Below are 72,089 nucleotides of genomic sequence, written 5' to 3' on the forward strand. Positions count from 1 at the left end.
AAAAGAAATCCCACCTTTATTTACTTTTATTTTTAAAATTCCAACTTTAATTACTTTATCTTATTTAAAATCCCACTTTTTATTTTTTTAAAAGAGAATCTCACTTTATTTAACTTTTCTTTAAAAAATAAACCACTATCTTTTCTTTTTCTTTTAAAAATGCTACTTTCAATTACTTTAAATTTTTTAAATTTTCAGATATCTTTATATTTATTTTTTAATTCCAACCTTCTTTTACTTTTAAATTTTTTAAAACTTTTTACTTTTTTTTTTAAATTTTCTACATTCTTTTACATTTTTTTATTTTTTTATTTTTTATTTTTTTAAAATCATTTCCGAAATTACTATATATATATATATATATATATATATATATATATATATATTAAAATAAAAATAATAAATAAAATAAAATATTTTCGGATTTTTTTTTATATATATAAAAAAAAACTATTAATAGTGATAATTCACTTTTTATTTTATTTTTTATTTTTTTGGTTTTGTTTTGTGTTGGACAAAAATGAAGAAGGGGTGTTGGGTTAATGGACTGGGTCGACCCAGTTCGAAATGGACTGGGTCGTAGGGAAGATTGGGCCATTTTTTGGGCCTATAGCTTGAAATTGAAGAAGAGGCCCAATTCCGACTTTCTTTATATTTTCGCTCTCTTTTCTTCTTTTATTTTTCTAAAACTAAATTATAAAAATACTTAAACTATTATTAAGAACTAAATTAAGTTATAAAGGCGCAAATTAACTCCCAATAACAATTAACGCACAATTAAGTATTAATTAAGCATAAAATTGTATATTTGGACATTAAATGCTAAAAATGCAAACGATGCCTATTTTTGTAATTTTTAATTTTTGTAAAACAATTTTAATTACTAACAATTGTAGAATTAAATCCTACATGCAAAATGCGACATATTTTTGTATTTTTTATTAATTTAGCGAATAAACACGCACAGACAAATACAAATAATTCTTCAAAATATCACAAAATTGTACACCAAAGAAAAATCATTTTATTTTTGAATTTTTTGGGAGTAATTCTCATATAGGGCAAAAATCACGTGCTTACAGCTGCCCCTCTTTGCCCGGAGACACGAAGGGTTTTCGTGCAAAGATAAAGCGAGCGATTTTTGCCCATCCGAGTACTCCGTTGAAGCATTTTTTTGAAAAAGATTTGACCGAACCTTTGCTTCAAAGGTTTCCTACATATCCTGGGCTAAACAGGAATCAGGTCAATGTAGTTCGAGAAATTTTGGTAGCTGGGACTACCGTTGGACTGCAATGTTACTGTTGTTGCATGCTATTACTACTGCTTACCGATCTCCTTGTTACACCGTGCTTAAAAAAACAAGAAGCTAGGCTAGAGTACAATTTGTTTTTGTTGCCTTGCTTCCTTGTCTGCTTGCATTTCTTTCGGTGCTTTACTTCTTTTGACACATGTACTTGAGTTTGTACTGTGACCTCTTGTTGCAACCTTCTGTTTCCCGGTGCCGGGGAATTTTATTGTTTCCTGCTGGGGATTCCTATTGTAACCCTCTGTTTTATTGTCCTCTGACTTGATTTTGAAATGTATGCCTCTGTTATCTGGGCGGGCTCCCAATTTTAATACTTGAAAATTAAAGACTTGAAATGTATGCCTCTGTTATCTGGGCGGGCTCCCAAGTTCAATGCTTGAAAATTAAAGACTGAAATGTATGCCTCTGTTCTATGGGCGGGCTCCCAACTTCAACAACAACTTTAAAAATGAATGTCATTCCTCTCTTCAACCAATACATCGCCCAACTTCAATGCTTGAAATGAAAAGACTGAAATGTATTCCTCTGTTATCTAGGCGGGCTCCCAACTTCAACTCTTGAAATGTAAAGACTGAATGTATGCCTCTGTTATCTGGGCAGGCTCCCAACTTCAATGCTTGAAATGAAAAGACTGAAATGTATTCCTCTGTTATCTGGGCGGGCTCCCAACTTCAACTCTTGAAATGTAAAGACTGAATGTATTCCTCTGTTATCTGGGCGGGCTCCCAACTTCAACTCTTGAAATGTAAAGACTGAATGTATGCCTCTGTTATCTGGGCAGGCTCCCAACTTCAATGCTTGAAATGAAAAGACTGAAATGTATTCCTCTGTTATCTGGGCGGGCTCCCAACTTCAATGCTTGAAATGAAAAGACTGAAATGTATTCATCTGTTATCTGGGCGGGCTCCCAACTTCAACTCTTGAAATGTAAAGACTGAATGTATGCCTCTGTTATCTGGGCGGGCTCCCAACTTCAATGCTTGAAAAGTATGTCTCTGTTCTCCAGGCAGACTCCTGACTTCAACAACAACTTTGAAAATAAATCGCCATTCCTCTCTTCAGGCGGGCTCCTGACTTCAAACAATACATCGCCATTCCTTTCTTTAGGTTGGCAAGATTTCAACAACTTTTAAAAACGCCTTTCCTCTCTTCAGGCGGGCTCCTGACAACAACTTTGAAATTAATCGCCATTCCTCTCTTCAGGCGGGCTCCTGACTTCAAACAATACATCGCCATTCCTTTCTTTAGGTTGGCAAGATTTCAACAACTTTTAAAAACGCCTTTCCTCTCTTCAGGCGGGCTCCTGACTTCAAACAATACATCGCCATTCCTTTCTTTAGGTTGGAGAGATTTCAACCAATAAATCGCCATTCTATTCTTCAGGGGGGCTCTAGACTACTTAGAATTTGAATTGTATTCCCTTATTCTCCAGGTGGGCTCCTGATTGCTAACTTTGAAATGGAATGTCTCTATTCTCCAGGCAGACTCCTGACTTTTAAAATTTAAACTGTGTGTCTCTGTTCTTCAGGCGGACTCCTGACATCAAACTTGAAAAGTATGTCTCTGTTCTCCAGGCGGACTCCTGATTGCTAAATTTGAAATTGAATGTCTCTATTCTCCAGGCGGACTCCTGATTTTTGAAATTTAAACTGTATGTCTCCGTTCTTCAGGCGGACTCCTGACGTCAAACTTGAAAAGTATGTCTCTGTTCTCCAGGCGGACTCCTGATTGCTAAATTTGAAATTGAATGTCTCTATTCTCCAGGCGGACTCCTGATTTTTGAAATTTAAACTGTATGTCTCCGTTCTTCAGGCGGACTCCTGATTTCAACAACAACTTAGGAGGAAATGCCTCTCCTATGGGTATAATAAACTTAGGAGGAAACGCCTCTCCTATGGGTAAGACTAAACTTAGGAGGAAATGCATCTCCTATGGGGTGAAACTAAAACAAACTTAGGAGGAAATGCATCTCCTATGGGTAAAACTAAACTTAGGAGGAAATGCGTCTCCTATGGGTAAAAGTAAACTTAGGAGGAAATGCATATCCTATGGGTAAAAATAAACTTAGGAGGAAATGCCTCTCCTATGGGTAAAACTAAACTTAGGAGGAAATGTCTCTCCTATTGGTAAAAATAAACTTAGGAGGAAATGCATCTCCTATGGGTAAAAAAAATTTAGGAGGAAATGCATCTCCTATGGGTAAAACAAACTTAGGAGGAAATGCATCTCCTATGGGTAAAAAAACAAACTTAGGAGGAAATGCATCTCCTATGGGTAAAAAACAAACTTAGGAGGAAATGCATCTCCTAGGGATAAAACTAAAACTTAGGAGGAAATGCATCTCCTATGGGTAAAACTAAAACTTTAGGAGGAAATGCATCTCCTATGGGTAAAACAAACTTAGGAGGAAATGCATCTCCTATGCGTGAACCATTTCCTTCTTCCTGAATTATTTACCTACCTGTGTTGTCTTCCCTCAAAACTGCTGGGGATTATTTTGATGGGGATGACTCTTCCTTTTCTTCCTTACCCACTCTGGGTTGCCCGAAACTCTGTCGAGGATGCTTCTGCATCTCGATGAACCACTGGGGATAACACTGCTGAGGATAACTCTACTGAGTAAATATGTTATCTTTCTTCTTCCAAAATTACTTCCTTTTAAGTAGGATGTTTCATTCCTCTGCAAACTACTTCCCCTTTTTTCTTTTTCTTTTTTCTCTTTCTTTTTCTTTTTTTTTCTTTTTTTTTTCTTTTTACATAGCTTCTTCCTTCGAAGACTACCTCCCTTACGTCTCGTTTTGCCTTTCCCCGAAAGGAACCGCTGAGGATACCGATTTTCACTAAACTTTTGTTGGACTCCTCGAGAGTGTTGGGGAATAATACTGTTGGGGAATTATTTACTTACCTGTTGGGGAGTAAAATGTTATCAGCTGGGGATAACGCTGTTGAGGATAACACTACTGAGGGATTCTGATTCCTTCAGAACTAGTGCTTCACTCTTCGGAAGGCTGTTGTGAAAGATGCTGGCCTCTTGCTTTTTCTGAGCTCAAGTTTCATCCCTTTGCTGGGGAACAACTTCCTCCATTGAAACTTATTATGTTTGGGGCAACACTGGTTCTAAGACCACTTCCCTTGAGACTGGCGTTATCTTTATTCTTCCCTGAATGGGTACCTGACTTCCAGAAAATTTTCTAAATGAAAGGAAAGTTTTCTGCCCCAGTTTGACAATATCCCTTGTGGCATGCATTTTTGTCATCAATGCCATTTCCTTTACCTGTTTCAAATCAAACAAAATTTGTTAGTTTAAAACGTGGTGGTTGGTTGTGATACTCCTGCTGGGATGGTTTTCCCTTTCTCCTTCCTTGCTCTGTATTCCACAACTTGTGAGGATGACATTATTTGCTGGGGATAATCCCTTTCTGTTGGGGATATCCCTCTTCTTTTGTGACATAGCCTGGAAACTTGCACTTCACCGATCTTTTAGTATCGTATGAATTTCCCAAATCATGCTCACTGCTCTCCTTGCTTTGTCCACGGGCCTTGGTCTTGAGGTTTAACAACCTTTGATTTCGGCTGGGATATCCCTCTTGACACTCGTCAATCCTTTTGACAATTCCCTTTTGCTGGGGATATCTTTCTTGACACTGGTCTTGCGCTTGTTCCTTGCTGACTATATCACTTGGATATACTAGCCAGATCTCATCTTGCATAATTGGAAGACTGATGGCCTATTTTGAAATCATTTCCCATTGGTTATGACCAAACAGACTCTACTGGGGAATTTTCTATGAAAGGAAAAGATAAAAGGGAACAGAATAAAAGACAAATGAAAAAGATGACTCTGTAACAAAAGAAACTATAAATAAAAACCTATCAAACGCAGACACCGACTCTAATGGTCATGACATGCATATGTGGCCTATCCTCCGTCGTCAATCGTCTTTCAAGACCTTCAATTGGCAATTCCTCATCTGATTCTCAATCTTATTCGACTTGTAGTGCCCGAAGGGTTTTCACTATCAAGTCTCTCTCATTTTGGTTTTTCTCTCAGCTTTCATCGCCTTATGGTGTCAGTGAAGATTTTCACCCATAAGACTCTCTCATTTGTATCACTTTCCTGCTGAGGATTTGGAGTGTTGCCGGTATGACTCTCTCTGCTGGAGATTAGAGTCCTTTCTGTTGTGGAACAGAATGTTATGTTCGCCGGTAAGACTCTCATTTGTCTGACTTGGCATTTTTTGCAGACTGGTCAGAAGGTCTTTCTTTGGACCGTAATGTGGGTTTTGGATAGGCTAGAAAGAAAGGGTATTAAAGGCTCAAAATGCATCGATTTTGGGTTATTAATTACAACCTTCGGAACTAGATTTATTTACGACAAACGCAACCTTTGCCCCAGTTTCGTGTTGGGGGATATATTAATTGATTTTTTTTCATTGTTCAAAACCATGACCGAGCCGTGAAGCGCCTACGTATCCTCTTTGAGGAATCAGGTCAAACGTAGTTCCCAATTCCTCTTTTTTCATTTGACTTTCCTTTGTTTTGTTTTTTTTTTGTTAGCATTTTTCCTCTTCTTTTTTTTCTTTTTTTTTGTTTTTTGTTGATTTTTTTTTCTTTACCTTCCAGGCTCGTATTTCCTAGTCGTTGCTATTGATTCCGAACGAGGGGTATGAAGGAAATAAATAAGGCTCAAAAGGGGTAACGAAGGATAAAGTGTTTAGGTAGCAGAACAAAATGCATTCGCCATTCCAGTCTTCAAAACATGCCAAGTGCAAACAACACAATTGAACATAGATTTGTAGCTTTCCCGATGGTGCTGGACTTGACAATTATATTCACATATTTTATTTTTCCTTTGTCATTTCTAAAGCACCGTTGGGCGACACTCTTACTCTCGTTATCATGAAAGGTGAATCTTGCTTTTAACGGTTTTCTTTGTGTTTTACTTGCCCCAGTTCCACATGACTCGGGATCCAAATAATCTCAAACCGTTCTTATTTCCTTTAAATGCTTTGATCACCTTCCCAGGGTTTTATGATTAACTTTTAAGATTAGGCCCAAACTGTGTGCGCATGTCATGTCCCTAGAATCGGCATTGAACAAAAATGATAAAAGGACTAAACAAAAAGATGACTGGAAATAATAAAAGATCGGCTTTTGTATTAGACTACCGACGAAATGGTTTGAATAATAAAACAAACAAAACAACCAGAATAAAATCCTAACACAGCCTCGACAAAACTTAAACAAACTTATATGACAAAATGGAAAGATAGGAAGGTTTGACACAAGACAATATTCGGATTACAACGCTAAGAATAATCCGGACAACAGAAATGACAACAAAATAAGCCACCACCAGCTTCTCTTTTGCTAACCAAGGAACGGAGCGTCCTCCCATTTTATCAAAATTGGCATCTTAGCCACTGAGCTTCGCATCAGTATTGCCTAGACCATTACCAGCTTCAATATCATCAACCTCCGTCAACAAGTTCCCAATAGGATTCGAGTGCTTTTGTTATCAGGCCTGATCCCCGCAGAGTGTGTATCATGAGATGCAAGTAAAGGATTCTGAGTGTCATTGTCCGGCTTACCACAAACCAACCACCTTAACTTTCTTTGCGAAACAAAACAGGTTAGAATGGACTCGGTCGGTCCTCATTATTAACAACATCTTTTTTTTCTTTTTTTTTCTTTTTTCGATTTTCTTTTCTTTTTTTCATCTTTTTTTTTCTTTTCTCTTTTTCAATTTTTTTTTTGTTGTGGTCGAATCTTATGGAGATTGCCTACGTATCATGACCCCGCATGAATCAGACCTTGCGTAGTTCGGACCAATAAAAGATAAACAAGACTAAACATTTTTTCTTTCAATTTTCATATCAAAACCAAATTGGGTTTCAAAGGTTTGAAGATGACCTACACACTGGAAAATCAAACAACCCATATATCTTAATCAAAAGATTTACAAACTCCAAAAACAAATGGCTAGCTTCCTTTCTCCGTTTGACGAATGCAACTGAACGGTTATTTTTGCAAACGTGGCCCCTTCAAAATTCCACATGAATTTTGAGGCCGGGGAGGATTATTTTATGATACTTTACAAACTTGTCCGTTCTTTTACGAAAATAGCCTTTCGACAACTGAAAGATACTCTAAGGCTATTTCGGCAAGAACGGTTTAAGACGCGGCCGAAGCTGGCTCGACTTATTTTTGACAAAAATCCAAACGGTATTCACCTGACCGCTGACTCTTTGTTTTTTTTTCAAACAATAATAACAACCTGGTGTTGCAAACACGGTCCTTCAGCGCCTCGGGGACGAAGATTTTTAAGGCTGTGAGGGTCAACTGGACCAAATCTTAAAAAATGACCCGAAGGTGGCTATTTATGCAAAGTCAGCCTTCCGGCGTCCCTTTCGGGAACATTCGGCTATTTATGACAAAACAACATCACCTGACTTATTTATGACTCTTTTTATCGTTTTTCAAATTAGAAAACTCAATATTGCAAGCACGACCTTTCAACGTCTCGGGGATGAAGATTTTTAAGGCCGTGTGGGTCAACTGGACCAAATCTTAAAAAAATGACCCAAAGGTGGTTGTTTATGCAAAGTCAGCCTTCCGACGTCCCTTTCGGGAACATTCGGCTATTTATGACAAAACAGCATCACCCGACCTCTTTATGACAGAGTTGAAATTTTGACATGTTTTTTTTTAATTTGTTTTTGGCTATTTTAGCAAAAGGTGGGGTTGGACCCGATGAGGGTTGCCTACGTATCTCACATCCGGTGAGAATCAAACCCGCGTAGTTCGGGCAAATTAACCGAACTATTTTAAAACATGACTCTTTTCCATTTTTATTTTTTCCTGGCAAGACAATCTATTTTCCTTTTCTATTTTTGAAAAAGACAAAATAACGATTTTTTTATTCCATTTTCAACAAACAATAAAACAATCTATTTTTCCAAAAAATAAAAGACTCTTTTTTTATATATATTTTTTAGTAAAACAAAATAAAATATTTTCCTTTTTTTTTCAAAATTTCGGCAGAGTTTCGCCAGTAATTGGTCATTGATTTTTTCTAAAATAATCAATTAACTCCCTAACTGATATATTCTTTTTCCCTTTTTTTTTTTTTTCTTCTTCAATTTTCCAACATTCCCGAGATTCAGAAACCGGTCAACATGCAAAATTTGAAACAAATATATGTACAGAGCAAGTAGGATGCATCAGAATGGTCTTTTCATTTCAGGTTGCTAGTCCTAGACGGACCCAACCCCTGTGTTGAGTCCCCTAAGTCATATGTAACGTGATGCAAATAATCGTTCCTATTAGGGATCCGGCATGAGGTTTCGTTATACTAGGTTTATAACCTGGGTATATGTTCTAGACTGTGTACCCGAGCGGACAACTCGAGTCGAGGAGGGGGCAACTTACCGGGAACCAAAAGGCCATCCGGCTTCGTAACTTATCCGTCCTCTTTCTTATTTCAGGTATTGACACTAACAGAATAGGGAGCCTCGACCAGCGAGCTTCTCCCCGGAGGTAAGAAGAGAAGGGTTTCGGCACAGTTTATATACAGTTCAGATAATATCAAAGCGGTAAAAGACAACATTTAGTATGTTATGTCAGAACATGCAATATATATCAGATAATAAAGCCAAATATAACAATTATTCTAAGCTCGAATTCTTGAACCCTGAACCAGTGGTTCTGGGTTATAATCCCCAGCAGAGTCGCCAGAGCTGTCACACCTCCTTTTTACGTACCCGAGAGGGTACAAGGGAGTTTTTTCCAATTAAAGGACAATCGAAACGGGATTTGTTTATTTATTTCAGAGTCGCCACTTGGGAGATTTAGGGTGTCCCAAGTCACCAATTTTAATCCCGAATCGAGGAAAAGAATGACTCCATATTACAGTCTGCGCACCAGAAATCCGGATAAGGAATTCTGTTAACCCGGGAGAAGGTGTTAGGCATTCCCGAGTTCCGTGGTTCTAGCACGGTCGCTCAACTGTCATATTTGGCTTGATTATCTGATTTAATACAAATATGAACTTATGTGCAAATTTTAACTTTTTACCGCTTTCATAATTATTATTATTATTTTTTACAAGAAATTGCAACGTTGTGAAAATGTATCTCGAACCGCGTTACAATCAATGTACCCGTGGTCGTCGACACACTTTGACTCCGTTGAGTTTTGGATTTGGGTCACATCAATGTGCACCCGAGTTTAAGAAAATTAAATTATTAAAGGCGCGCCTAAAGCGACTAGCGTATAATCTACTTTGGGTAGGGCCGTGGAATTTTGCTAAACGGTCCATCCCGAAGTCTAAGCAATATAAAGCAAATATTTACTGAGGGCCCCGCAATTTTGTATTTTTATTTGGCGAGGCTCATCTCATTCTTATTTTTAAAGATAAACCTATAGTGACTACATTTCTTCTATTAAGTTTGTCTCTAAAAATAAAAGAAAATTTCTCAATTAATTACATGCTGAAAAAAAATAACTTATTAGTTATTAGTTTACGGCTAATGTGAATGGAAAATTGCGATCGAGTTTGTACAAAGAAAAATTGCTTTCATTCTATATTCTATTATTCAATAATACTGGAACATGAGATTGACACACCATAATATCAAAAACAAATTAACTAGTATTTGACTAATTTAAACTAAAATTATTAGATGAAGAAGTTATACATATGCAAGCCCATTACTCATTAATTAATCGACTACATTTTTATACAAAGAAAGGAAAATTATATTCAAACACAAATCTAAACAGGAGGGATTCAACAGGAACAAAGCCTGATTAATATTTCATTTCGCTTCAAGCCGAGAGTGTACAAATGTGTACCTGGAAATGACAGTACAAGAAGAAGAAGATCAGCAAAGTAGTATGTAACACAGCAACATACAGCAGCAGAAAGCCCAACACAATAGCTTCAACACCTCAGTCCAGAAATCCCAGCAACACGGAGAAAACTAGTAAAAATGGAGAAGACAAATAGTGCGAAAATCTCTCTTTATTTTTTTCTTTCTAGATTTGAACTCTCTATGGTGTTCTTCCGCTCTCAATATTTCAGAAAAATTATTTCTATCTTTTAAACTCTCCAAAATGAATTCTGTCCCTGTATATTCAGTGTATCCAGAATGTATATCGGGTGTATACTTCTCACTCCGCCCCCTCTTTTTTTCTTCTCTCTATCTAGTTTTTCCTCTCTTTTTTTCCACCCTTCTTCCTAAATTTTCTCTTCTATTTATAGCAAAATTTTCGAAATTTTCAGATTTGTTTTTTATTATTTTATTATTTTTTTAATTAAAAGAAATCCCACTTACAAATTGCTTTTATTTTTTTAGAAAAAGAAATCCCACCTTTATTTACTTTTATTTTTAAAATTCCAACTTTAATTACTTTATCTTATTTAAAATCCCACTTTTTATTTTTTTAAAAGAGAATCTCACTTTATTTAACTTTTCTTTAAAAAATAAACCACTATCTTTTCTTTTTCTTTTAAAAATGCTACTTTCAATTACTTTAAATTTTTTAAATTTTCAGATATCTTTATATTTATTTTTTAATTCCAACCTTCTTTTACTTTTAAATTTTTTAAAACTTTTTACTTTTTTTTTAAATTTTCTACATTCTTTTACTTTTTTTTATTTTTTTATTTTTTATTTTTTTAAAATCATTTCCGAAATTACTATATATATATATATATATATATATATATATTTTTTTTTAAATAAAAATAATAAATAAAATAAAATATTTTCGGATTTTTTTTTATATATATAAAAAAAAAACTATTAATAGTGATAATTCACTTTTTATTTTATTTTTTATTTTTTTGGTTTTGTTTTGTGTTGGACAAAAATGAAGAAGGGGTGTTGGGTTAATGGACTGGGTCGACCCAGTTCGAAATGGACTGGGTCGTAGGGAAGATTGGGCCATTTTTTGGGCCTATAGCTTGAAATTGAAGAAGAGGCTCAATTCCGACTTTCTTTATATTTTCGCTCTCTTTTCTTCTTTTATTTTTCTAAAACTAAATTATAAAAATACTTAAACTATTATTAAGAACTAAATTAAGTTATAAAGGCGCAAATTAACTCCCAATAACAATTAACGCACAATTAAGTATTAATTAAGCATAAAATTGTATATTTGGACATTAAATGCTAAAAATGCAAACGATGCCTATTTTTGTAATTTTTAATTTTTGTAAAACAATTTTAATTACTAACAATTGTAGAATTAAATCCTACATGCAAAATGCGACATATTTTTGTATTTTTTATTAATTTAGCGAATAAACACGCACAGACAAATACAAATAATTCTTCAAAATATCACAAAATTGTACACCAAAGAAAAATCATTTTATTTTTGAATTTTTTGGGAGTAATTCTCATATAGGGCAAAAATCACGTGCTTACAATGAGTTTTCCAAAGTTTTTACCCAAAAAGTCAAAATTGCCCCCGGGCCCACATGGTCAAAACCCGAGGTTCGAACCAAAACCCGATTACCCATTCCCCCACAAACTCAAATATATAATTTGTTTTGAAATCGGACCTCAAATCGAGGTCCAAATACCCAATTTTTGAAAAACCTAGGTTCTACCCAAAACACTCAATTTCCCCCATGAAAATCATTGATTTTGAGTTGAAATCATGTTAAAAGATGTTAAGGAGTGAAGATAATGAGTTAGAAATCACTTACCAACGTTTTGGAGAAGAAGGGTTGTTTGAAAAATCGCCTCTTATGTTTTTAGGGTTTTGAAAAATGAAAAATGACTGAAAATCCCGTCTATTTATACCCCTCTCAGACCCCCTGTGCGGACTGCACAAAATGGACTGCGGCCGCACAGGCCTTCCTAAGGGTACTGCGGTCCAGTGCCCTGTGCAGACCGCACGAAATGGGCCGCGGCGGCACAGGCCTCCATCGCGCACCGAACAAAGCCGACCACGGACCGCACTGGCCCCCTTCCGCGATCGCACACATTTTTGTGCGGACCGCACTGGCGGGTTCAGAGACTTGCAACTTCTTTGAACCTGCAACAACTGTGTTTTTTTGGGCCTAAGGCATCCCGAAACCTAACCGAACTCACCCGAGCCCTCGGGGCTCCAAACCAAATATACACAAAATCCTCAAAAATATCCTACGGACTTATTCGTGCAATCAAATCGTCAAAATAACATCATGAACATCAAATTAAATCTCGATATCAATAAAAATTTCTCAAAACTTCTTTAAACATCAACTTTGCGATTTAAATCCGAATCACGTCATATGACATCCGTTTTTTACCAAATTCCACAGAAACATCTTAAATCATGTTTAAGACCTGTACTGGGTGCCAGAACAAAAATACGGGCCCGATACCATCATGTTCTAAGCAAATTGCATTTCAATTTTCCTTAAACAATTTCAAAAAATAATTTCCTTTAAAAATTCATTTCTCGGGCTTGGGACCTCGGAATTTGATTCCGTGCATATGCCCAAGTCCCATATTTTCCTATGGACCCTCTGGGACCGTCAAATTATGGGTCCGGTCCGTTTACCCAAAACGTTGACCGAAGTCAAATTTATTCATTTTACAGTCAAAACTTATCATTTTTCACCGATTTTCACATTTAACTTTCCGACTACGCGCCCAGATTGCGTACGCAAATCAAGGTGACTCTAAATGAGGTTTTCAAGGCCTTGGAAATACAGAATTTTGTTTTAAAACGAGTGATGACCCAAAAGGTCATCACATTCTTCACCTCTAAAACAATCGTTCGTCCTCGAACGGACAGAAGAAGGAAGTACCTGAGTCGGGAAAAAGATGGGGATAACGGCTCTGCATATCGAACTCGGACTCCCAGGTCGATGCCTCAGGAGGCTGACCTCTCCACTGAACACGAACAGAAGGAAAACTCTTCGACCTCAACTGACGAACCTACCGGTCTAGAATAGCTACCGGCTCCTCCTTATAAGACAAGTCCTTGTCCAACTAGACAGTGTTGATATCTAACACGTGGGATGGATCGCCGTGATATTTTCGGAGTATGAACATATGAAACACTGGATGCACGGCTGATAAGCTCGGCGGCAATGCAAGCCTATAATCCACCTCTCCCACTCGATCAAGAATCTCAAATGGACCAATGAACCTAGGGCTAAGCTTGCCCTTCTTCCCAAATCTCATCACACCTTTCATAGGCGACACTTGGAGCAACACCCGCTCACCGACTATAAAAGTCACATCTCGAACCTTGCAGTCTACATAACTCTTTTTCCTGGACTGAGCTGTACGAAGCCTATCCTAAATAATCCTGACCTTGTCCAAGGCCTCTTAAACCAGATCCGTACCCAACAACTGAGCCTCTCCCGGCTCAAACCATCCAATCGGAAACTGACATCGCCTACCATATAAAGCCTCCTAAGGAGTCATCTGGATACTCGACTGTAGTTGTTGTTGTAGGCAAACTCTGCTAAAGGAAAAATTGATCTCGCGAGCCTCCAAAGTCAATAACACAAGCTCGGAGCATATCCTCAAGAATCTGAGGATGAAATGTTGTGCTCAACTCAACCTGAGTGCCCAACTCTCGTTGAACTGCTCTCCAGAACCGCAAGGTAAACTGCGTACCTCGGTCTGAAATGATAGATACAGGCACACCATGAAGACGAACAATCTCCCGAATATAGATCTCAGCTAACCTCTCAGATGAATAGGAGACTACCACAGGAATGAAATACACTGACTTGGTCAGCCTATCAACAATGACCCATACTGCGTCGAACTTCCTCCGAGTCTGCGGGAGTCCAACAACGAAATCCATAGTGATCCGCTCCCACTTCCACTCGGGAAGCTCAATCCTCTGAAATAAACCACCAGGCTTCTGATGCTCGTACTTAACCTGCTGACAATTCAAACACCGAGCCACATATGCAATGATATCCTTCTTCATTCTACGCCACCAATAATGCTGCCACAAATCCTGATACATCTTCGAGGCGCCTGGATGAATAGAGTACCAGGAACTATGGGCCTTCTCTAAGATCAACTCTCGGAGCCTATCTATATTAGGCACACAAACCCGACCCTGCAATCTCAAAACTCCATCATCATCTAAGGTAACCTGCTTGGCACCCTCGCGTTGCACCGTATCTCTAAGGATACACAAATGGGGATCATCATACTGTCGATCTCGGATACGCTCCAATAACGAAGAACGAGTGATTGTGCAAGCTAGTACACGGCTGGGCTTAGAGACATCCAACCTCACGAACTGATTGGCCAAAGCCTGAACATCCAAAGCAAGCGGTCTCTCACCGACCAGAATATAAGCAAGATTGCCCATACTGGCTGACTTCCTACTCAAAGCGTCGGCCACCACATTGGACTTTCCCGGATGATATAAGATGGTGATATCATAATCTTTAAACAACTCCAACCACCTCATCTGCCTCAAATTCAACTCCTTTTGCTTGAACAAATACTGAAGGCTTTTGTGATCCGTGAACACCTCACATGCCACGCCATACAGATAATGCCTCCAAATCTTCAATGCGTGAACAATGGCTGCCAACTCCAAATCATGATTCGGATAGTTCTTCTCATGAATCTTCAACTATCGTGAAGCATAAGCAATGACATTGCCATCCTGTATCAACATCGCACCAAGCCCAATATGAGATGCATCACAATAAATTGTATAAGGCCTTGAACCTGTGGGCAAAACTAACACCGGTGTCGTAGTCAGAGCTGTCTTGAGCTTCTGAAAGCTCGCCTCACACTCGTCCGACCATCTTAATTGGGTACCCTTCTGGGTCAACCTGGTCATCGGGGCTACGATAGATGAAAACCCCTCCACAAATCGACGATAGTAGCCTGCCAATCCCAAAAAACTCCGAATCTCTGTAGTTGATGCAGGACTAGGCCAGTTCTTGATTGCCTCAATCTTCTTCAGATCAACCTGAATACCCTTTGATGACACGACATGACCCAGGAATGCAACTGAACTCAACCAGAACTCATACTTCGAGAACTTAGCATATAACTGACTATCCTTCAGAGTCTGAAGAACCACTCTGAGATGATGCGCGTGCTCCTACTGGTTGCGAGAATATATCAAAATATCATCAATGAAGACTATCACGAATGAGTCCAAATAAGGCCTGAACACTCGGTTCATCAAATCCATAAAAGCTGCCGGGGCATTTGTCAACATGAATGACATCACCAAGAACTCATAATGCTTGTACCGAGTGCGGAAAGTTGTCTTAGGGATATCGGATGCCCTAATCCTCAATTGATGGTAGCCTGTCTCGGATACAAGTGATAATAGAACATGATAATAGATAGAAGAGACGTTGGGCCAGCGGACACCTGCAGGACTACCTCGAAATCTCGATGGACTGAAGGCTGGCTCCCAAGCTACTGATCCAATGCTGCTCCGGTATCTGCACAAAGTGCAGAGTCTAGCATCAGCACAACTGACCCCACGTGTTGGTAAGTGTCAGGCCTAACCTCGGCGAGGTAATGACGAGGCTAGGAACGGACTCCAGATAAACCTGTGCAGTTATATAACATATTGCGAAAAATAAACAGGAATAAGCAGTTTAAATGGGAGGGGGTACATGCTTCGGGAAACATACCAAATCCAACAGCAACTTAATAAGATATGAAAGGACAATTAAATATCTACAACAATACAATAACAATACTGTTGCGGCGCGTAACCCGATCCCTTATCATTTAATATTGTTGCGGCGTACAACCCGATCCACATATATAATTGTTGTGGCGTGCAACCCGATCCACATATATAACTGTTGCGGCGTGCAACCCGATCTAATATAATATTTGTTGCGGCGTGCAACGCGATCCAATATAATATCTGTTGCAACGTGCAACCCGATCCATAAATATATATATATATATATATATATATAATAATATTGTGGCGCGCAACCCATCTCAAATATACCGTCAACGGTGATCATAATAACAGTCCCGGCAAGGGGTCAACAATAAACTACACTATCCCGGCAAGGGAATTCAATAGTACAAGTATATACATCCCAGCAAGTGAGAATCAGCTATAACGAATCTTAATTCAACTCCTACTCATCTCAATTATCATAATTTCTCACTCATAAGTATCTTCCACGAAAATAAACTTAAGTCTTTACTCATTATCAAGAATTCACCCACTATAGCATTCGTAGTATCATTTAAGAATACAACAAGTATCAATTTAGGACTCACGGTCATGCTCGACACCAATGTATAGATACTCGTCAGCATGTCTATACGTCGTACTCAACAAGAAACAATTAGCAAATAGGACTCAACTCATTATCCCTCAAGCTAAGGTTAGACCAAACACTTACCTCGATGCCTCGAACACAACTCAAGTTTCAATTATAGCTTTACCCCTTGATTCCACCGCCAATTCGCTCATATCTAGCCACAAGTTACTTAACTACATCAATAAACGCTAAATGAATCAATTTGAATGCATGAAAATGAGTTTTCCAAAGTTTTTACCCAAAAAGTCAAAACCGGGCCCACGTGGTCAAAACCCGAGGTTTGAACCAAAACCCGATTACCCATTCCCCCACGAACTCAAATATATAATTTATTTTGAAATCGGACCTCAAATCGAGGTCCAAATCTCCAATTTTTGAAAAACCTAGGTTCTACCCAAAACACCCAATTTCCCCATGAAGATCATTGATTTTGAGTTGAAATCATGTTAAAAGATGTTAAGGAGTGAAGAAAATGAGTTAGAAATCACTTACCAACGTTTTGGAGAAGAAGGGGTGTTTGAAAAATCGCCTCTTATGTTTTTGGGGTTTTGAAAAATGAAAAATGACTGAAAATACCGTATATTTATACCCCTCTCAGACCCCCTATGCGGACCGCACAAAATGGACGGCGGCCGCACAGGCCTTCCTGAGGGTGCTGCGGTCCAGTGCCCTGTGCGGACCGCACGAAATGGACTGCGACCGCACAGGCCTCCGCGCACCACACAAAGCCGACCGCGGACCGCACTGGCCCCCTTTCGCAGTCGCACACGTTTTTGTACGGACTGCAGTGGCGGGTTCAGAGACCTGCAACTTCGCTGAACCTGCAACAACTGTGTTTTTTGGGCATAAGGCATCCCGGAACCTACCCGAAACTCACCCGAGCTCTCGGGGCTCCAAACCAAATATACACAAAATCTTCAAAAACATCCTGCAGACTTATTCGTGTAATCAAATCATCAAAATAACATCATGAACATCAAATTAAATCTCGAGATCAATGAAATTTTCTCAAAACTTCTTTAAACATCAACTTTGCGATTTAAGTCCGAATCACGTCATATGACATCCGTTTTTCACCAAATTCCACAAAAACGTCTTAAATCATATATAAGACTTGTACCGGGCGCCAGAACAAAAATACGAGCCCGATACCATCATGTTCTAAGCAAATTTCATTTCAATTTTCCTTAAACAATTTCCTTTAAAAATTCATTTCTCGGGCTTGGGACCTCGGAATTCGATTCCGGGCATACGCCCAAGTTCCATATTTTCCTACGGACCCTCCGGGACCATCAAATCACGGATCCGGGTCCGAGTCCGTTTACCCAAAACGTTGACTGAAGTCAAATTTATTCATTTTACAGTCAAAGCTTATCATTTTTCACCGACTTTCACATTTAAGCTTTCCAGCTACGCGCATGGACTACGTACGCAAATCGAGGTGACTCTAAATGAAGTTTTCAAGACCTTGAAAACACAGAATTTCGTTTTAAAACGAGTGATGATCTTTTGGGTCATCACAATTCAACACATAGATATGAAGACTACATACCTTCAATTTTCTGGAGAAGAAAATTAAACTCCACTTACAAGTGATGATGGGATTGATAAGAGTCTAGTGCAGAATCTTAAAAATATTCATTCCAAGTATGATATTGAATTTATAATGGCTTTCCATAATTATCAGTTAACGGAATAGTCCATAGTGACGGATTCATAGCAAATTAAATCTCTAGACCAACTTTAAGTTATCATATCTTTCCTTTAAGCCGTTTCACAAAACAAGTGGATCTTTGACTGTGAGATATTCTATTTTCAATCTTTCATCAAGGTGATGACGCAAGAAAATCAAGGCCTTAGCACAATCTTGGGTGGATGCTTTAGTTTTGTCTTTAATGGCGTCTCCAAGACCCATTGCATCTAAATGGATTTCAGCATCCAACACCCATGTCATATAGTTCTTGCCCGAAATTTCAAGGGCAACGAACTTATTTTCATAATGTCAGTCATAATTAAAAAGAGGAGAAAAGTTATACCTTAACCTTCTCAAAGAGCTTCTTGAAACGGTAGAGTCTCGTACTGATAACGTGTAATAAAACAATAAAAGTAGAAGAACAATATTGCAGAGAAAGAGAGAGAGAAAATTCTTATTGAATTTTGGGGTGAATTACAATGGAATAGAACCCTCTATTTATAGGGAGAGAGTGACTTAGCCACCAAGTAATAAACTCTAGAATCTCTCTAAATATAGACATTCAGCATAAATAAAATTCTATTTATACCAATTTTGTCGATATGTAAAAGTTCATAAAAAATTTACTCATGCGAATTAGCCCAATATTATCATGAAACAAACTCCTTTTAAATTTAATTTTTCGGTAATAGTTGGGACCAACAAAACTATAATAATTTTTCTTTTTCAGTGATTTTAGGCGATTTAAGATTAACTTTAGGATTCTTTGAAAATGGATTATAACATAAGAGTTGTTTCATAACAAAAGTATTATTTTGCACAAGTAGGATTTTTTTATGCCACCACTTAGATATTGATCCAGTTAAGAAAAGTTTTGAAAAAATAACCCCGTGTCAGAATTTTAAAGCTTGCTCGTCAGAACTTTGAAGCACCAAAAATCATGGCGATCATCATAATATAAAGTCATAATGCAAAAATTCTAATGAACGATCATATTTTATGGCAAATCCCGGTAATTTCGTGCAAATATTAGTATAGTGTATTGGGCTCATGCGAAGCATGGGCTTTCCTTACTAATCATTTGTACAAGTGACAATCCACCATGGATTTGCTATTTGCAGATTTATAAATTAAATATTGTATATGTTATATGGCAAATATTATAGCAACTAATTCCACTCAAAGGATTTTGACTAAAGGTAAATCATTTCGCCCACTTTTCTTACTTCTCATAGTTATGAGATCCAAACCAAACAGGTGTTTCCAGCTAAAACACTCCTAAATTCGTTACCTGCCTCTTTTTAAAAATAAAATAAAAAAATTAAAAAATGACATCATTATTTGTGTTTATTTCCCTTTTTGTTAAAGTCGATTTAACCTCCACAACAATATTATTTGAAAGCTTGAAGAGGTGCTTATTTATGGACGTTTTAGCGACCTATATTTGCACTAGATTATTGATCGATTTGTTTCATAATTCATTTAACTTTATACGCGTGATATCCTGCTCTGCCGCCTATAAAATTATGACTTAGTAAAATATGAATATTTAAGAGAAACTTTTATTTAATTACGTATATATGAGCACAAAATTTCTTAAGATATGACATAAGAAATTACTCGGATGTTCTAAAATCTTCACTCCTTTGTTTGCCAAGTGTCAAATTAAGTGAAATTTGTCTAGCATTTTAAAATGAACTATTTTGTGTTGGTAAGAAAATTGCAACTTATAGCCTTTTCGTGTAATTTTTAATTTTTTTAAATTTTTCATTTAAAAGATTAAATTAATAAATCTTGAGTCACCTCCACAAATTGGTGAATCTATTTATTTAAGCGAAAATTGTCAAAAAGAATTAGTTGATGAAGAACCCAAATCACATTATAAAAATGCTAAAAGGAAGGATTAAAAGATTTCTTTACTAAAGAAAATGATTTTTTTTATTTCTCACGTGATATCAGGTATTGTATTGAAGTTCCGATTAATTTGAATTTGCGTCGCGTAAGATCTTTTAAAAGGGGAGTATTTTTTTCCTTAGCTAATGCTCCTACTGAAACATCTAATCAAGGAGAAAAGAATCTTAATCATCCCATCACAACATTTGACGATAAATATAATAAATGTGGGTTCAAAGAACTTGGTTTGTTTTTGACAGCAACAAAGCAACTAACATGTGTCCATTTTCTTATACCTTCATTCTTACTACCATTTAGGAACCTCAATTCGGTCGAATTATTATTTCCATTTGACCAAGATGTCTATTGTTTTGTGGCTTGTCTATGTAAAGAACTACCACAGCTGTCCCCATTTGAACTTATTATTTTCTAAGTTCATGACCAAGTAATTATTATTATTATTTTTATTTAAGTTTTATGATTTGATAGTATGTATAAATTTTTCATATCCTCAAATATAATTGACCTACAATAATATATAATTTTTCATATCGAATATTATATGATAGTTTGACAAATCGAAAACTTGTTATAAATAGTTAAATTGCACTAATCATAATAACTTTTTATATTATTAGTGTACAAAACTTAAATTCATTATTTATTTTCTTTAAAGAAATGAAGAACAAGCATTAGATTGTTCTTCACGTGAAGCTATTGGTGAATAAGGACAATGCCAATTCAATTTTGGCCCATCTTAGTTTATTAATTACGTACTTGATATTTGTATTCTAAGTTGGAAGTTTGCTTTAAACAGCTCAGCTAATAGCAGGACTATCATTCTCCATTCTTTTATCGTTGGTAAATTAGAATACGATGATACTATTTAAAATTAGTTTTTCCTTTTCTTTTAGGTTCCCCGGGCCATCCGATGCTCGGTATTGTTTTAGAACCCGACTAATTCGAATTCGCGCCAAGAAAATTTTATTTTAAATGGTAAAACGCTTCTTATCAAAGACGGTTTTATAGTCGGGGTTTCAGCGTGAGACCTCTGGTTAAAGATGAAGTAGTATTTATCGTAATCTTTGTTGGTTAAGTTAGTTTTATTGTATCTTTATTTGGAAAATATAACTAGAAGAAATATTGTTTGTATTAAGACAAAATTAAAAGGGCTTTACACTTAAAACAGGCACGTTATGAGGCACAAAGTGTAAGCAAACATAAATAAAGTATGCAAAATTCACAATTAATTACTCCTTTCATGGAAAATAAATTACTTTTAATTTGGTAAGACATCATCGATTCACTATGTAATGATTTAATATGTACACATTTGGACATAAATCGCTTAAAGTTTGATAAAATTCATAACTTTTGTAAGGTAAAAACATGTCTTCAAGAGTACTTTTATCAATTTATATCTCCCTAATACTATTGCAGATTTGTAAAACTATAAACATTACTTTAATCGGTCCTATAAGTTGCAAGTTTCCTCATATCAAATTAGCGAGATTATACATTCAAAGTTCATTTTGTTTTACACGTGAGAAGCAAAAAATAATAAATACGGAGTATATATTTTAGGACGAAGGTATTAGAAAGACGAAATAATATTGAAAAATCCTGAAGACAACAATAAATCATATAATTAGTAAGCCAAAAGTAAAGTGCTACATTGAGAGATGAAATTACACAAAGTATGTGGTGGAATGGTAAGATCATTTCACCCTAACCAAAAATCTCAAATTTGAGTCCAAGAAATAGAGTAGAATGCACTAAAATATCGTCGTGAGGCCTTCTACGAACCATCAAAAGTTGTGGTCTGATGTATAAGATCTCTCACCCTTAACCAAAGTCGTAGGAATGGAGAAACTTCTATCATGAATTTGAATTAATTGAGTTAGTAAGTTTCGAATATATGATGACTGAATAACAAGAACATTAAAATGGAAAGATGGGAATTGAAGAGTACAAATTTGGAGACTTAAGGAGAAACATCCAAAAATAAATTAATTGAGAATCTAAAAGACATAGATCGGCCAACTCACATAAACTCTTTTCCTTAAAGTCATGTCATCAAAGTTACTGTCAAGTGGGGACTTGTGTAGGCCTCAAAATAGGAAACAACAAAAGTGAAAACAATCATAATCTCAAGTATAAGACTTGAACTTCTACTCCTACATTTTGTACCTTTCTCTTTATATAGTCTCTCTTTGCATCTTCAGTTCCACACCCTTTAGTCCCTAATCCTTATTGTTTCTCTGAGCTTTATTGTCTCAGGTCAGTTCTCTCATTATCACTCTTTGAATTTGTCCTTGCATTTTCCCTCTGATCATTCTTTGTTTCTAACAGCTTCACTTTCCCTTATTTCCTCTATGCACCATTTCTTTTTTCTTTTCATTATGTCCTCTTATTAATTTGTGTATGGGGTAGATCTGCCTCTTTGTTCAGCCGTGGAAACAGCCTCTGGTAGAAATGCAAGGTAAGGTTGCGTACAATAGACCTTTGTGGTCCAGCCCTTACCCAAACTGTGCGCATAGCGAGAGCTTAGTATACCGGGTTGTCTTTTTTTTTTTTGTTCTTTCTTTTTTGTTTTCGAATTTTGCTTCAATTACAAGCATTTTGAACTTGGAAAGATAATATACTCTGTTGAGAATTCATTGACAAAAAATAGTTTGATAACTTGATTGTTACAGTGGGTAAAGTCCCATGATAGTATTTGAATTAACACAATGCAGACATAATTTAGTTACTTTATAGTAACAACAAGAAACCCAGTGTAATCTCACTAGTGGGGTCTGGGAGGATACAGTATACGCTCACCTACCTCTACCTTGACACTCTTTCCGGAAGACCCGCAAATTTAGTTTCCTTAAATTTATCAAATAATAGTTTTGTGACTACTGTTACAGTGAGTAAAGTTCAGCGACGACACGTGAATTTGACCTAAATTTTCCATGTTTTTCCTTCATGTTAAAGATGCAAACTTTGTATTCGATTTGCTGAGATTTTAATGATTGAGCCATAGATCTTTAACTTGCAGGGTCTGTTTATATCAGCAATGGACTATTCCATTTTTCCCATATTCATTAGTATGATATTAACCCTTTCAACTTCAGTAAATGGCCAAGCAATTGGATCTCCAAATCTATCTCCTGCACCAGCACCAGGTCCAGAATACACAAACTTAGCTGAATTACTCTCAGTAACAGGCCCTTTCCACACGTTCCTCGACTACCTCGAATCGACAAAAGTCATCGATACATTCCAAAACCAAGCCAATACCACAAAAGAAGGAATCACATTATTTGTACCTAAAGACTCAGCCTTTTCGAAACTCAAGAAACCATCACTTTCAAACCTCACTGCTGATCAACTTAAATCCCTTTGTCTTTTTCATGCATTGCCACATTACTATAGTTTAGCTGATTTCAAGAACCTTAGTAAAATTAGCCCTGTTTATACATTTGCTGGAGGAGAATTATATTCTTTGAACTTCACTGATGTGTCCGGGACCGTTCACCTTACCTCAGGATGGACTAATACTAAAGTTAGTAGCGCGGTTCGTGCTACTTACCCGGTTGCTGTTTATCAGGTGGATAAAGTTTTACTTCCTGAAGCAATTTTTGGGACTGATATACCACCAACACCAGCACCAGTAGTAGATATTGCCCCGGACGCCGATAGTCCTGATGCTGATAATGGAAAAGCTATACCTGTAGCATCTCCGGATTCTACGTCGCTGTCATCTTCTCATAGGATGATGACTTGGGGTGTTTCGAATAATTTGTTCTTGGCAATTGCTGGTGGATTCTTGATGTTCTTGTAAACTTTTGTTTTAACTTATGTCACATATGTTCTTATTGGTTTGGTGTAAAATTCATTTTTTTTTAAAAAATTTTGTTGATTATCTTATGTGAGGATGAGATTTGTTATTGGTTACAGTTACTGTACAACTGTTATTAATCTGTATTGCCGTAAACAAATAAAATAATAAACTTTCTGAAAACAAAAACAGAAATTTAGTAGAAATAAATTCTGAAAACAGTATTTCAACTTCAAAATAAATTTTGAAAACGGTATAGGAACAAATCGAGCCCACTGAATACACATTGTGTCCTAAGAAAATTATTCTCCTCAAGTATCCGAAGTTCTGGAATATATCCTCCCAGGATAGAACGATTTAACTCACCGGAGTGTTGGTACCAAAAACGCCGATGAACAGCGAACCACTCGAAGGCTGTAAAACACACTGAATTTTTTGTGCAGAAGAAGAAGAAGATTATTAGAAAATTTCGTAAGTAAATATTCTGAGATTTGAAGGAATATTTATAGCCAATTTGGTACTATTTCTTAAAAGGTTTGCAACCTTTCAGAACAGTCATAGCTGTTTGAACAGGTTTGACACTGTTTCAGAACAGCCATAGCTGTTGGAAATATTGCGGGAAAATTAAAACGGATTTAAAATAATCCGGGAAAGAAAACGGGCCAAACCGGACCGGGTCGTGGGTCGCGGGTCATGGGTTATTCTGGATTGAATTTTAATTAATTAATTTAATTAATTAATTAATTATTTGAAAAGAATTTTGTCCAAAAAGTTCAATCAATCTTTGACTGAAGCCGAAGCCGAGTGACGACGGTGCGAGGCTTGCCTTCTTCTTAGCTCTTTAAGAGCTAAAAGATGAGCTTCTCTATATATACACAAAGATTTTCTTTCCTTCTACCAATGAGGGACAAAGTTCATTAGTAAAGTGAACTCATTCAAAATTTCACTTCCCTCCATTTCTTTTCCCACCATTTTTTATTCACACTTCTTTGTTATTAATAACAAAATCCAACAACAACAATAACGACAACGACCCAATATAATCCCACAAGTGGATCTAGGGAGGATAGTATGTATGCAGACCTTACTTCTACCCTGATGAGATAGAGAGGTTGTTTCTAATAAACTCTCAAGAAGACAAAAAGAGAAAATATATACAAATTGATTTATGGTAATCAGTATGATTTTTTGCCATTGTGGAAGTATTCTTTCTTGACCCAACTCTGACACCACTTTATAAAGGATAAGAGAAAAACAAGTAGTACTATTTTATTGGTTAGAACTAGACGTGAACAAGAAACGGAGGCGTTTGTTTGTGTAATTGTTGACAAATAACTATTTGAAATCTCAAACTATGAAACATATGACCAAGAATACAAGCAATATACATGCATTTAAGAGAAATAAAGTCATTGCACATATAGAATAATACTGAAACAAAAAGGCAAAATACATAAGTTACTCCCGAACTATGACCCAAATCCCTATTACATACTTTTTAGGAACGAATATTACTTTACACACTCAATTTTTCCAAAGTGTATCTAATACACACTGCTTTGCCCACGTGGATAGTGCGTGTTTTTCCCAACAAATGAGTCGCGTGAACAGAAGAATTTGTGTCAGATGTCAATTTTTTTTTAGTTTTTTTAAATTTTAAATTGAGTAATCTTCTTCCTTTTTAAAAATTCTGCCATAGCTACTCCTTGAGCTCCACCACCCGATCTCCTTCTTCTCAAATAGATATACCACGATTTCTTATATCTCTTCTCGTTGTAGAGAAGCTTAACTTGAGCTTTATCCATGGCGAAGTCAAATTTTCAGGAAGCGAGAATTTTTCGAAATATTTTCCAACCATTAAAGCTTAGCTCAAGATTTTGCACATTCTTTAATTTTATTAATGGATGATTTTTTAAATAGTTGACTTGTGGCGATGGCAGTTAATAGCGGCCGAACTTTTACAGAAGTGAAATGAAATTGGATCTGAGCTCAAAAATTTTGATTCAATTTCAGCGGAAAAGATGGAGTTTTTGGTGTGTTTTTTGGTATTTTTGTTAGTTAATGGTGGCTTTGCTATTAAGTAAAAGGTGGAGGAAGAAGCTATGGTGTTTGATGGTGAGAGAGGAGGAAAACGGCCATGGTAGTTTAGATGAGGGGTATAATTGTAATTTTAATTATTTTATTTTTAAATGACACGTGTCACTATTTGATTGGTGCGTTATATTGCACATATTCTGAAAAACTGGTTAAGAAAAAAGTGGTGTGTCTTAGATACACTTTGGAAAGGTTGGATGTGTAAAGTAATATTCGTTCCTAGAAAGTGTGTAACAGGGATTTGGATCATAATTCGGGTGGCAACTTATGTATTTTGCCAAACAAAAAATTTCTGTCAAGAATGGGATTCGAACCCATGCCCTTTCGGACCAGTACCTGAAACTGGCGCCTTAGACCAACTCGGCCATCTTGACATTATGTCATAGGCAGATCGTTGCTAATACTTATACGTAACCCACGAGTTTAGCATTTATATAAGCTCATATCCATCCTTGGTGATAGTTTTTTTAAGGGAACTCTCTTTTTCATTGTCTTTGTCGAGACCTATCTTGCTCAAACTTCCCAAAAATATTTTAGTACCTGTATTGATCCTTCAAATATGTACTATTTTTGGTGCAGACATACTTCCAACAACATTTATAAAGAGTCCGAACAATATACGTTGAGACCATACTTGGGCTCAAAGCACGCCATGCATACTGTCATCAACATCTTGAAATTGCTCAAAATGTGTATGGTCATCTTCTCATCATCCATTAAAATGACTAAACTATTCAACATTAACAACAACGAGTCATTGAGAATATAATGTTAAACTGAAAAAAAAAAATTAACAGTGCAAAGCTTTTTTACACCTATCAAGCTAATTTAACCAATTATAATATGCTGCTTAACTTATCTCCAAGATATTGATTCACACTTGTTATAAACTGTTAAATGTGCGCCAATTACCAATTAAATGAGCTAATAGTAATATATTTATACATTCAATCACAAAAGCTAAGCTCAAAACAATAACTTCAATTGGTTCCCCAGTGCAACAATTTTTTTACAACTAATATATAGATATCAAGAAAAGTAAAGCAATCTGAATATGTAGTAATTTGTTCATATATAGGGTATCCCTCTCTGCATATTTCATATTAAATCAACCTCACATACAACCAATTGAAAAGGAAAATCCTGTTGAAATTAACTATAAAGAAAACAATAGCAGCTAAGAATCTGCAAATTTGCAGCTGTGTTACAGCAAAAACATGGAATACAAATTTTGTGCAAAAAATTGTATATTTCCTTTGTATGTATCGCTGCAGCTGCAATCCGATTTTACACCTCACTCGAGGGAAAAAAGGGAATTACTAAAATATAACTCAAAACAAAATCCTTTTAAAGACAGTCTCTTGCAAAGTACTATCTCAAGACCGAAAACAGGCACTCAGGTGCCCTACAAAGGAACTCCAATTCTTTAACCTCTCAACTTCATGTAATCGATGAAATATGCAAATTCAGGATTCAACTTGCTAAAAAAAAAATTCACCTCCTACAACACCCTTGGTTTCTGATATTTTCTTCTATTCACCAATTCCTGCACCAATAAATCATGAGCAGATTAAGACTAGCATAATCTGACATCATATCGCGACGAATTGCATATGCACATGCATGTTTTTTAAGGAAGAAGAGAGAAGGGGAAGAGATTAAGAATATCAAGTAATTGAAACGAACTAAGAGTGCACACGCATAAGACTATTTGGTTGAAGCTCACATCATACAAATATTACTTTTCTGGGAAATTGCCATCAAAGAGCACTGAGGTTGCCAGCAGAGAAGGACTACATTAAAATTAAGTCAAGAAGCTCGAGAGGGTAGATTTTTAAAACATTACATTCCTCTGAAAAGCTTGCCAGATTCTCTTAGGCTACTGACAAAAGGACAATATCATCTTAGAGCAGAACAGTAAGAAATCTGCCTCTGGATACTGTTTAACAAAAACAAAGCTTTCTCCTTTCTAGCAAAAGAATTATATTGATCTCTCATCACAAGTAACTGCTCAGTGCTCGAGACGAGTATAGGAAGAGACAACAACAAACGAGGAAGGCTACCTGACCATTTTCGAGGTAACTGAGGTTGGTGGGGCTACAATGGCCCACATTTCGGGCTCGGAAGCCACCTCACATGTTTGCAACTACATCGCATAGAGCGAGGTAAAAACCAAGGTGAAAATCAGGACAGAAATAGGACCTAAAGACACACACGTGCCAATGTACAACCATTTGGCAAGTACAAACAAGTCTAAACTTATTAGGGTCCAAAGGATGATTTGTGACTTCCGCTAAATTCTTTGCATTTTACGAGGGTTTTGAAATGGAGAAAATGGTACTCTTGACTTGAATTGAGCTTAGTTGAGCAAGTACAAAGGTTCTGAACATAATGGGAGGCACAGGTCGGAGTTCAGGAAACTAATATTCTCAGTAAATTAGAAGGGAGAAGTTGGGGAGTTGACCGAATCAGAGAAAGAGATATGTCAAACCCGACTTGCAACAACCCTCCAATATGCAAAGCATTACTATGAAATAGAAGGGGCCTAAACGACCTGCATAAGAGGTAGTGGTAAAAGCAGCAATGGAAGGTAGATATCATCTGTAGTTTGCCTTGAAGAAACCAAAATGGAAATTTCCATGCATAATTTGCGGAGACATCCGCTTGTAAAATTTGTCAATGAACGAGCTTTCTCTAATTTTGTTTCCAACAGCAGGATCAATTTTCAAGAAGTTTGCTTGAGAGGTTATATAAGAAGGATGTGGAACAAGATGTGAGAAGTTGTACCAGACATTTCAATCCAAATCATGTGTTAGCCAGCATAAGAAGAGTGAAACTGAAGTGAGATTAGACGAAATTGCGGTGCTTAACTGCAGACAATTCAAATATCTAGACTCAGTTGAATGAGAATACTATCATAAAAATAAAATTAAAATAGGATCGTTGAAATGGAGAAGATAAAATTAAAACTAAGATAGGATAGTTGAAACGGGGAAGTGCTATCAGAGTTTTATGCAATAGGAAGATACCTATCAAAGTAAAAGACAAGTTCTATAGAACGGCTGTAAGGCTGATAATGCAATATGGGAGTGAATTTGGGCCTTTAAGGTCCAACATATCCATAATATGTTAGAAGGAGATAGACCTAAAATCACATGAAAGGAAGTTGTCTGACGCTTAGCAAAAAACAGAGAACAGTGGAAAAGAATCCATATAGGATGCCTACTTGTTTAGATTAAGACTCAGTCTTGTTGTATAACTGATCCTGACTAGCTTGAGATTGAGGCTCAAACAGTGAGGAGTGCCATGGAATGCATGACTTAATTCTATCAATATGGTAAGTTTGAGGGGGATTTTAATAAATGATACATAGTCCTTACTCCTAAGAAGGGGAGCCTTAGGGTAACTGGTAAAGTTGTTGTCATGTGACCTCTCAGATTCGAGCCGTGGAAACAGCCTCTTGCAGAAATACAGGGTAAGGCTATGTACAATAGACCCTTGTGGTCTGATCATTCCCCGGACCCCGCGCATAGCGGGAGCTTAGTGCACCGGGCTGCCCTTTTTCTTTTATAGTCCTTACTCCTAAGAGAGGTGAACAAATGTCAAGGACTTCTGATCCATCAGAGTAAAGAGAGTATACAGAATCATGGCAAAGGTACTTAATAAACATACTGAACTTGAAAGAGCTGGTATTGATCAAACCTAACAAGAAAAGTCTAAAAAAAATCCTCTATTGTTTTTCGTTAATCAAAATACGAGCACTTTCATGTTCAGCTCTTTCAGGAAAAAATTCCTCTATTTTCCCATGCAGATAATTGTTTGTGATCTGGTCGATATTTCATATTTCTTGTGGATAGCCCAAATTGATTTCAGGTTTCTTGACTCTATTTTACCATGCTTAACAAAATTGTTGATGTTTTAGGTCTTTGATCCCACATACTGATCCATATCATTGGTGTAAAGGACATTCTTATAATTTGGCTATTTATAGGTATGCAATTTGCTGGATAAAGTACGCTACCTAAATATATGTTTTAGACCATAACCAATGTTCTTTTGAAGGACAGTGGAGAATATACTCATCTAACTATTACAATTAGGACAAGTAAAAAAACTCCGAATAATCCTTAAAGTAATCCTTAGTTGTTAGATCTAGATTGAGGGAGGCAAAGGAATAACCTGAATTCTAGAAACATAAGTCAACAACTAACAATGAACATAATTTACCAAAAATAAATGGGAAATGACCATTAAGAGGGCGAGGTAACAGAAGGAACGCTATTTCAAGATTTCTTTATGGCTTTCCCGATCAACTTGGCCAACTAATTTCCGCTCTGTCTTTTAGTTTCAAATGACCATAATTTGACAGTAACATACAAGCTTTTCTTTAGGTACTTGTCAATATTATTTCTTGACCCATGCTATGGAAAATAAAGAGCCTAAAGATGAAGGTTAAGCACAATCATGCTCTACATAAAGAACTTAATGTTTACGAAGATAGCTAGACACTTATATCATATAATAACAATAAAGACAATAACAACATATCTTATTATCACATGTCGGCATCAATGTTCAACATGATTAATGAGAAGCTTACCTCTGTTTGGTTGTCTTTTGCTAACTCCATAAGTACCTAAATAATCTGCAGAACTTTGAGCTGACATGTCAGAGCGTCCATTGCCTAGTTCATAACCAAGAGAACCAGTTGCATCCTGCTCAGAACGCCAAGTGCGATCATCATATCCCAAACCACTACCGTAGAAATCAGCTAAATCCCCCACACCATAACCACCACTAGATGCAGCATATGATGTTATAGGGCCCACACTTTTTCTGACATTTCCGCCATAGCCTCCTGGAAACCCATATATGTCATCACCATTCCCATAACCAAGATTTCCACTTTTACTAACATTTCCTCCACCTTGAGAGGAAATTGAAGATGAACCCCAAACTCCACTGTTGTTAAAGTTTCCTCCTACAATGTTCTCGCTTCCAGATACTATAAAATTTCTAGAGCTCGGGGAGTTTGTTGCATTACGCAATCCTCCATCGACCCATAAATTGCGAGTTGCTGAGTTTAAGGACAAAGTGTTTCCTCCATTAACTCCATCAAACCCAACGCCACCACCAAATCTGTTTGAGCTATAATATGGATTCAGTCCCCCTCCATAGCTTAAACTACTGTTAACGTTTGCACTTCCCTCGTATCCCTGGTTCAGGCCTGGTTCAAAGTTAAGACCGATACCATAACCAGAAGCAAATGGCGCAAAGGCGCTCCTACCTCCAGCAATCGGACTAAATCTACTATCAAGGAAGTTATTCATCCTATTTAATCCATAGCCGTACCGATCAAGCGGGCTTTGGCTAGGACCTGGGGATAACTCTTTAGGGACAGCACGCTTGACCTCAACCATTTTATCATTCAGCTCATGGAAAGTCTTGAGCAAGACTCTATCTACTGCATCCTCTGAATCATAAGTAATGAATCCAAAGCCTCTAGGTCTTTGAGTGTTATGATCATACATAACTACAGCATCTGTAATTGTTCCAAACTGCTCAAAATACTTCTTAAAGTCGCTCTCAGTAACAGTGGACGCCAAACCTCCAACAAAAAGCTTTCTTGTACGACCCAGACCAGGACTAGGAGAACCATGAATACTAGTACTGCTTCTACTTGTTGTGCTCTGGTCATCCCGTGGAACCGCCTTCTTTGCTTCAACCTATTAAGTTATGACAGTGTAAGACAAATGGATTATTTTGTCAGAAATTTTAACAATATCATCATACTCCACATTCAGATAAATTAAAGAGAAACTAAAACAGCTTACCATCCTTCCATCAATGTTGTGTCTCTCCTTAACTACCCTCTCAGCAACAGCAGGATCAGCAAAGACCACAAAACCAAAACCACGAGCACGGCCAGTTGTCCTATCCTTCATAATTACAGCTTCTATAACCTCCCCATAAGTACTAAAATACTCCTTTAGGCGCTCTTCGTCTGTGTCCCATGAAATCCCACCAACAAATAACTTGCCTAGCTCAGATTGCATTTTCCTACAATACCAAAATCAACAATCCTCAATAACCCATGTCCACATTTTCCATTCAACATTATGCAACTTTAGAAACCACCAACAAATAACTTGCCAAACTCAGATTGCATTTTCCTACAATACCAAACTCAAGAATCCTGAATAACTAACTTCCACATTTTCCATTCAAAATTATGCTCAAGGGCGAAGCTACATTGTCCTAATCACTTCATCGAAAAATTACACTGTGTATATAGATAAAATATTAGATTTTAAAGGTATATAACATATATTTAAAACTCTTTGTTGGGAAATCTTTTTCACTTCTTTCAAATTTGAACACCCTTAGTGCAATTTCTAACTTCACCACTTATTATGCTACTTTAAGCCCCCCAAAAAGGAAAAAAAATACTACCATTTTCTTCATAGTACTATACTCATTTTGCAGAAAAACAGAGAGCTTAAATTAAATCCAAAATACAGCATTGATGAAATGAAAAGCAGATTATTAATAAAGAGCAGCAAAACAGTAAAGGTCATACCTTTACTATGAAGTAGTATTAAGAGAGCCTCACAAACAGACAAGAATCTGAAACTGATCAAAATATTATCAGATTCAATCAAATAGGAATCTGATCCTTAAAAAATCAATCAAACAAGAATCCAAAGGTAAGAGCTCAAGCATATAGCAACCCAACAATGAAAAATTTTCATCAAACTTAAAAAACTTTTGAGAAAAATAAGAAATATCCAAATCAAGATTCTGCCTTTTTAAAATACCCAAATGAAAAAATCAACAAGATCTACAGAGGAGGCAGTAAAAAATGCCCCCTCTATATTACCCTCTTACTTTTGTGTTCCCACTATGTTTTTTTTTTTGGACCAAATTGAGAACAATAATATGTAAAATTTTGTAGACACTATGTTTATAAGAGGAGATTGATTCAACTTTCAAGCTTTTAAAGTTTTGATTTTGATAAAGTTTTAACTTCTTTTTTTTTGTTTGGTTTTAGATTTTTTTAAATGTTTTTTTGTTAAGAAGGAGAGTATATTGGGCAATGAGAGAGAAAGAAGAGAGAGGGATTTGGTGTGATTTGATCTGAAGGATTGGCTTTTGAATTGCTTGTTCTCCAATTAATTCCTCCCTTATATATACTTACTGTAAAAATTGGTGTAATGGGGAAGAAAAAGAGAGGAGATGGTTTGAGTTTTTTAAGTTTTTCTTGGTCTGATTTTGATGATTAGATAGATGCAAGGGGCTGTGAATAAATAAGGAAAATTTTCATTTTCGACTAAAAAGAGGGACAGATATTATTCAAAATTACTTAATTTTGTCATATGTTATACTTTGAGATCGTTTGATTAAGAAACAAGTTATTTTAGAATTAATTATTTTAGGATTAATTATTCCGAAATTATTATCTTACTTTATACGGTGGAAATCGAGACTACTCGATTTAGTTCTTTGATAAAAAAAGTGATATCACGTTGGAAGACCAGGACGTCGAGCTCGGGGTCAAAGTTCCTTTCCAAGGTCAAGGTAGATATCATCTACCGAGATTAGAAGAAGGCATGCTTCGAGATGATAGCCGGTATAATTCAGTAATAGAAAGAGCGAGATACCCGCAATAGGCCGAAGATCACAGCGTGAATTTCGGAATGGATTGGTCTTCGACGATTAAACAGTTGTCAAATATAATTTCCTGCTATAATTAGAAGTGTGCCTTATTTAGGACTCCCCAATTATATAAAGAGGATCTCATCCAATCATTCATGATTGACTCAGAAGAATACATACATTCATTACTTTCTTGCTATTTCATTTTACTGTTCATTAGAGCTGCTTTATAATTTGCTATTCCTATTCTCACACCTCGAGATAGGGGTGTTCATAAAAACCCGAAAAATCGAACCAAACCGAAAACCAAACCAAACCGACCAAAAAACCGATACTTTTTGGTTTGGTTTGGTTTTGGTTTTGAATTTTAAAAACTTATCAAATTTGGTTTGGTTTTGGTTTTAATCAGAAAAAACCGAACCAAACCGACTATAGAAGTAGCTATTTTAAATTTAATATTACACCTATATATATGTATATTGTTGTACAAAGTTTCAAAAAAATTATGGTAAATGTTAATAGTTTGCACTTTTAATATAGTTCTTTACCTTTACATTCTAGTTTAATTGGTAGTTTAGTTTTGTTTAGTATAAGAATCCATTTCGGGATAAAAAATAACATATTTTTAATTGAGTCCATAGATTATTCATCACTATTTGATCCAATTATCATCAATATATCTTGGTAAATAATAAATTTCTCAAAGAGCAATTGATTTGATAGTGTTACATTGAAAATATGGTCGCCGGAATATGTGTTTGGTAGTGTATGTCTTATATTCAAGAAAAAACCGACAAATAACCTAAAAAAATAAAAAACCAACATAAACCGAATCGAGAAAAACCGACTTTATTGGTTTGGTTTGGTTCTAATATTTGAAAAAAATGACTTACTTGGTTTGGTTTCTTTTTAGGGAAAAACCGATCCAAACCGAACCATGAACATCCATACCTCGAGACTATCATAGGTTGAGGTCGAGATTTGGCTTGCATACTGGTTTGATTTACTCTATTCTCTAATTTATTTACTTAATTCCTTGATTATCAATTGGTACTGGATTAAATCACATATCCTTAAAACCACAATATAAGTTTAATTGTTACTCGAATTTCAGGGTAAACAGTTTGGCGCCCACCGTGGCGCTAAGGATAATAGTGATTGTTTCGGTGTTGATCCTGATAACACATGTTATTTTCACACTTGTTCTTGTCAACTATTTTTGCTCTCAGGTTAAAGCATGTCAAACTCACAAAACGCACCCGTACATGGTGATGATGGTCTCAAATTTTACGGGGAAAATGACAATGTAATTGCTCCAAGAGCTGGGGTGCCACACGCTAATCTCGGGGGAGCACCAGTCGCCGATCCAGTCGATATCAATTCGCACGTTGATTTGAATGCGAACCTAGGTGCGGATCCCGAAGGAAGTATACGCAAGGAAGGCCGAACTGGTGGCCAAGGTACACAAGGCAGAGAAGACGGAGGATTTAGCCTTCAGGTAATATTCGAGATGCTACAGGCTTAGCAGGCCGCTATTGCTCAATTGCAAAATTAACATAGGACTCCAAATGTGGTCGAGCCATAAACCACTCGTCGTACTGAGCCAATGCCAGAAAGGTCAAATGGCAACGAATCAGGGATTGATCCTGCAATAATGAAAATACTCGAGGAGCTCACCAAAAGAATTGAGTCGGGAGAGAAGAAAATCAAAGATAATGATAAAAAAGTGGAAACATACAACTCCCGGGTTGATGAGATACCGGGGGCACCCCCGATCCTAAAGGATTTGAATTCAAAAAAGTTCGTGTAGAAGCCTTTTCCTCAAAGTGAGGCTCCGAAGCCCATTCCTAAGAAGTTCTGTATGTCGGATATACCTAAATACAATGGGACCACTTATCCTAACGAACACATCACTTAATACACATGCGGAATAAAGGGAAATAACTTAGATGATGATGAGATCGAGTCCGTTTTGTTGAAAATATTTGGGGAAACTTTATTAAAGGGAACAATGATTTGGTATCATAACCTGCCACCAAATTCCATCGACTCATTTGCCATTTTAGCAGATTCTTTCGTGAAGGTACACGCCGGGGACATAAAGGTCACAACAAGAAAATCGGATGTTTTCAAGATAAGACAAAGGGATAACGAAATGTTGAGAGAGTTCGTATCCCAATTTCAAATGGAACGCATGGAGTTGACACCGGTCACAGATGATTGGGTCGTTCAAGCTTTCACCCAAGGATTGAACGAGCGGAGTTCAATAGCATCACGACAGTTGAAGTAAAATTTGGTCGAGTATCCAACTGTAACTTGGTTAGATGTTCACAATCGATATCAATCGAAGATAAGGGTCGAGGACGATCATTAAGAGCCTCTTCCGGTTCAGTACATCCCAACAGGTCGGCAGTTAAAACCCCGAGGGACGTCGACAGGGAGCCAAGGTCGAACAGAGAACGATATCAACCATATACTACAAATTGAAGGAACAATGGTTCAGGATGCAATTCCGCCCGGAACGATCGCAGAAGTGATCGAGGACAGAATTCTCGGGGACTTATGAGCAAAAGTGGTTTTGATAAGCATGTCGATCCTATAGAGGCACCTTGGTTATGGGAATATAACTTTTGCATCGACGCATCGGGCATTGTATCGACAATCGAAAGGATCAAAGATACTAGGTGACCCAGTCCCATACAGATCGATCCTTCCCAAAGAAACTCAAATTTGATGTGCAAGTATCATGGCATGCATGGTCACGAGACCGAGGATTGAAGGCAACGAAGAGAGGAGGTATACCTTCTATTCAATGAGGGCCAACTTTGAGAGTTACTCAGTGATCGAGCCAAGAATCATTTCAGAGAAAGGGATGTCGACATGAAAAATGAACATGAGGAACCACATCATGTCATTCATATGATCGTCGGTGGGGTCGACATTCCACAGGGACCCATATTCAAATGAACTAAGGTATCAATCACCAGAGAGAAACGAACCTGAGATTATGTGCCCGAAGGCTCATTATCATTCAACGACGAAGAAGAAGGCATTTTTGAACCACACAACGACGCTCTGGTAATTTCTATCTTATTAAACAAAGTTCAAGTTAAGCGTATTTTAGTGGATCCAGGTAGCTCGGAAAATATCATCCGATCGAGGGTCGTGGAGCAACTCGGCCTAAAAATCAAATTGTGCCCGCAGCTCGAGTCTTAAATGACTTCAACATGGCTAGTGAAATAACTAAAGGGGAGATTATTTTGCTAGTAAATGTGGCTGGAACCATTCAAGATATCAAATTCCATGCGATCGAGGGCGACATGAGGTATAATGCCCTACTCGGGAGGCCTTGGATCCACAACATGAGGGCAGTCCCCTCAATTATCCACCAAATGATGTAATTCCCGACGATAGATGGTGTAAAAATAGTATACGGGGAGCAGCATGCCACAAAGGAAATATTTGGGGTCGATGAGTTAACACCGATATCAACACCATCAACCTTAGAAAGGCCGAGCATCAAAGATAAATAGGAAGCCAAATAACAATCACAACCACTAGCCTCAACCGAATCAGGAAAGCAGGGGATAGAAAAAGAAGAAGATTTTTTTAACTCCGCGAACTTTTATTGTTCCCAAAGGTTCTGACGCCACCAAATCAACGGTCGAAGAGCTGGAACAGGTTATATTGATCGAGTACCTGCCCGAGCGAAAGGTATACCTGGGAACGGGATTAACCCTTGAACTTAGGAAAAAGCTCACTCAATTTCTTATTAATAACTTAGATTGTTTTGCTTTGTCCTATTTAGACATGACAGGGATCCCATCGGAGATAACAACGCATCGACTAAGCCTTGACCCTAAGTTCAAACCGGTGAAGCAAAAGAGAAGGCCCCAATCCGAGGTAAAGCACGTATTCATAAAGGATGAGGTAACTAAACTCCTCAAAATAGGGTTTATTCGAGAGGTAAAATATCCCGAATGGTTAGCCAGCGTAGTCGTAGTCCCTAAAAAAGAGAACAAACTTAGAATATGTGTAGATTATAAAGATTTAAACAAGGCATGCCCCAAAGATTCTTTTCCACTGCCTAACATCGATCACATGATCGACGTCACGACCGGCCATGAGATCCTTACCTTTCTCGATGCCTACTCTGTGTACAATCAAATTCAAATAAACCTGAAAGACTAGGAAAATACTTCATTTATCACCAAGTATGGAACATATTGTTATAAAGTAATGCCCTTCGGGCTAAAAAACTCATGAGCTACGTACCAACGCCTAGTAAATAAAATGTTTGAAGAACAAATAGGTAAGTCAATCGAAGTTTATATCGATGACATTCTAGTTAAGTCCCTGCGCACATAGGACCATTTGGCTCATTTGCAGAAAACGTTCGAGATTCTGAGAAATATAACATGAAGCTCAACCCCAAGAAATGTGCTTTCGGGGTCAATTCGGGAAAATTCCTGGGCTTCATGGTGTTGAATCGGGGGATCGACATCAGCCCGATAAAATTAAGTCCATCAAGGACATCACCGTCATGGATAGTATAAAGTCGTGTAGAGACTAACTGGACGGATAGCTGTTTTAGGCCGATTAATCTCGAGACCATTGGATCGAAGCCACATATATTTCTCTCTACTAAAAAAAAGAACAATTTCGCATGGACCCCGAAATGTCAACATGCATTAGAGGAACTGAAGCGATACCTGTCGAGCCCGCCACCGCTTCACACTCCAAAGGCAGATGAGAAACTTTACTTATACTTGGTAGTATTGGAAATCACAGTAAGTGGTGTCCTAGTTTGAGAAGAGCAAGGTACATAATTTTTCGTTTATTATGTAAGTCAAACCTTAGGAGAAACAGAAACTAGATATCCACACTTAGAGAAATTGGCACTTGCACTGATAAGCGCATCTAGAAAGTTAAAAACGTGCTTTCAATGTCACCCAATATGCGTGTTAACCACTTATCCACTTAGTAATATTTCGCACAAGCCCAAACTATCTAGCCGATTGGCCAAATGGGCCGTCAAACTTAGCAGGTACGATAACGAGTATCAACCCCGAACGGCCATCAAGTCTCAAATTTTGGCGGATTTCGTGGTCGATTTCATGCCAACCCTCGTACCCGAAGTTGAAAAAGAACTTTTGTTAAAATCAGGCACATCATCGGGGGTGTGGACCCTTTTCACAGACGATGCCTCGAATGTGAAGGGGTCCGGGTTAGGCATCATTTTGAAGCCGCCCACGGGTAGCACCGTTAGGCAGTCTATCAAAACTTCTGCGTTGACTAACAATGAGGCCGAATACAAGGCCATGATTATAGGTCTCGAGATAGCTAAAATCTTGGGAGTAGACATCATTGAAGCCAAGTGTGACTCTTTACTGGAGGTGAACCAGGTAAACAAAACCTTCGAAGTTCGGAGGATAGAATGAAAAGGTATTTGGACAAGCTGTAGGTAACTTTGCACTGTTTCAAGGAATGGACTTTACAGCATGTACCTCGAGAACAAAATAGTGAGGCCGATGCACTTCCAAATCCGGGGTCATCAGTCGAGGAAGATGATATCAACTCGGGGACCGTCGTTCAACTTTTGAGATTTGTGATCGAGGAAGGTCATGTTGAGATAAACTCTACAAGATTGACCTGGGATTGTAGGAATAAATATATTGAATATTTGAAGAATGGAAAGCTTCCATCGGACCTTAAAGAGTCGAGGGACTTACGAACCAAAGCTGCTCGATTCACATTAAATGAAGATGTAACATTATACAGAAGGACATTCGATAGGCCATTGGCAGTATGCTTAGCACTAGGAGACATCGATTATGTTTTACGAGAGGTCCATGAAGGCACTTATGTAAACCACTCCGGCGCCGAGTCGTTGGTTCACAAAATCATTAGAGCGGGATACTACTGGGATAGAATGGAAAAAGACATTAAGGAGTTTGCTAAAAAATGTGATAAATGTCAAAGATTTGTACCAATGATCCATCAGCCCGGAGAACAACTTCATTCGGTCTTATCTCCGAGGCCATTCATGAAATGAGGGATGGATATCGTCAGCCCTCTACCAACGGCCCCAGGTAAATCTAAGTTCATTTCATTTATGACCGACTATTTCTCTAAATGGGTTGAAGCACAGGCGATCGAGAAAGTAAGAGAGAAAGAGGTTAGAGACTTCATCTGGGATCACATCATATATTGATTTGGGATACCTGCCGAAATAGTGTGTGATAATGGAAAATAATCTATCGGCAGCAAGGTAACGAAATTCCTCGAGGAGCACAAAATAAAAAGGATATTATCAACACCGTACAATCCTAGTGGTAACGAACAAGCTGAATCAATGAACAAGACTATCATTCAAAACTTAAAGAAAAGGTTAAACGATGCTAAGGGGAAATGGAGAGAAATGTTACTCGAAGTCCTTTGGGCATATCGAACAACATCGAAGTCCAGTACGGGGGCAACCCCGTTCTCCTTAGTATATGGCTCCGAGGCCTTGATTCCGGACGAAGTCAGGGAAGCTAGCACCGGATTTTGATATACAACGGAAGAATCAAATCACGAGGCTATGAATACTAGCCTCAAGCTATTGGATGAAAAACGAGAAGTTGTGCTCATTCGGATGGTTGCGCAAAAGCAAATAATCGAGAGATATTATAATAGAAGAATCAACCTTCGCCACTTCGGAATCAGGGACTTAGTTCTGAGAAAAGTCACCCTCAACATTGGAGACCAAAATGAAGGGAAACTAGGTCTAAATTGGGAAGGACCATATCGGGTCCTCGGTATTATCGGAAAGGGATCTTACAAACTCGGCACAATGAAGGGCGAACAATTGCCAAATAATTGGAATGTATCGCTCCTCAAACAGTATTATTGCTAAGGTATGACTCCCACCCTTTCCATTTATATTTGATACTAATTTATTGCAGGTATTCAGTCAAAGACATCGAGAAACTTGCCAACATGAGGACCTTAGGTTTTAAAGCACGCATTGCACTCTTTTTCCCTTAGATCAGTTTTTATCCCAAATGAGTTTTTCCGGCGAGGTTTTTAATGAGGGAACAATTATGTGCTACCTAAGAAAAATTCAACAGTATCCAAGCCTTCTTTGCAACCAACCTCGAATACTGGGTGGCATCACCCTCGGATGTTACATTTTTGAGGAAACTACTTCATGTAAAAAAAGGTCTTGATAGGGAAACTTTGTAATGGGCCAAACAGTCGAATGAACCGTGTCCATATAGATTAGTCGAATCCCGATGGAAAAACATGTATGCATGTGTAAATTATTCAAAGAAGCATTCTTTCTACATCAAACATCTTGTATCTCAAAGAAAACTTTCTACTATACGAGCTCCGTACTTATGATTTTGTGAGAAATTGCTTAAGGGCCAAGCACAAATATACCTCGAACACTCGGGGACTATCATCAATCGACATATTCGAGTTATTTAAACTCGAATTCATAAGACCTCAAAGAGGCACCCCTCGATCTATAGGCCAAGACCATCATTCTCGGGAACTAATACTTCGAATTATGGGGGAATAAGCCCAAGAGGCATACCCAAAGGCTACAACCAAATTCATGCGGCTCGGAGACGTCCGAATCCCACAATAAAAATAGGCCTTCGAAATCTTTGAAAAATCAATAAAAAAGGCTACCTTCGGCAAATAATCAAAAGGGCTTCGATAAAATCACCCCTCAAAAACCTTAAGAGGTATCAAATTATCTTAACACAAACATGTTAAGGTACAAAAAGCAGAGGGGTTTCAATCAACATTGAACCCTCAAAAAAACAAACGGATAACAAAAATACATGCTAAGGCATAAAGAAAAATTTACTAAGTATTTTAAGCCGAAAGAGGGGAATAATAGCCATCTTTTAGAAGCTATATCGGCCCGACCTAAAGAGCCTAAGGGCCAATACACATAGAGTTCGAGATCTTGTTCTCACTCCGTCCGAGCCCAAGGTTCGACTATCCCGAGCCCAAATAAAAAATAACTTGACTATGGCTCGGGGACTCACCGTTATTTGACACAAACCCTTAAGGGCCTATGCCTTAAGTTCAGACCTTATTCGAACTCAACCACGGTGACTTCGAGGAAGCCACCCAAAACCAAAGTCTTGCACGCACCGATCAAAGCATAAGATTGTGCTAAACATTTTACAAGGCAAAAAACATGTTTATAATGATTGAGAAGACATTCAAGAAAAACTTTCCTTTATATATATACGGGCAAAAATATGTATAGAAGACCGACGGGGGTCTTACAAAAAGAAAAGGAAAAATAAAAAACCATAATGATGCACGGGGCTGGTTTTTCCCTCGGGGGGAGCTTCTCCTTTGGCCCTCTTATCATTTTCGGACCCGCCTTGGCTACCTTCATCATCGTCGTCATCATCAGAGGAGACAAGAAACCTGGCATCAGCTTCAAGCGCCTTAGCTTGAGCTATCTCCTTAGAGAGGTCGAAACCTCGAGCATGGATTCCCTCAAGGGTCTTCCTTCAGGATTGACACTTTGCTAAGTCATTGCTCCGTTGTTCTCGATCGGAAGCCTCCCTTAGCTGCGTTTGAGTAGCCTCGACATCATCCAAATACATGGCTATGGACTTGTCAGCCGCTGATCTTTGCCTTCTCGACCTCCGACTTGGCCTCAGCAAGCTCGACCTCGAGCTCTTTGATCCCTTTGGCCTAGGCTGAACGTTTCTCTTTGACGCCCTGAAGTTGGACCTCAGTCGATGAAAATTTGTCCATGGCAACCTCTTTCTCCATAGCAAGGCGGTCCATGTTCTCCTTCCACCGATCACAGTCGACTTTGATCTGATCGACCTCCCCTTGGAGCAGCTCTATCCTCTCCAGCTTTTGCTACAACTAAGACATTGAAGTATTGCCCTCCACAGTTGATTCGAGACCGGACTCTTTCAATAAGGGTAGTTATTTGCAATCTAGCTCGGCCTCTTCCTTACGAGCCTGGGCTAAGTCTGCTCAGAGGTCCCTGATCTCCTATCTTTCTTCACGTAGAGGCATTTGAGGGCGTCTATCTCCTCAGTAAGATTCTTGAGATCGGCCTCACACTGGTTCAGCTCGTCTTGGGACTTGGTAACCCTTCCTAATGAAACACCACAACTTACATAGAAAGGAAAGAAATCAGCAAGAAGGAAATAAAAGCAAACGTGATAACAGGGAATAAAGTTTACCTAATTCAGGATACGATGGGCCTCGTCAAAAACCATCGTCGCATCTAGGTCAGAAACATCATCGACCCCTGTGAGGTAGTCGTGGAATATGTCCTCCCCATCGTGGGTCATTCCCATATCGAGGGTATCTATAGATCAAGCCTCCCAGAATTGCCCTTTAGAAAATTCAGGGCTGGGCGGCGTATCATCAATAGTGATTTCCCCAAGCAAGTCATTTGGGGCATTCTCTCCCTTTTGAAGAGCCCTACTACTGGTCTTTTCGGGCAAACTTACTGTTTGTTCATCACGGTAGGAAATATCCTCGCCCTCCGATGGCTCGGGGACTTTGCTCGGAGTAGCTTCCGAGATCTTCTCAATCCGAGGATGAGTCTCCTAGACCATCATCGGCCCAGCTATTTTTGGAGCAACGCTCCCCCTCTTTCGAGGAACCAGCTCACAACCAGCATCTTCGCCCACCTCTTCTTCATCTCGTAACTTTTGGGCCACTTTGACAAATAAAGCGGTGGAGTCGACCTTCGGCTTACGAGCTTTGTTCTTCTTAGGTTTCGGGGAATCAGAAGGCAAGGCCCTTCTCCTCTTCTTGTCCTTGGCCGATTTGGGAACCATCTCTTCCCCAGGCAGTGCCAGCCTCAATTCAGCAACATCCTCGAGGCTTGCATAAAACGGAGTCGAGTATAATTGAAAAGAAAGGTTATAGAAATAAGGCACAAAAAACTCACAAGGTAAACTTACCATGGTTCTTGGCCTCCTATCTTCCCTTTTCCAAGTCACGCCAGCAGCGCTCAACATGGGAGGAAGTCGCAACCAGCTTTCGGACCTAGTCCTCGAGGTCGAGAACCGCGTGAGGCGTCCAAGCAACCGTTGCGAAATAGATGAAAGCATTACATAAAGCAAAATATGGAGTACGAAGACTAATCGATAAACATCACTTACGTTCGGGGTTCCACTTCTCGGGGAACGACAGTTTTTCCTCGGGGATGAGGTCACAGGTCCTTACTCTCACGAACCGGCTCATCCAACCACGGTCCTTGTCTTCATCGATGCTTGCAAAGAAGGGCTTTGTTGATCAACGTTGAAGCTTGATTAATCCTCGAAAAAGTCGAGGTTGATACAACCGTATAAGGTGGCTAAGAATGAACTCCAACCCCTTGGCCTTGCTAGAGAAGAAGCGGAGCATGATCACTATGCGCCAAAATGAGGGATGCACCTGGCCGAGGGTAACCTGGTACATCTTAGAGAAATCGAAGATAACAGGGTCCAGAGGACCTAATATGACGGGGTAAGTGTAAACACTTAGAAACCCCTCCACGTGAGTGGTGATGCTCTCTTTGGGAGCAGGGATTTGTACCACAACCTCGCCCCCCAGTTGTAGCCTCTCTTCACAACCTAGATCTATTTCATCGTTATCGAGCAAATATATCTCGATACGTGTTCACATAAGCTAGGGACCGACGGAGGGTACAATTTTCAACTTTGAAGTCGTTCTTTAGAACACAAGAGCCAGGAACGTACTCGTGAGGGAGCGATTCCACCAGCGTTTTATCACCGACCGCCCGGGAAGAAGAAGAATAATCTTTCTCCTTTTTGTGGGACGGTTTTGGAAGTTTTCGCCATTGATTCAGATAGAAGGAAGCGGAAAGAGGTGGAGTTTGGAATTTTGGGTGCTAAAAGATTGAATCAATGAGTGGTGAAAAAGAAGATCTGGAGAGGGGAAGAGACTTAGAAAACTTGGTGAAGATGAAAGTAAAGTTTTGATTCAATTGGGGAACCTGTATTTATAGATTCACGATGACGGTTCGGTGGCGCTAGTGGCCGACCGTCACTGGCAAGCATTAATGCCTTGAGGAACCGAACCGACGGGATGTTTCAGTCACCTTGAGCGCTTATATCACGGGGATGACGTTATTATCGGGGTCTCTAAAAAATCGAGGCTCAAGTCATTTATTATCATTTTATTCTAAGAAACGAGGGGACTATCTCTATACGGTGGAAACCGGGCCTACCCAATTTCGTTCTTCGATAGAAAATTGATACTATATCGGAAGACCAGGACGTCGAGCTCGGGGTCAAAGTTCCTTTCCAAGGTCGAGGTCGATATCATTTACCGAGGTTAGAAGAAGGCATGCTTTCGAGATGATGCCGGTATGATTCAGTAACAGAAAGAGCGAAATACCCGCAACGGGCCGGAGATCATGACGTTAATTTCGGAATGGATTGGTCTTCGACGGTTAAACAATTGTCAAATATGATTTTCTACTATAATTAGAAGTGTACCTTATTTAGGACTCCCCTATTATATAAAGAGGATCCCATCCATTTGTAAATCATTCATGATTGACCGAGAAGAATACATACACTCATTACTTTTTTGCTATTTCATTTTATTGTTCATCAGAGTTGCTCTATAATTTGCTATTCCTATTATCACACCTCGAGACTATCATAGGTCGAGGTCGAGATTTGGCTTGCATACTGGTTTGATTTACTCTATTCTCTAATTTATTTACTTAATTCCTTGATTGTCAATTGGTACTAGATTAACTCGCATATCCTTAAAACCAGAATCTAAGTTTAATTTTTACTCGAATTTTAGGGTAAACACTCACCCTCTCACAGAGATAAAAATAACATTACAATTCAGGTATAACTAATCTCAGGATTAATTATACTGCAATTTTATCTCAACCAAACATGGAATAAACTTATCTCAAATGTAATTCTGAGATTAACTATCTCTTGTCACTCATACCAAACGAGCCCTTTCGATTTATTTCTACCCTATCAATACTGAACAATTTCATATTTATTTACTATTAATGGAGCTCCAATGTAAATTGAGTGTACTTCATGTGTCCAAATTTTTTCGAAAAAAAAGAAAGATTTAAATCTATATTTCAACTATTGACTATGGTTTAGAATTACTCTCTGATTAAGCTATGCTGAGCTTGAAGGACAAAAGATAAGACTTTTTTATCCTAATAATAACGACAATATTAGAACAAATTTTTTTTAATGATTAATAAAATTGCTTAACTTCGGATTGTACAACAACAAATTTGACCTTTTTTTCAATGAAACAATAAGCATCATGTTTTTGTAATGCCAGTAAGCTTGACATAACTTCAATTTGCAAGTATTGAGATTGTAAATTAATATTTGATTTATAATCTTGCGTATTATTTCAACTTCGACCTAAAAATATAAAATTTGAAGTTGAAAAGGCATATTTAAATAATATTTCAAGTAAACACTAGCACAAATTCAACCTTTTCTTCTCAAGTGAAATTTAAGTTCAATCACAATTTTAACTTACAAATATTCTTTTTTAAAATTTAAATACTCATTCTTTAAAACTTAGGCAAAAAATTTCCAAACATATGTCATTGGTACAGTAAAACTTAAGTCAAATAAATTTCTTTATCGTTTCATGCGTAGTTCTCTTGTTAATGGGCAATGTGTGGAAAATTACCTTCTTATTTAATGTACGCATCACAAAATTTTTAATTTTTTATTGTTTTGGGTATTACCAAACCTAAATCTAGTTTTCATAAATCACATTAAAGTTGACATTCAACTATGAAAAAAGTCTACTTAAGACTTAAGAGTGGATTAGATTAGTCAATTTGGCCGAATAACAACCGTGGAAATTTTTATTAGTAATCTAAAGTATCTGCAAAATTCATATTTTAGCAAAGTAGAAAAAAAAACTTTATTTGGTGATTTAAGTACTTTGGACAGAGTCTTTGGTGGTTCAATTTAAATCACTAAAATATTAACAATTCCGCCGAGTGACCAAAAATAATTTAAAAAGAAAAGGAAATATGGAGTGAAAGGTTTTCTAGAAAAACACCGAAAATTGGTTGAACTAACATATTGTCTTTGCCCCAATATTTAGAGTGAATTACAATTTCTTTTCTTCCGAAATTACACTTTGATTCGAATAAATATATATTTAACACAATAATTACAATAACAAACACAATGTAATCACATAAGTGAAGAGTGTAATGGGTATACCACTAAACTATGCTTTTACGCTGTCTCAAAGGGATTCAAAATATAATATATAGAGATAAAAAACAGATTTGGCCTTATATATATAGCGTAATTTTCCGGCAAAGGTTCTGTCCCCAAAATCCGCAGGTAAGCAACCTTACCCCTATCTTGAGAAGGCAAAGACATTATTTCCAATAGATCCTTGGCTATGGCTAAAGATGAAAAAAACCCTAGTAATAACAACAAGATAATAAAAAAACCGAAGCAGAATAAACAATAGAAAATATCTATTTATAACTAAATGTCTAATTTCCAAAAAAAAAGAGAGATCTTTTTTTGTTTGCTGGAGAAGTTGAATATTTCAACTTTTTCCCTCCAAATCTAAAAACAAAAAATTTATATCCCTTTGACTCTTTCCTCCAAAATTCAAAATCAACACTTTTTATAAAGCTTTGAAATTTTTTCTTCATCTTTTCCTCTCACATAATTTTCAAATATAGCTCCGAAAAAGATCTAATTACAATCTTCAGTTCTTTACCATGTCTTATTCGACTTCATCATTCAAAAATCCAGTTTCTTTACCCACTGGAATAGATCAAAGAGACCATAATCATGTTAATTCAGGCGAAATCCATGTAATAATTGGCCCAATGTTTGCTGGTAAAACTACTGCTCTTCTTCGTCGGGTCAATTCTGAAGCCAAAATGGGCAGGTACAAAAATATTTTGTTTTTGTGGAATTTATAGGCTTGATTCGCATAAGGGGTTGTGGAGTAGTTACAATCTGGATCTATGTGATTTACCCTCTGTTTTAAGTTGTTTGCCTTTGCTTAATTGGATATTCATTTGAAAAAGAGAGTTTAAGTTCTATATATCGGCGGCCAATGACTTAGCTATGTTGTTCTAGTTATGGTCAAGTGAACACCCTTTGCTGTCCATTTTAGATCATCATATATTATATTTTGAATACACTTAAACAGAGTAGAAAGAGGAAGCCCAAAGATTAAGGGTGTTAGGTTTAATTATATAATTATAGTTCTATTACAAGTGTTTTTATGATTTAGCTGAATATTATGTAGTTTGATTAAAAACATTTGGTGCACTTATTCATTGAAAAAAAATTATCGACTTCTTTAAAATTTGAACACCGTTGATTGGTTATAATATTGTTGTATATGCTCCAACTTATGAACTTTGACATGTTATATTGAAGTAGTTGCTATGTTGCCAATTTTGGTTGATAAATTTCTATATCCTTTTTTGTAACTTGTGTTCTTCAAATGTGTTGCAGAAATGTGGTAATGATCAAATCAAACAAAGATACAAGGTATGCGGTAGATGCAGTGGTGACACATGATGGGACAAAATTCCCATGTTGGTCATTGCCTGATCTCTCATCTTTCAAACAGAGATTCGGTCAAGTTGCCTATGAAAAGGTGCGGTCCTTTTCTTACTTTCCTCTCTCCTTGTAATATTCTTGGACTAACCCTTATGTGAATTGAGACTTAGTGCCTATTCATGAAATTCTAGGTTTGTGATCCTAGAAAAATATCTCGTGCTCAGGGTATACTAGAAACAACCTCTCTACATTCACCGTAGGTGTAAGGTCTACTTACTCACTACCCTCCTTAGACCCCACTTATGGAATTATATTGGATTTGTTGTTGATCCTAGAAAGCTAGTGTGTTATGTTCAGTTTGACATATGTAGACCAATGGTTTTGCTTGGGTATGAGTTATCAGATTCTTGACTATAAGTGATCAGATTCTTCTTTGGTTGCGACCTTTTTGATATTGTAAAGCTATGATAAGAAGAAAGAGTCAACTTTCTTGCATCAATTCCTTCTCTTTTTACTGGAAGGGAAGGAACTAAAGGTTTCTTTTAATATGGCAAAAACTTTTACTGGAATCTTGTTTATCTTTTAGCATAGTGGTGATGACGCTCCATCTCCAGCTGTAAAGTGGGGGATTTGAGTAACTAAGGGAATAAAACAGAAAAGACTGCTGTCTGGTCTTGCACCCATGGGTGTGGGCTAACGGTCAATTAAGCGAATGAACATCATCGAAGACCAGGTTTTATATCCAAGCAAGGCAAAAACACTTGCCTAAACCTCGACAAATAGAGTTACTCGGTATTTATCCTCTTGTAAAGTAGCATGTATATGGTGGAATATACCTGCAAGGCAAATAGGTTGTTTGAAAGAAAGAACATATCATAGGGGTGCCAATTTGAGATCAAACCCGTCCAACCCGCCCAACCCATCCAGAGATTAATGGGTTGAGTTACAAATATTTTAGCTCATGGGTCAATTTGGGCTAAGCCCAAGTTAACCCATTATATTTTATAGCCCATTTTGATTCATTAATCAGCCCAAATACAATCCAAGAAACTCACCCAAAACAAAAAGTATCTCAACCCAACTTATATAGAAGTTTATTTAGTTGCTCCAATTTTACTTTTTTTTTTGTATTTTTAATTTTATGTTCTTTTGTTTTTCTGCACCATCTACCCACCTTGCCCCCCTCCCCTTAAAAAGAAATGTTTTACTTTTTTTTGTATTTTCAATTTTCTGTTTTTTTTTCTGCACCACCCCTTGCAAAATCCCCTCTCCCCTCAAAATTTTTTTTTTACCTTTTTTTTTGTATTTCAAAAAAAAAATTTACGTTTTTTTATTTTTAATTTTTATTTTCTGTTTTTTTCATTTTTCTGTATCACCCACCTGCCCCTCCCCCTCCCCCAACCCCAACCCCAAAATTTTTTTCGACTTACACATTCTAAGGTAAAATGCTTTTTTTATGCCAGATGAGCGTGATTCTAAAACATGGGTCAAGTTGAACGGGTTGGGTTATGACCCATTGTTTAACCCATCTTGACTCAGCCCATCTTAGCACAAGTACACTTTGGGCTGGGTTGGTCAATGACCCATTTATTGACCTAATCCATATGTTTGGATCCTGGTCAGGGTTTAGCGGGTTGGAAGTTTCCAACACAAAGGAAAAAAGTCTGGTGTGAAGGGGAAGAGTTGAGCACATAGAAGTAATGGAGAAGGTGAAAGTTGCTTGGCTTAGAGCTATTGAACTTTCGAAAGACCAATTTTCTCTAGCAAAGAAGAAGATGTTAACTGTTGTGGAACTCTAACACAATAATCTCGATATGAATCTTGCTCTTCAGCATTTGGTACTTTATTTTTCTAGTTAGCTATAATTGTACACCTTGAGGAATCTACTCGTTATCAGGTGGATGTGATCGGCATTGATGAAGCTCAGTTTTTTGATGACCTTTATGATTTTTGCTGCAATGCTGCTGATATTGATGGGAAGACTGTAGTTGTCGCTGGCCTAGATGGTGACTACTTAAGGTAGTCCTTGACTAATGAATTTGGTGTGTCAAATTATTCAGCACAAACTGTATTCTGATGATAACTCATGCTTGCTTACAGGAGGAAGTTTGGCTCAGTACTTGATATTATTCCACTTTCAGATACCGTTACAAAGTTGACAGCAAGATGCGAGATATGTGGCAAACGAGCATTTTTTACCTTAAGAAAAACTGAAGAAATGCAGAAGGAGCTTATAGGTGGTGCTGCTATGTACATGCCTGTCTGTCGACAACACTATGTTAATGGCAAATCGATCATGGAATCTGCGAAAAAGGTCATTGAATCTCATCAAGTGCAGGAACTGATTCCAGAGAAACCTCTAGTTGCTTAGTAACAGTTCTGGCTCGTATATATATATATTTTCTAGTGTTCAGCTTGTTTAATCATCTTTTGTTGGACTATTGGTTTCTACCTTTTTGGATCATGTAGCTAAGTGACAGTATCCTGCAATATATCATCAATGTCAACAAGTGCTTATCTTAGTGACTATGTTGAGCTTGTACACCTTTTTTTTTTTCCTTTGGTTGTGGAGCTGTTTTCTCCATCTGTATCATCTGCTGTTGTTCCTTCTGTACTTGTAAATAATGATTCTGGAAATTAGAACGTTAGCTTATAAACGTAAATATAAATAAAAACAGAAATTAATTCGAGCCTACTGAATTCACAGTGTTTCCTTAAGGAATTTAATCCCCTCCTAGTACCCAAGGTTATAGATTATTTCCTCCCAGGATAGAACGAATTACACACTGGTGTAGCGGTACTTCAAACCCCAGTGTTTCAGCGTACACAAAGTTCGGCAGCAAATCACACTTATGGATGTTTTGTTTGTAGTTAAAAACAATGCAGAATAAGGAGGACAACTCAGAAGTCGAATGGAAATTCTGAGAGGAAGGAATGCAAAGTATAGCCAATGTTGAATTCTTACTAGAGAGAATATCAGATTGCAATTCGTTTTTCCAGTGTATACGCAGTGTATACAGAGTGTATATCCAGTATATGCAGAGTGTATATTAAGTGTATACAGAGTGTTTCAAGTGTTTTTTCCGATGTGTTCTTCTTTCTCTCCAACTTATGCTCTATTTATAGCAGTTATTTGAGAGAAATCCTCCCCTTCCATGGTGCAACAAGCACTAGATCATGGAGAAAGCACTTACATGGTGGTATATACACTTGCTTGGTGGGAGGAACACTTGCACCATTGTGGGAGGTGCACTAGGCTGCATTGTTGCTTAGTGTTGCAACACAATACACGGATTGGAAAACATCCGTTACAAACACGGATTATATCACGTTAATATTCACTATTAACAAATAAATTTGGTCCAAAAAATTAATCAATCGATCGATCATTTGACCAAATCCGAATCCAAATCCCATTTCCCATTCACTCTAATTTTAAGACTATTTCATCTTAAACAAAAACTCAACAATCCCCCACATGAATGGGGAATGGCTATATCACGGAAGTATGCATGAAAAACTTGTGTGATTTGCAAACAAGAATTAATTGCATCTGGATAAGTAGGTTTCCCTTTGAACTTTCCGTAGTGAACTTATGTCGGATATACTCGGTCAATCGGTAGATTTGATATCTTTGAACCGTCGAACTTTAGTGTATACCTAGACAACCATAAGTCACACAATCAATCCCTTAACCGTCTTTGGTTCTCATTGTTGTGTTCGTTTCAGCCATGAACACTGCCTGGTTTCATAAGTGCGTAGAGAATTGGCCTTGCAAAATTCTCCTTGAAGCGGCTAACACTTCACACATACATAGGTGATTCCTAAACGTGTCATCTCATAGATACACTATTTGATATACCCTGTATCAAATTTAGAAATCATTAAAAAGCCTTAATGCTTTATCCTTGGTACTGAACATTGTCTCATCACGAGAATGGACTAAAACAAATTTTGTTGACAATGTTGAACCGTCATTAATGACTTTGTTTGATCTCCTTGAACCTAGATCTTGGGATCTCCAGTCTTCTAGGTAGAATTACCGCCACAATGACTTGTTCTCGGCCATAGTCCCATTTCCTTCGATGATTTCTCAACTACCTCTCTAGTTAGGCCTTTTGTAAGTGGATCTGACACATTATCACTTGACTTTACATAGTCAATCGTGATAATTCCTCTAGAGAGAGGTTGCCTAACGGTTTTATGTCTTCGTCGTATATGGCGAGATTTACCGTTATACATAACGCTCCCAGCCCTTCCAATTGCCGCTTGGCTATCACAGTGTATGCATATTGGTGCCAACGGTTTGGGCCAAAATGGAATGTCTTCCAAGAAATTCCGGAGCCATTCAGCTTCTTCACCGGCTTTATCTAAGGCTATGAACTCAGCCTCCATTGTAGAGCGGGCAATACATGTTTGTTTGGACGACTTCCAAGATACCGCTCCTCCACCAATAGTGAATACATATCCACTTGTGGACTTCGAATCAGTTGAACCGGTGATCCAATTTGCATCACAATATCCTTCAATCACCGCAGGATATTTACTGTAGTGCAAATCAAAGTTTTGGGTATGTTCTAAGTATCCCAAAACTCGTTTCATTGCCATCCAGTGAGATTGGCCTGGATTGCTCGTGTATCGACTTAGTTTACTTATAGCACAAGCTATATCTGGTCGTGTACAATTCATGATGTACATTAAGCATCCCAACACACGAGCATAATCCAATTGTGATATGCTTTGGCCTTTGTTCTTTGCTAGTGCAAGATTCACGTCAATTGGAGTCTTTGCAACTTTAAAGCCCAAGTGCTTGAATTTTTCAAGTACTGTCTTAATATAATGAGATTGTGACAATGCCAGACCTTGAGGAGTCTTTTGGATCTTAATCCCCAGAATTAAATCCGCAATTCCCAAGTCCTTCATATCAAACTTGCTAGTTAGCATACGCTTAGTAGCATTTATGTTGGCAATGTTATTACTCATTATCAGCATATCATCCACATATAGGCAAACAATGACTATGTGATTTGGAACATTTTTAATGTACACACATTTATCACATTCATTTATCTTAAAACCATTTGACAACATTGTTTGGTCAAATTTCGCATGCCATTGTTTGGGTGCTTGTTTTAGTCCGTAAAGGGACTTAACAAGTCTACATACCTTATTTTCTTTACCTGGAACCACAAACCCTTCAGGTTGTTCCATGTAAATTTCTTCCTCCAACTCTCCATTTAAGAAGGCCGTTTTAACATCCATTTGATGAATTTCAAGACCATACACTGCAGCTAATGCTACTAACATCCGTATGGACGTAATCCTTGTAACTGGGGAGTATGTATCAAAGTAGTCAAGACCTTCTCGTTGTCTATACCCTTTGACAACAAGTCTTGCCTTAAATTTATCAATAGTGCCATCATCTTTCATTTTTCTCTTAAAAATCCATTTAGAACCCAAAGGTTTATTTCCAGGAGGAAGATCAACCAATTCCCATGTATGGTTGTTCAATATGGATTCTATTTCACTATTGACTGCCTCTTTCCAGAACAATGATTCCGAAGAAGACATAGCTTCTTTAAATGTTCGAGGCTCATTTTCCAATAAGAAAGTCACAAAATCTGGTCCAAACGAAGTAGACGTTCTTTGACGTTTACTACGTCTTGGATCCCCCTGATTAAATGTACTTTCTTTTGTTTCTTCCCGAGGTCGTTTAGACCCTTCACCAATCGACTCGCATTCCTTTTTATACGGATATATATATATTCAAAGAACTCAGTATTATCTGATTCTATAACCGTATTATTATGAATGTCGGGATTTTCTGATTTATGAACCAGAAATCGATATGCTTTGCTATTAGTCGCATATCCTATGAAAACACAATCAACTGTTTTCGGTCCTATTTTTACCCTTTTGGGTTTAGGAACTTGCACTTTTGCTAAACACCCCCACACTTTAAAATAATTCAAGTTGGGCTTCCTTCCTTTCCATTTTTCATATGGAATGGATTGTGTTTTACTATAGGGTACTCGATTTAGTATTCGGTTGGCCGTAAAAACGGCTTCCCCCCACAAGTTCTGTGGCAAACAAGAACTTATCAACAATGCGTTCATCATCTCCTTTAATGAACGATTCTTTCTTTCCGCAATCCCATTGGATTGGGGCGTGTAAGGGGCTGTTGTTTGATGAATAATTCCATATTCTAAACATATTTGTTCAAAAGGAGATTCATATTCACCACCCCTATCACTTCTTATCATTTTGATTTTCTTGTTAAGTTGCGTTTCAACTTCATTTTTGTATTGCTTGAATGCGTCTATTGCTTCATCTTTACTATTAAGTAAGTAAACATAGCAATATCGAGTACTATCGTCAATAAAAGTTATGAAATACTTCTTTCCACCGCGAGATGGTATTGACTTCATGTCACAAATATCTGTGTGAATTAAGTCTAAAGGATTTGAATTCCTTTCAACCGACTTATAAGGATGTTTAACATACTTAGATTCCACACATATTTGACATTTTGATTTTTCGCATTCAAACTTAGGCAATACTTCCAAGTTTATCATTTTTCGCAAGGTTTTATAATTGACATGACCTAAACGTACATGCCATAAATCATTTGACTCAAGTAAGTAAGAAGAAGCTGAAGTTTTATTATTAGTTTCAACAACTATTACATTCAGCTTGAAAAGGCCCTCAGTAAGGTAACCTTTTCCTACAAACATTTCATTCTTACTAATCACTACCTTGTCAGATACAAAAACGCACTTGAAACCGTGCTTTACAAGAAGTCCAGTAGAGACTAAGTTCTTCCTAATCTCGGGAACATGAAGGACGTTGTTCAAAGTCATGACCTTGCCAGAAGTCATCTTGAGAAATATCTTACCGTATCCTTCAATTTTTGCTGTAGCAGCATTTCCCATAGAGAGCGTCTCTTCGGGTCCAGCAGAAGCATATGTAGAAAATGCTTCCCTCACAGCACAAACATGGCGAGTGGCTCCAGAATCAATCCACCACTCCTTTGGGTTTCCTACCAGGTTGCATTCAGAAAGCATGGCGCACAAGTCATCAACATCATCATGCTTTTCTACCATGTTTGCTTGACCCCTTTGCTTGTCTTTCTTCCGAGCACGACACTCCGTAGATTTGTGTCCGGTTTTCCCACAGTTGTAGCAGTTTCCACTGAACCGCTTCTTGCTTGGGTTGTATTTCGGACCAGAAGCCTTCTTTCTCTTTTTGTTATCTTCAACAATATTTGCTCCCATTATTGTTGAATTTCCACGGCCTCTTCTCTCAGCAGCTTTGTTGTCCTCTTCGATTCTCAATCGAACAATGAGATCTTCAAGGGACATCTCCTTTCGTTTGTGTTTCAAATAATTTTTGAAGTCCTTCCACAATGGAGGCAACTTCTCAATTATTGCTGCTACTTGGAATGCTTCATTGATGACAAGACCTTCAATGAAAATTCCGTTAGTAAAATTACTAAAAAATTTACTTTCAATATCAGTATTTATTTGAAACATACCTTCAGCAAGTAGATCATGAATAATCACTTGCAATTCCTGGACTTGGGTAATAACAGACTTGCTATCTACCATTTTGTAGTCCAAAAATTTTGCGGCGACGAATTTCTTCATCCCGGCATCTTCAGTTTTGTACTTCTTTTCAAGTGCATTCCACAATTCTTTTGACGTCTCCACGCCACTGTATACATTATACAGATTATCCTCCAGTCCGCTAAGAATATAATTCCTGCACAAGAAGTCAGAATGCTTCCACGCCTCAATCACGAGAAAGCTATCATTCTCTGGAGTTTCATCTGGAAGATCAGGAACATCTTCCTTGATGAACTTCTGTAGACATAACGTAGTCAAGTAGAAGAACATCTTTTGCTGCCAGCGCTTGAAATCCATCCCGGAAAATTTTCCGGGTTTCTCTGCCGGTGCCAATGCCGGAGTTCGACTTGTCGATGCGTTGGCAGTCATCATCGGAACAACTTGATTTCCGTCATTCGCCATTTTTACTGTAAAAATGACACAATCAAACGTTTAATAAATGTTTAAAACTGCAGTGAAAAATCACGTAGATTTTAATCTCCAACAAAATGTCACGAAGGCTTTAAAACTGGAGTAAAAATCACGTAGATTTTAATCTCCAACAAACCGCCACGAAGGCTTTACTCTCCAAACGGGAGTACACAAAAAACCACAAAGGTTATAGTTTCCAGAATAATAAAAGTAACACAAATACAGAAATTAAAATTATTAAATTCCTTAAGATTGTTGTTCCTTCTGTACTTGTAAATAATGATTCTGGAAATTAGAACGTTAGCTTATAAACGTAAATATAAATAAAAAAAGAAATTAATTCGAGCCCACTGAATTCACAGTGTTTCCTTAAGGAATTTAATCCCCTCCTATTACCCAAGGTTATAGATTATTTCCTCTCAGGATAGAATGAATTACACACTGGTGTAGCGGTACTTCAAACCCCAGTGTTTCAGCGAACACAAAGTTCGGCAACAAATCACACTTATGGATGCTTTGTTTGTAGTTAAAAACAATGCAGAATAAGGAGGACAACTCAGAAGTCGAATGGAAATTCTGAGAGGAAGGAATGCAAAGTATAGCCAATGTTGAATTCTTACTGAAGAGAATATCAGATTGTAATTCGTTTTTCCAGTGTATACGCAGTGTATACAGAGTGTATATCAAGTATATGCAGAGTGTATATCAAGTATATGCAGAGTGTATATCCAGTGTATACAGAGTGTATATTGAGTGTATACAGAGTATTTCAAGTGTTTTTTCCGATGTGTTCTTCTTTCTCTCCAACTTATGCTCTATTTATAGCAGTTATTTGAGAGAAATCCTCCCCTTCCATGGTGAAACAAGCACTAGATCATGGAGGAAGCACTTACATGGTGGAATGTACACTTGCTTGGTGGGAGGAGCACTTGCACCATTGTGGGAGGTGCACTAGGTTGCTTATTGTATTGTGTTGCAACACAATACACGGATTGGAAAACATCCGTTACAAACACGGATTATATCACGTTAATATTCACTATTAACAAATAAATTTGGTCTAAAAAATTAATTAATCGATCGATCATTTGACCAAATCCGAATCCGAATCCAAATCCAAATCCCATTTCCCATTCACTCTAATTTTAAGACTATTTCATCTTAAACAAAAACTCAACATCTGCTACATATGAGCTTGCAGTTGACAAGCTCCACCTTAATCCAATTATTGAGTTTTCCTCATACTTTTCTGCTTTCTTTCATAATCACTATGGGTCATCGTTCTTTTCATCTTGTATTTACCGAAGATCTATTGGAAATGACCTCTTTGACCCAAGGGTAGGGGTAAGGTTTGTGTACATACTGTCCTCCCATGCCCTACTTGTGGGAATTCACTAGGTTTGTTGTTCTTCTTGTTGTTGTCATTGTATTGGGTCACTGCAAACAGAGGCGGTCCAGGATTCGAAGCTAATGGGTTCGGGATTCTATTTTTTCTAAGATATTGGGTTCTAAATTAATAAATTGTACATGTTCAATGAACTTTTAAAGACAAATACATAGTTTGGACCAAAGCTAATGGTTTTGATCGAACCCGCATCCCAAGCTCTAGCTCCGCCCCTAACTGCAAACATTTGGTTCAAGCAGTGTTCAATAACATCAAGAGATGTTGAAGAAGCAGTTTGTCTACCAGATACATTAATGTAGTAAGTTTAATAAGTGGTGTGAATTAGTTTGTGATGGAGAAAAGTGATAACCAACAAACAACAATATTCATTAATGTCGCTAAAACTGCGCTAAATCCCTTTTAATTGGTCTATAACAGTGTTATCGTAGAGAATCCCTATGTTGCTTTCTTCTACATCGTTATTTTATGTGAAACTATTTTTCTTTTGTTGGTTTCAGAGTCTTTCTTAATATAAAAACTCTTAATTTTAGGATTTCAGTATTACTTTTATTGAGAAGTTTTCACTGCCACATAAATGGTATGCCATATTTTACGTTATAAGTTTTGAAAGATTTTTAGCCACACTAATATTACAATGTGTACAATCACAAATTTAAAAAAATTGTCTTAAACTTGGTACCCAATTAAATAAATTCACATAAATTAAATTAAAATGGAGGGAGTCTTAGCATTGTAAAAATAATAAGAAGTCGTAAAAAAGGATTCCACAAAAAAAAAGGAGACGGGTAGTTAGGGTTACCTAGGAGTGGCAAACGGTCGGGTCGGATATGATTTGGGTCGAAAACGGGTAATAAAAAACGGATCAATTATCCGACTCGACCCATATTTAATACGGATAAAAACGGGTTAACCGGCAGATAATATGAATAACTATATTATCCATAAATTCTTGCATATGATCATTTTTGGGAGAATTCTTAATCTACCTAACTTTAATAACCCCAATTTGAGGCTTTACAAATATAAAAGTTAGATCTATTTATTTTCTACATGGATAATATGATTTTTATCCATATTTGATTTATTTTTAAAAAGCTCATTATAGTTAACTCTTTTCTTCTTTTAACCATTTTGCCACGCCGCTTAGCTTACCCATAGCTTCAACCGAGAAATGGCCGAATTGGCATCGCCATCCTCGAAGAAGAGGCAAAGAGAACCTTGTGTGGGAGGAGGAGTAAGAGGAGGAGGAGAGAAAAACGAGAAGGGACAAAAAAAAAGTTTGTGTGACGGCGGGTATAAGGTGGCCAGTTATTCCGGATCTAGACGTAAACGGGTGGATGATTCCCAGCGGAGGACTAGAAGGAAGAGGAGGAGGAGGATGTTTGGGCGATTCTTGTTCTTGTGTGTATGATCCGTCACACAAACTTTTTGGATATAGAGATCTTACTCTTTTGCCGGCTGGCGCTGATGTTTCGCAGGATTGCGAAGAGTTCGTCCCATTTTGAGTCGAATGCCTCCATCAGGTTTCCCTTTGAATTCTCCTTTTTTATTTTTCATTATATTATGATCCCTCTCCTTTCTTCCGGTTTGGATAGTTTTCTTCACTGTTGGCTTGTTTGACAGCGTTTTGACGTTGATGTCCACCCTGGTTTGTCTATGGTGTTAGAATATACTATAAGCCATGCGTATTGTTATAGTATTCTTTATGAACAATTATTTATTTACTTGTTTAAATTCAATAAAGTTTCATTTTAAATAGATCATGTGTTGGTTTGTGCGTCCATTGCTTACATAGTAGATGATTTAGTGTATAGAGTTTAGCTTATACACGGAAGATTAAATCATCGGTTCTTGTAAGACATAAAAGTTAATGTTCACAATCTAATGATGGAATTGGACAAATCATCGGAATGATTGTAGCACAAGATTAAATATAATTTATCTTGATTATGGGAATGGTTTAATTCCAACTTCTTGTGCTAGTACATTTTGTATGTATTGAACGGATCAAGTAGAGATGAGTATTTTATACTGACTTTATAAAATAATTTCTCTAGTCCATTTAATGTACTTATACTCTTAATCCTGATATAATTATTATTAGCTGTGTATGTCACTTGTTGTTTTGATTTATTAAAAGGCGAGATTCTTTCGCGAGTCAATAAGCCTGGTAAATTGGATAACAATGATATACATTGGCGAAGTAATAATTAGTTGATGGAATCCATGTCTCAATTTTGAGATTGATGATACTCCTTTATGAAAGCTTATAAGTTTTCATGTGTAAACCCGGCCGGTGGATTTTGTATCCGACACATGAAATAAGTTAAGTGTAAGTCTAAAGGAAGTAATCAATAAATTAAATAGTCAGTAATTTAATTTGATTGATTAGTATCTGAATCTTAACATGGGGAGTTAAATAAGGTTTTATGGAAGAATTTCGAAATTGAACTAAGGAGTGCAATTACGAATTTTTAGTGGAATAATTCGTAATTTATTATGATGGAAATTAGTTTCAGAATTTCGAAATTAATATCATAATAGGAAGCCTTGTTAATTAAATTCTGTGGTCCCTACTGTGCCTAAATAATAGAAAATAGTGGAAACTGTTACTTAGTGGGAAAGAAAATGTGGAAACCGTCCCTTAGTGGGAGAAAGAAACCTAACAGGTTTTGAAAACGATTTTGACCTAAAAAACGCAGCTATATATATGGATATAAGGGCTTGACGTTTTTTACATGATTCTGACTGCGGTTTCTGCTAGAATTTTGCCCACCCAAAATTCTTTTTTTTTGGTTATTGTTTGGGTAACACAGTAGAAGACTGTGGAAATCTGCTAGTGTGTTTTCAACTGAGGAACTGGAGAACGACCTAGATTTGTTGTGTTTACGCTTCAAGAGGTAATCCTAAAATCTCCATACGTGCTAGTTGTTTAGATTACATGTGAATAAGATTCTGTTATTGCTTCCGCTGTGGTATATATTCCAATCAATTGGTATCAGAGCTTACTCACGTCTAATTAAATAATTAGGATAAACCATAAGGATTAATATCATGTTCTATATGCAAGTTTTGAATTACATGCAAAGTTTGTTTTTCTGAAAACCTGCACTGTTTTTTTTGGTGTGATTATCTGTTATGGGTTGTGTTGATTATTCTGAAAACTTGATGTATCCTTTTAATATTGGTGATGTTGAGTTAGAATAATCTGAAAATTGAATTTTATCATGTAAAACGGAAAAACACGTTTTGCTGAATTAGGGCAGAAAATCGGAGGTCAAAAAGTTGACGGACTCCGATTGACCTGAAACTTGGCAGGTCCATGCGAAACGGCCCAGTGAGCAATACAAATGGATTTTATCCATGACTGAAGTCATTTTTTGGGCGTTCGGGGTCGTTTAGATGGTGTTTTTGCTGTTTTTCTAAAATTCTGAAATTTTTTTAGTTGTTTTTAATTCCAGAAATTGTGGGGATCAATTCCCTTGGTCCCCGGGCTTAAAAAATAAGTGATATAATGTTTTTACACGTTGACGTAGGTCTTCTTCCATATCGGATAAAAATATTATGAATAATCACTATGTTATACTAGTCATTGATTATTTGTATTTACTCTCCATCTGAGTATGCATGTTGGTTCAATGGGACTAATATATGTTGAATGTTGATATTCACTTGGCTTAAATTAACAGTTTACTCTCCATCTGAGTATGACATGTTTAAGTTTATGGAGTGAAAATCTGTCATTATATATGTATATTGCAAGAATAGCTTCTTTCCCATCGAAATTTGTTGTTCAAGGTGCATAGATTGTATATATATAATGTGTTTTGAATTTTAATGTTCATAATACAAACTGATTTGATCTATTTAAATATTTAATGTCTCCCAGATTAACAATGACTGCTTTTAATCCCCTTACTGCCATTCTTACCCAAAACAAACTTGAGGGTCCAAATTATGTTGATTGGAAACGAAATTTGGATATTGTTCTAATTGCTGAAGAGTACAAATTTGTGCTCGATGAGGTGTGTCCAGAAAAACCTGGAGATGATGCCACAGATGATGAACAGAAGGCTTACCAGAAATGGATTAAGGCTGATGAGATGGCGCGGTGTTACATTTTGGCATCCATGTCGAATGTTCTGCAACATCAGCATCAGTCGATGGAGTCTGCTTATGACATTCTGGAAAATCTCAAAGAAATGTTCGGAGATCAGAATCGTGCGGCTAAGCAGACTGCCATGAAAGCCCTTCTGAATACCAAAATGGTTGAAGGTTCATCGGTCAGGGACCATGTTCTGAAGATGATGAGTCTTCTGAATGAACTGGAGGTCCTTGGAGCTAACATTGATAAGGACACGCAGGTTGAAATGATCCTGCAGACTTTGCCTGACAGTTTTCAGCAATTTCGCCTGAATTATAACATGAACAAAATGGATTTGTCCCTTGCAAAATTGTTGAATGAGCTGCAGTCGGCAGAGACTATTATCAAGTCCCAAGCTCCTCCCGTGGCATTGAATTTTGAGGCAGGTTCTTCTTCTAAGCCGAGAGGCGGGCAGAAAAAGAAAAAGGCTCAAAAACCCTCTGTTGGTGGCGCGACTGTTGGTGTGAAAAAGGCTAAGGGCAAGTGTTATCACTGCAAGCAGCCCGGGCATCATAAGAAGCAGTGTCCAACTTATCTGGCCAAGCTGAAAAATAAACCAGGTGATTTACATCTACTTGTCGTTGAAACATTTTTAGCGGCTGTTTCTACCATGTCATGGTGTGTAGATTCGGGAGCCACTAATCATATCTGCACTTATTTGCAGGGGTTTCAGGTAACGCGGCGGCTAAGTAAAGGAGAAATCAATGTTTATCAAGCAGACGGTTCAGCAGCCCCAGCTTTAGCATTAGGAAATATTAGTATTTCGTTTGGTAGTGGTAGAGTTTTAGCTTTAAAAGACACATTATATGTACCTTCCGTTAGAAGGAATTTAATTTCGGTTTCTAGCGCTATGAGAGATGGTTATGATTTTAATTGTCATGACGTTGATAAATGTGTTATTACTCATAATAAGCGTTATCTCTCTTCGGCTACATTGATTAATGGTCTTTTTGTTGTTGACTCTATTCCTAAACCGTTACCACCTAAAGAACTGAATAATGTTGATTTACCAAGCAAGAGAAAACGTTCTTCTGAATTGAGTGAAACATATTTATGGCACTTGCGTTTGGGTCATATAAATCTGAACAGAATTTCCAGGTTGGTCAAGGATGGACCTTTAAGTTCATTGAAAGTGGAGGCACTACCAACTTGTGAATCTTGTTTAGAAGGGAAAATGACAAAACGAAATTTCCCCTCAAAAGGAAATCGGGCAAGTGATAAATTAGAATTAATTCATTCTGATTTGTGTGGTCCAATGAATGTCCAAGCAAGAGGTGGTTTTGAGTATTTTGTGACTTTCACAGATGATTACTCAAAATATGGATATATTTATTTGTTGCGTCGAAAGTCTGAATGTTTTGAAAAGTTCAAAGAATTCAAGACTGAGACTGAAAAGCGACATAATAAACATATCAAGACACTACGATCTGATCGTGGTGGGGAGTACCTCTCTACAGACTTTATTGGTTATTTATCAGAATGTGGAATTACATCTCAATTATCTGCACCTGGAACTCCACAACAAAATGGTGTAGCTGAAAGAAGAAATAGGACTCTTATGGAAATGGTTAGATCAATGATGAGTTATTCCGATTTGCCTTCGTCTTTTTGGGGACATGCCTTAGAAACGGCGAATTATGTTCTGAACTTAGTTCCTTCAAAGTCAGTACCCTTGACCCCTACAGAATTGTGGACTGGGCGCAAGCCTAGTCTGCGGCATATTCGAGTTTGGGGTTGTCCGGCACATGTGCTAAAGGGGAAAACGGATAAATTGGAGGCAAGAACGGATGTATGCGTGTTTATAGGTTATCCAAAAGGGACGAAAGGTGGTTTATTCTATTGTCCTAAAGAGAAAAAGGTAATTGTTAGCACAAATGCCAAGTTTCTAGAAGAGGACTATTTGATGAACCATGTTCCTAGAAGTAAACTCGTTTTACAGGAACTCAGCAAAGGAATGGAAACTCAGTCATCTGAAAATCAAAACGACCATATCCAAACCCCGGAAGTCGATTTTGACATACCATTGCACTTTAGTAGTGGGAGAAATGTCAATAGACTTAATGTACCACAAGAACAAGTGCCCGCAGTCATACTACCACAAAGTAGTGGGAGTCATGTTGAGCAGACTGCACAACAGGAAGAAGTCGTTGATATCCCTGTGGATAGCATGGAGACTCAGGTTCCTGAATGATGTTGTGGTTCAACCACAAAATCAACGTGATGTAGTTGCAACTGATGTAGTGCGTAGTCGTAGTGGGAGAGAAATAAGACAGCCAGTTCGTTACACGCTCTTGGGAGAATCATATGATAGGATCCCTGAGGAGCCTACCTCCGAACCTGTCAATTACGACCAAGCACTACATGATAAGGATGCCGATAAGTGGGTTGCTGCTATGAAATCAGAGATGGAGTCTATGTACTCTAATCAGGTTTGGGATCTTGTAGAACCAACTGATGGGGTTAAACCCATTGGATGCAAATGGATCTATAAGAAAAAGAGAGGTGTAGACGGAAAAGTACAAACTTTTAAAGCAAGGCTTGTAGCGAAAGGGTTTACTCAGAAAGAAGGGATTGACTATGAGGAAACCTTCTCGCCGGTAGCCATGCTTAAGTCTATAAGGATTCTCTTATCCATTGCTGCTCATTATGATTATGAGATTTGGCAAATGGATGTCAAGACAGCTTTCCTTAATGGAAGTCTTGATGAGTGCATCTATATGATGCAACCAGACGGTTTTATGGAAAGTGGCAAAGAGCACATGTTGTGTAAGCTTAAAAGGTCCATTTATGGACTAAAACAGGCATCTAGGGCATGGAACACTTGTTTTGATAAGGCGATTAAAACTTTTGGTTTTGATCAGTGTCTTAACGAATCTTGTGTATACAAAAAGTGGGATGGGGACAAAGTGGCATTTTTGATCTTATATGTAGATGACATACTGCTCATAGGAAATAATGTGGGCATGTTGAATTCAGTTAAGCAGTGGTTGTCCACACATTTTGATATGAAAGATTTGGGAGAAGCGGCTCATATCCTTGGGATCAAACTCTTGCGAGATCGCAAGAAAAGGATATTAGGCTTGTCCCAAGGTCTTTATATTGATACAATACTCTCCAGGTTTAGCATGCATGATTCCAAGAAAGGATTCCTTCCTTTCAGACATGGAATTTCTCTATCTAAAGATCAGTCTCCTAAGACTGATGAAGAGATAGAAAAGATGAAGGCGGTCCCTTATGCATCAGCTGTGGGGAGCCTCATGTATGCTATGTTATGCACTAGGCCTGATATCTGCTTTGCCGTTGGCGTTGTTAGCAGATTTCAGTCTAATCCTGGGAAAGAGCATTGGACGGCGGTTAAACATATAATCAAGTACCTGAAAAGGACTAGGGATTACATGTTGATCTACCAATCGGATGACCTGGTACCTATTGGGTATACTGATTCGGATTTCCAATCAGACAGAGATTCTAGAAAGTCTACCTCAGGTAATGTGTTTACTCTTGGAGGTGGAGCCATAAGTTGGAGGAGTATCAAGCAAACTTGTGTTGCTGATTCCACCATGGAAGCCGAATATGTGGCAGCCTCTGAGGCAGCCAAAGAGGCAGTTTGGCTCGGTAACTTCCTGAGAGAGTTGGGTGTGGTTCCTTCGATTCAAGCACCAATTACGCTTTACTGTGATAATAGTGGTGCGGTTGCAAATTCAAAGGAGCCACGAAGCCATAAGAGGGCAAAGCACATTGAGCGTAAATATCATTTAATTCGTGATATAGTGCAGAGAGGGGATGTAGTGGTCACCAAGATTGCGTCAGAGAACAACTTGGCAGATCCGTTTACTAAGAGCTTACCACAGAAGACTTTTGATAAGCATGTAGAAGGAATGGGTGTCAAAATTGTAGACGCATGGTTATTAGTCTAAGTGGGAGATTGTTAGAATATACTATAAGCCATGCGTATTGTTATAGTATTCTTTATGAACAATTATTTATTTACTTGTTTAAATTCAATAAAGTTTCATTTTAAATAGATCATGTGTTGGTTTGTGCGTCCATTGCTTACATAGTAGATGATTTAGTGTATAGAGTTTAGCTTATACACGGAAGATTAAATCATCGGTTCTTGTAAGACATAAAAGTTAATGTTCACAATCTAATGATGGAATTGGACAAATCATCGGAATGATTGTAGCACAAGATTAAATATAATTTATCTTGATTATGGGAATGGTTTAATTCCAACTTCTTGTGCTAGTACATTTTGTATGTATTGAACGGATCAAGTAGAGATGAGTATTTTATACTGACTTTATAAAATAATTTCTCTAGTCCATTTAATGTACTTATACTCTTAATCCTGATATAATTATTATTAGCTGTGTATGTCACTTGTTGTTTTGATTTATTAAAAGGCGAGATTCTTTCGCGAGTCAATAAGCCTGGTAAATTGGATAACAATGATATACATTGGCGAAGTAATAATTAGTTGATGGAATCCATGTCTCAATTTTGAGATTGATGATACTCCTTTATGAAAGCTTATAAGTTTTCATGTGTAAACCCGGCCGGTGGATTTTGTATCCGACACATGAAATAAGTTAAGTGTAAGTCTAAAGGAAGTAATCAATAAATTAAATAGTCAGTAATTTAATTTGATTGATTAGTATCTGAATCTTAACATGGGGAGTTAAATAAGGTTTTATGGAAGAATTTCGAAATTGAACTAAGGAGTGCAATTACGAATTTTTAGTGGAATAATTCGTAATTTATTATGATGGAAATTAGTTTCAGAATTTCGAAATTAATATCATAATAGGAAGCCTTGTTAATTAAATTCTGTGGTCCCTACTGTGCCTAAATAATAGAAAATAGTGGAAACTGTTACTTAGTGGGAAAGAAAACGTGGAAACCGTCCCTTAGTGGGAGAAGGAAACCTAACAGGTTTTGAAAACGGTTTTGACCTAAAAAACGCAGCTATATATATGGATATAAGGGTTGGACGTTTTTTACATGATTCTGACTGCGGTTTCTGCTAGAATTTTGCCCACCCAAAATTCTCTTTTTTCGGTTATTGTTTGGGTAACACAGTAGAAGACTGTGGAAATTTGCTAGTGTGTTTTCAACTGAGGAACTGGAGAACGACCTAGATTTGTTGTGTTTACGCTTCAAGAGGTAATCCTAAAATCTCCATACGTGCTAGTTGTTTAGATTACATGTGAATAAGATTCTGTTATTGCTTCCGCTGTGATATATATTCCATCATATGGCTGCTCAAGTAGCTCCATATCTGGATTTCAGTTCCGAGTACGAGTCACTGATGGAACTGCCTAACAATGCTATCGGCAAATATAACGAAAAAGAGTGCAATGTATGTATGCACCTTAATTTGCTTTCTGTGATTAGTCCCTGACTATCCTTCCTTTAGTGATAGTGACTCTCTTTTGAGGTTCACAAGTACAAGGTCTTGAAGATTGAGAAAATGATTTATCTTTTGACGGCATACGAACATTATTTCATGACTGTGAAAGTAGTCTCAAATCTCACTCTTGTTACTCCTATTGAAACTTTCCAAATCAGTGCTGCCAAACATGTAGCCAATGGTGATATAGTTTTCGATTGTTGCCGGCCTAAAAAAGAGATAATCAGCTAATTTGCTGCCTTTTTTCTTCTTCTGTGTGTGTGGGTGTGTTAGGTAAAATAGGTCATTACTTAATGAATCTTTTTGTTTGTTTTTTGAGTTTCAATGGCAATAGGTCTTTTTTTGGGGTAAATAAAAACTTCTATTACCAAGGTGAAAGTACGTTACAGCTCAAAAGAAACAGAAAAACAACTATCTAAGGTTGGACATGCAGCCCCAACCTTACGCATTCTGCTTATTCTCATACCCTGTTCCAAAACAATCACACAAACTACCAAACACAAGCAAGAATCAGTATAGCAGCACCTGTCTACTACCACTTGTGCTCGGGGATAAAAATTCAAAGTGTCCAGCCTCCTAAGCAATCTGGGTTTTAATCTTCGTCTGCGGCATAATTCTTGAATGATCATGCAATATGTCTTATAGTTGCTCAACCTTTGTAAGTTTTGGTATTTTGAGATAATTAACTTGTGGATATGCGTTCTACTGGGCAGTGTTATCAAAGTGCGAAAAACGCAAAAAAACTCTAAGGTCCGTTGGCACTTTAAGTGCAAAGCGTCAAATAAAGCGTGAACTTTAATGAAAAAAGGCGCAACTGGATAAAAAGTAAAAATATATATATGTAGTCCAAGACTAATAATTATAAGTATGAATAATAAATATATGGACAAAGAAATTTTTAAAAAAATTCCGATAAAGTAAAATATCAATTGTTTAATGTCGTCTTTTCATAATTCCACTCATCGGCAAGGAATAATATACCTTAGAGCCTTGATGCGTTACTAAAGCGCCCATAAAGCGAGGCGAAGCGCTCAACATGTTTTGAGCCTCGCTTCAGGGTTTAAGCGCGAGCAAACTCGAATGATAGGATGGATTTTGGGAGAAGCCCAAACAGAATATGCTTTGCCATGGGCGTGTATGGTATCACGTAGGAAATCATTTTCCAGTATTACCTTGAAATTGGGGAGCATGCTTTGAACAATTAAAATATTTTCCACCTAAAAAGGGTGGAAAATGACTACCCATAATTACAAACGAAAGTCATGTTTCTTTACGATTCTAAAGTCTTTTTTCATATTACTTGTACTCATAACACTGTATGTGATTTGTCAGGAGAGTCCGAAATTTTCTTCATGATATATTTCATGTTTGATCCTTGTCTGGATAGAAATACAAATGATTAAAATATTATAACCAAAAGATCTTTCGTCTCCAAAAAAAAAAGGATAACCAAAAGATCTTTGATTCTCATTTCCCCCTTATGCTCTTGGTGGCATAGACTACTTAAGTGAAAATCCCAAATTTGCATCACAACAAAAATTATGTCGTTAATGCTTGCAAAAAATACAAAGTTGAGTTTTGGATTAGGATTTCGTGATTATTTGTGGAGTAGATATGACTGAAAATGGTAATTGTTAGCATCACTGGTCCTCTTTCTGCTACTGACATTACCTTAAAGATCAAAGACCTTTGACATAAGGGTGATTGGGATCTCTCAAAATGATCATTTGAATTACCTGATCACACTACTCTTGGGATATACTATTAACCATGCGGTTTAGACATAGTATTATATTTTATTCTTTATGGAGCAATTATTTATTTAATTTATTCAATTCAATAAAGTACTATTTTAAATAGATCATTTGTTACATGTGTGTCCTTTTAGTTATGTAGTAGACAATTTAGTGTATGGAGTCTTAACTCATGCACAGAAGATTAAATTGCTGGTTATCATAATTAATAAACTATGTTCACAATCAAAGATATTGTTGGACAAAATATCTTGATGATTGTAGCACAAGATTATCGTATAATTTGTCTTGATTATGAAAGTAGTTTTACTCCAACTTCTTATGCTAGTATACTCAGTGTATATTGAACGGATCAAGTAGAGAAAAGATGTTTTTGTACTGAATATATAACACATTTTCTCTAATTCATTAAATGAGCTTATACTCCTAATCTTTATATAATTATTGTGATCAATGTAATTTGTTTATTGTTTTGATTTATCAAAAGGTACGACTCTATTTAGAGTTAGTATATGCCTAATAGATTGGACAATAACACATAACATTTGTAAATAATAATTAGTTGATAGAATCCATGACTCGGTTTTGGGTTTGATGATATCCTTTATGTAAGCTTATAAGTTTTCATGTGAAAAGCCGCCTGGTGAATTTTGTATCCGTCACATGAAATAGTTTAAGCGGAATTATAAAGGATTTAATTAGTTAATTGAATTAAATTTTCAGTGATTTAATTTAATTAACTGGTATTTGAAATCTTAACCTGGGGAGTTAAAATAAGTGCTAATGAATTTTCGAAATTCATATTGAGGAGTTCAATTGTAGTTTTTAGTAGAATAAATTGCAATTAATTATAGTAAGAATTAATTCATGCTAATTTCGAATTAATACTATAATTAGTAGCCTCTTATTATTTTTGTGGTCCCTGCTATACCTAGTAAAAACCTGGACAGACTTGGGTAAAAAGTAGCTTGGGAGAAAAGTTATCCTTTTGAGTTAGAGCAGAATTCTTGTAGAATCCTACACGTTTTTGAGCCTCTATTGTGGCTTAATTTCGAGTCTATTAAAGGAAGACTAGTTTCACCTAATAACTTACCTTTCAGTTGTATTGTTCTTGCCCACCCAATAACAAAATCGTCCAAGGTTTTACTAGGCAAATAACAGAAGACTGCAACCCTGGATTCTTGCTGCTTGGCAGGTTTGTGCAACTACTTCAAGAGGTTAGTGCTTCTAATCTCGTTATTATTACGTTGTCTAGTTCACATGTATTTGATGTCTTGTTTGTATGCTTGCTTCTGCTGCGTATGTTCTAACAATTGGTATCAGACGCCATCTTACATCTAACTAGATAACGTAATACAACATGCATAGAGTAATATTAAAACGTGTTATTTATTGATACATGTTTGGGATGATTATTCTATGTTAAAAACGCGATTGTATTTATTAGTATCTTAATTATGTAATTATGAATTAATATACACATATATAAACAGTAGTGTTATATTTAAATAACAGTCTGTTCAAATTACGTTTTTTGCTGAATAGCAATTTTTTTTTGATAAAAACGTGATTGTGTTTTTGAATGCTATTAATGCTGTAATTATGGGTTAATATACATATGCATAATTAGTGAATTAATACCATTAATCTGTTTTAGTTGCGTTCTGTCCATAATCACAATGTTATATTAATAAAAACTTGACTGTTTTGTATGATATTAGTTCTGTATTTTTGGATTAATATACAGAATTATGAACAATACCGTTTTTGACTAGTGAAAATATATTGTTTTTACAATTCTATCTAAACACGTTTTTATTATATAAAAAAATTATTTTGAGTTCTGAAATCATGTGTTAACAAACATCAGTATATTATGTGATTTGAACAAGTCAAAATAATTAAAAACCCTTAAAATGCCAAAAATAGAATTCTAGTCACGCGTAGAATTCTGAAATTCTGTCAAACTCCGATTGACCTCAAATTTGGTAGGTTCATCGGAAACGGCCCAACATAAAAAACACATTAGCTTTGCTGATGATATACGTCATTTTTTGGGCATTCGGGGTCGTTTAGATGGAGTTTTGGCCTTTTTTTCTATTTTCTGGAATTTATTTAATAAAAAAAAATATTAATAGAAATATGTGATGGTAGGGTTCAATTCCCATTGTTTCCAATCATGTTTTACAGTAATATAATGAATTTATATGCTGACATAGGTCTTCTTCCACATCGGATAAATTCATTATAGATGATTACTGTAGTTTTGCCTCTAATTATTTCATTACTTGTATCAACTCTCCAACTGAGTTACATGTTGATTAAATGAAACTAGAGTTTATAAAAGTGATGTTTACCTATCTTAAATTAACAATTTACTCTCCATCTGAGTTGATCCTGTTTAAATTTATGGGGTTAATATCTTACATAACTCATATATTTTGAATGAATAGTTAAGTTTCCCTAACGAATCTAACTGTTCAATGAGCATGGTTATATGTGTAATGTGCCGTTTTTGATCATTCTAAATACATAACTAATGATCTATTTAATGTGAATATCTCTCAGATTAACCATGTCTTCATTCAACCCATTTACCTCAATTTTAAACCAAAACAAGTTAGAAGGACTGAATTATGTTGACTGGAAAAGGAACCTTGATATTGTCCTAACTGCTGAAGGTTACAAATTTGTAATCACTGAGGAGTGCCTAGAAAAACCCGAAAATGCTACCGATGATCAGGTTAAGGCCTATGACAAATGGGTTAAGGCTGATGAGATGGCGCAATGTTACATTCTTGCCTCTATAGCGAATGTTTTGCAACATCAGCATCAGTCTATGGGTCTGCTTATGATATGCTCGAAAGTCTCAAAGATATGTTCGATGAGCAAAATCGTGCAGCTAAGCAGACAACTATGAAATCCCTTTTGAACACCAAGATGGCTGAAGGATCATCGGTCAGGGACCATGTTCTGAAAATGATGAGTCTTTTGAATGAACTGGAGGTCCTTGGAG

The 72,089-nt window shown here is 37.1% G+C and overlaps 4 protein-coding genes and 1 non-coding gene across 6 annotated transcripts in view; 3 read left to right on the forward strand and 2 right to left on the reverse strand.

Annotated features, from left to right (window-relative positions):
* The first annotated feature begins 22,399 nt into the window (after window positions 1–22,399).
* LOC104248220 (fasciclin-like arabinogalactan protein 7) lies at window positions 22,400–24,109 on the forward strand. Of its 2 annotated transcripts, none has more exons than XM_009804435.2 (2): window positions 22,400–22,473; window positions 23,237–24,109. In XM_009804435.2, exon 2 carries the CDS (start codon window positions 23,255–23,257, stop codon window positions 24,020–24,022), a length of 768 nt encoding a protein of 255 aa, XP_009802737.1. In that variant the 5' UTR covers window positions 22,400–22,473; window positions 23,237–23,254; the 3' UTR covers window positions 24,023–24,109. The 2 variants fall into 2 exon arrangements, with proteins under 2 accessions (XP_009802737.1, XP_009802738.1); XM_009804436.2 differs by having other exon boundaries at window positions 22,409–22,675.
* A 2,297-nt stretch (window positions 24,110–26,406) lies between these two features.
* On the reverse strand, window positions 26,407–26,487 carry TRNAL-CAG (transfer RNA leucine (anticodon CAG)). Its single transcript has one exon. It is a non-coding gene; the product is annotated as a tRNA-Leu (tRNA).
* Window positions 26,488–27,140: 653 nt separating this feature from the next.
* On the reverse strand, window positions 27,141–33,317 carry LOC104248218 (heterogeneous nuclear ribonucleoprotein 1-like). The gene is made up of 4 exons (XM_009804433.2): window positions 32,694–33,317; window positions 31,948–32,173; window positions 30,714–31,839; window positions 27,141–27,659 (listed from the first exon to the last, which is right to left on the reverse strand). The coding sequence occupies exons 2-4, from the start codon at window positions 32,167–32,169 to the stop codon at window positions 27,646–27,648; spliced, it is 1,362 nt and encodes a 453-aa protein (XP_009802735.1). The 5' UTR covers window positions 32,170–32,173; window positions 32,694–33,317; the 3' UTR covers window positions 27,141–27,645.
* Window positions 33,318–47,427: 14,110 nt separating this feature from the next.
* Window positions 47,428–50,863, forward strand: LOC104248217 (thymidine kinase-like). Its single transcript, XM_009804432.2, has 4 exons — window positions 47,428–47,695; window positions 48,274–48,418; window positions 50,219–50,340; window positions 50,422–50,863. The coding sequence occupies exons 1-4, from the start codon at window positions 47,523–47,525 to the stop codon at window positions 50,690–50,692; spliced, it is 711 nt and encodes a 236-aa protein (XP_009802734.1). The 5' UTR covers window positions 47,428–47,522; the 3' UTR covers window positions 50,693–50,863.
* Window positions 50,864–71,648: 20,785 nt separating this feature from the next.
* Window positions 71,649–72,089, forward strand: part of LOC104217026 (uncharacterized) — a 482-nt gene continuing 41 nt past the window's right edge. Inside the window, exons 1-2 of the mRNA XM_009767180.1 lie at window positions 71,649–71,862; window positions 71,904–72,089. The exon at window positions 71,904–72,089 is cut by the window's right edge and continues 41 nt beyond it. Of these exons, the coding sequence (XP_009765482.1) occupies window positions 71,649–71,862; window positions 71,904–72,089 (400 nt within the window). The remainder of the gene's footprint in view (window positions 71,863–71,903) is intronic.

This window comes from Nicotiana sylvestris, chromosome 6, assembly GCF_000393655.2.
Source record: "Nicotiana sylvestris chromosome 6, ASM39365v2, whole genome shotgun sequence".
In the NCBI taxonomy this organism is placed as follows: domain Eukaryota; kingdom Viridiplantae; phylum Streptophyta; class Magnoliopsida; order Solanales; family Solanaceae; genus Nicotiana; species Nicotiana sylvestris.

Bases quoted from the DNA above. Each gene is read 5' to 3' on its own strand.
- LOC104248218 (XM_009804433.2), bottom strand. From the start codon at position 32,169: ATGCAATCTGAGCTAGGCAAGTTATTTGTTGGTGGGATTTCATGGGAC. The intron at 31,840-31,947 runs GTAAGCTGTTTT...ATAACTTAATAG, and splicing joins ACAACATTGATGGAAGGATG to GTTGAAGCAAAGAAGGCGGT.
- LOC104248220 (XM_009804435.2), top strand. From the start codon at position 23,255: ATGGACTATTCCATTTTTCCCATATTCATTAGTATGATATTAACCCTT.
- LOC104248217 (XM_009804432.2), top strand. From the start codon at position 47,523: ATGTCTTATTCGACTTCATCATTCAAAAATCCAGTTTCTTTACCCACT. The intron at 47,696-48,273 runs GTACAAAAATAT...AATGTGTTGCAG, and splicing joins TCTGAAGCCAAAATGGGCAG to AAATGTGGTAATGATCAAAT. The intron at 50,341-50,421 runs GTAGTCCTTGAC...GCTTGCTTACAG, and splicing joins CTAGATGGTGACTACTTAAG to GAGGAAGTTTGGCTCAGTAC.